This window comes from Haemaphysalis longicornis, unplaced genomic scaffold, assembly GCF_048455015.1.
Source record: "Haemaphysalis longicornis isolate Haplotype H1 unplaced genomic scaffold, Haemaphysalis longicornis Haplotype H1 scaffold_47, whole genome shotgun sequence".
Classification (NCBI taxonomy): Eukaryota; Metazoa; Arthropoda; class Arachnida; order Ixodida; family Ixodidae; genus Haemaphysalis; species Haemaphysalis longicornis.
This window is the reverse complement of record NW_027526379.1, coordinates 1,222,897-1,294,985: the sequence shown is the minus strand read 5'-3', so window position 1 is coordinate 1,294,985 and position 72,089 is coordinate 1,222,897. Positions and strand designations below refer to the sequence as shown.

Genomic DNA, 72,089 nt, shown 5'->3' with positions numbered 1-72,089 from the left:
CCGGGAAGCTGTGAAAGCGAGGAAGTGCAAACAGCAGGGTGAAGGAGTACGAATGACAGTGTATTTTATGCGAAATAATGGCGGAATGTTTTCTTATGATTTATTTCTTTAGACGGTGCCAGTGATGGCACCCAGGCTAAAGGCAAAAATGCCAGAAGGGGCCTCGATGGGTTTGCAATATTCAATACATAGATTGAAAACATAATGATCAGGTCAGTTATGTGGTTGGTTTACATAAAACGGAACATCACATGAATAATACAAAAATAGTCAAATACGGTGCATAGACAGTGTGGATTGTGCATCACTCTAGAAATAAATAAACACAATAATCACATGAAACGTTTTATCGTTTGGAAACATAACGCTCTCACCAAATTGACACATGTAACATAAATATAGACAGTGCCTATATTATAATTATTGTACAGTAGTTATTTGGAGCACGTGTGATAACATTATCCAGGAGAGGCCTGAATGAACGGGAAATGTTCTGGATTCTGTTCTAAAGCAGGGAAAAGAGTGGTCAAAATTTACGTTTATATCCTTGATGATGATAGTTGGGTTTTATTGGCGCAAGGCCGACTATGGGCAAAGAGCGCCAAAGAAGAAGTTACTGAATTGTGATGAGACCGTACATACTAAAACATGTGACTAAAAGTAAAAGTGATGCAAAACAAAAGAAAATGGAGATGGCTGGTGTATAGGGCCAGGATGATTACACGTGATATGACAAGAGCTGCAGAAAGTTCACCTCAGCTAGCGTTTATATCCTTTGAATTTACCAGTTTATCGGTAAGATACCGTATTGTTCGTCGTCTGTAGTTTGTTCCTATTGCTGGCAGCTTTCTGTTTGAAGGACGAGATGTATATGTGGTATTTCGTGACTCCTATTGTTGTGTATCCGCTGCTTGAGTTTCAAAAGATGAAGTCGGTCTGCTTTTATTATAAGATATTTTTTTTAAAAGTAGCCTTGTTTTTGAATTGCGTTGCTCCTCTTCTTCAATCTCAACTATACTCAACATTCTATTTTGCAGCATAAAAAAGCAGGTTATTTCTAAGCCGTAGCAGTGCGCCAAACAAATATTTCATAACTAAATTTGGAATAAAAAAGGGATCGTTCGTTTAAGCCAGCTAGTGCCAGGTTTTGTATTTCCTAAATAAAGAACCTCCTGAACAGAACACAATATGGCGAAACGGAACAGGCGCCTACCTACCTTGAACTAGAAATGGTCCAAAGTTTCTCCGTCCCCGTTTGAAGCCATGAACACAGTTGGATCGACGTGTTGCCGGGTGGTTGACTATGCCCCTAGTCACAAACAAACTTAATGTTTTGTTTACGGAATAGACAAACAACATGGCCGGGAGATGAACGGCATAAGTCGCGAAACTGGCAGCGAAAAGGAGTTAGCCTAGTTGCGCGTTTCCAAAGATGTACAAATTGTCGTATACATGGAACCGAAGTTTGAGCGGCAAGAAGATGATGTACACAATGCAGTGGTTTCCCTATCCAAGATATTTTGTGCGCTAGGTGAATTAATGCGTTTGAATGTGTGGCTCTCGACAATAATGTGGAGCAGGCGGACAATGGGGATGCAGTTCATACTCCATGGTACCATGCTCCATGAGAAATGCTCATTGGATGCTTCATTGGATAATTAGTGTTCAATTTCGCACATAGCGCTCCTAGTAAGGTGACGGAGCGTAGTATTGTACGGCTGGAATAATCAGACGGCACTGCTAGTTCGCCTGCTATAAAAAATATATAAGGCACCGGTAAGAAATATTTTCACCCCGTAGACACACATCTCTTAATTTTTTAGGGCTCAAAAATAAGAATACCGGTTTTCACGACAGTAGTGTTGTGATAAGTCAATCGGTGATGGCAAAATACCAAGGCTAATTAAACACAAACATGTCGGAGCATTAATGAATCACGAGATCTACTAGGTTACGAATCACCACCAACATAAGATGATCCCAAAACAAAACCCCTGAATAACATGTGCAGGAATCTCTTGGTTAAAAAAAGGGAAGAAGCGCAGAAAATTTTGAAAAACGTATTTTTAATGGCTTTCACATACGTGCTTTTACGACTATATTCAACGCCCTGTCAGCAGAGAAGCATACAGAAAAGCAGTGAGCCTCATTTATATGATGCTCGTGGCAAAATAATGAACGGATCAGTACATCGAGACACGGCAGTAGATCGTTTGGCATGAAGCAAGAATAGCAAGGCATATATGAGCAGTGGTTAAAAATCATATATCACCGTAGGCTGTACATAAAGGGTGCAAGTGTTTTAAAATAATGTGCCGAAACACAAAGTAGCTAAAAAAGGTGGCTGGAACTTATGAAGTATCGCAAATGGATTTAAACTGCAAAGCCAGCATAGATGGCCAAGATTGATACAAAACAAAAGAAGGATTCATTAGAGAAAAAATAAAAATGAAAGCACCATAAAAGTGTTTCGTGGAGACGCTGCTTGACATTAAAGAAAAAAAATCTCTCCATACACTGAAAACGTTTTGTTTTAACTTTACAGAAAAAGCCATAATGCATACACCCTATACTGCGCCCTGTGCAATAAAGGCGCGAGCTGATTTCGTTAACAGCATGCCCTTACAAGTTCTTGCTAAACAGTATTCCCTCTTCATGGCCTGCCGGGTGTTCTTATCGCTTCACAAGAATTCTTATGGTGCACATATATATTAGAAAGAGTCCGCAACCAGACGCAAAGGCTTACTCACGTGAGGCGTGAGAAGCACCAGGAAGCAGTGCTCCGCAGGAGAGTAAGGCTTGAAGAGGAGGTGGCGTGGGGAGACACTTGAGGTGTGTTGAAACTAAAAGTTTTAAAACCCATGAAAATGGAAAGAAACCTATTAGGCGCCCTGAAAGGCAGTAGGTGTTACTGGATTTATTCGATGCATGGAGCACTTCAAGATAAAGGATGAATAAGCGATGCACTTTGAGTAGAAACCCTAAATACAGCGCGAATCTTGTAGGAGGTGCTCAGTGCTCCTTCTGCCTAGCTTGAAACAACTACGTTCCCATTGAGTACAATTTACACGCAACTGTTTCTGAAGAGTGCCAATTCGTTTATATTGCAATGGATCTACTTTAATGCCTAGCATTGAAACGGAAACTAACACTGAAGAAGGCGCACTCTACGTAATGTTTGGGCACAAAAAAAGCCGTCTAAACTGATACATGCACACCCAAAACCAGATATCCGCACTCGCAGCAACATCAAATAGGTATCATGCGGACTCGCGGAACAAACGCATTTATAAAATGCATCTCGGCGTTGTACAGCGGTAGTGTCATATTAAACATAAATGATACTTATGAAAATCCCTAAATTAGCGGCACAGATGTAAGCGACGGCCTCAAATATACGCCCAAAATTTTAGCTCTAAGGGCTGTGACTGCGCACTTCCGCCTAAGATAAACGATTAAAAACATTTGCGTGCACCACATGCTACCGTGAGACATGATTTTGTTGGAATTTTATCCCACGGAAGTATATGGAATAAGAAAGAAGTGCGGAAACTTTTAAGGTCGGGGGTTGGTTGTGCTGTATAAATGCGTTAGGTGCGTATTATCCATAAATTGGTTACGTGATTACTGCTAACACTCTTATAGGTTTTGTTTTTCGGTGCGGACGCCGGATGTTAGGCAGAACCTTACAAAACGGATGATTAACAAAACGGTTTCAGGTAATGCCCACAGGTGCCCCCTCTTTTTTGCTGTTAAAGTTGCTCCAATAACCAGTTTTAGACCGTAATCAAAACGCCAAGAAAGATATTCTTTCAATAGAGTGAAGTTTTGATGCAGAGAAAAATAATTTGAGGCATGCAAAATGAACATTTCGGTATCTTTTAAAGTGCTTGTGGTTTATGAAGTCAGCATTAAAGACACAAACCTAACGCGTTTCTCCAAAAACAAAGACCTTGTTCTTCTTTTCTCATTGTTTGTAAAGAGCTCGAAAAACATCGAAGAATATTTTGACGTCTAGTGCGACCTGACGAAATGCGCTGTGGCGGAGCTCGTCCTTTGTAGACGTGATCCAGACGCAAGCAACATGATTGGAAAGAACGTAGAAAATCTACAGCTTGCAGAACACCTGTACGGCTTTCAAATTATTGCATCCATTCGGTATTTTCGCATCCAAAAACGCCGGTTACAGCGACGACATTTTTAAAGTCGTGACTGGCCTGCTTCCATGTCAATGAAACAGCGGGATGTTTTCGAGAATATTTCTTATTCAGTGGGGATAGTTCAAAGAAGGGGGAACCTACATAGTGCAGTCCCATCACGAGCTGAAAGCGACGCTGGTGAAGCGTTCGATTAAGCAGATTACGCGTACGAAGACGCAGGGATGTACACCATTCTCAACACGTAACGTCGAGCTTAATTTATTGCACGCGTGCGTGTGCCATGTCTTTTTGTTGTGTGTTGTGTTTCTGTGATAAAGTTTCATTTTATTTTTATAAAGAAGCGCAAATACAGCTTTCGATGTGCACGGAGCGGTAGTGCTTTAGATGGCAAAAAGAGATAATCCCCGCATAAAAAGCTCCGCGGAGGGCCAAGCAGTTCGTTTAGTTAGAAAATGCGCTTTTCACTCGAGTCCAGTTCCCGTCCGTTGAATTAATGAACACAGCTTCCTTCCAATTCGTGCCATTTGGACCTGGCTTTCAAGGTTTTATATGGCGGGCGAGGAGGAACGTTAAAGACTTTGCAAAAGGATGACTTAGATTTGCGAAGAGAGTGAGGCGTCCCAGTCTTTTACTATAAAACGTGGTGCCCTTTCGTTGTGGACACTCTTCGTTCCCACCATCATCTGTGCACTTGTACCGCTACTACGAAGGTGAGCTACTGAATGCTCCAGAAATGGGGGAGGTCATGAGCTATACTTGCCATTTGTTTTTGGGTGAAATATGAATGTGCCGGGAACTGATAGTCTGATTATTAGAAATAACTTTTACTTCTAATAAACTGGTGTATCTGAAAGCACCGTTGTTTTTTTTTATCTCAGCTTAAGGCGGAGAAATAAAAATAAATGACGCACGCAAAAACATTTTCGCCTGAAGGGATACCTTACAAAACTCCCTGTGGTGGCTTTGAGTGGTGAACGTGTCGCCTATAACTTAGAACTCTGATTGAGTTGCATGAGAAAAGCGGTGTTCTCAATACTTCCTTGACAAAAAAAAAACGAAAGACACTTTCTTAGAAGAAAGACGGTTAAAACGCGAAGCTGCTTTGGCCCTGGTGGAACTGGGCGTTTTTTTTTTCTTGAGGCGATCGGTGTGCCTTCTCTTATCTTCATCACCGTTTTGTGACACCTACTGTGCTATGTTGGCTATCCAGCAGAGCGTTTTGAGGCGACATCGAACGCCCTCAGTGAGGCATATCGAGCTTCGCTTGAAAAAAAATGCTCTCTCCACGTGTTGCACATAAACTAACTCTTAATCGAATGTGTACATTTAAAACTTCAATTTTAAATTTAAAATTTATTTAATGTGTGGGTCTGCAGGCGACCCACAGCTGAAGTATGGACAGCTAAATCAAATGAGCAGAAAAAAACTAGCAAAGCTTGCAGCGCGTTGTTAAAGACAAATTAATGTCAGTGCAATTTTAAACATATATTTTGCAGGAAAAAATGCTTTTCAAGTACGCAACACTGCAAAGAATGCCATAAAATTGGTTGGCCACGCGGTGGTCACAATAGTCTAGGTAATTCTTCGGACGCTAATTTCAAGTATCAGTTTACACGTTATCACTCCCGATTCTAAGCGATCGTTTTTAGCCAAACGTGCACTTCTCACTAAAAGATTATCAGTGGTCGAGCCCTGCACGATGTAGATAGAGGGCTATCTCCGATCGCACTAGCTACCGGAAGCATTAAGGAGCCATCGTAGGACCCGATTTTACCAATGTTTCATTTTTGTAGAGACATATGTGCGATAAAAGTTGTCCAGTGATTGAAAGTCGTTTGGAAAACACAACGTCTTGTGGATTTATCTTATAAAAGCAAAAACCGCAAAGTTGCGAGATGCAGTAGCGTCGGGTACGTGGTTTCACCACAAACCATCAATAACAGAATAAATCACTTTCGTCGTCCACAATGAGTGAAACAGCATAAAGCACGTTTTCAATTGTCTGTTGGCGTTTAAGTAATGGTTCACCTTCTTTACTCAGCTGTCTTATTTACTCGATGTAACGCAAAAACTACCTGCGCCAGTGAACATATCCCACTCGTATTCTACACGAACAACAATTATACAGTTCCAATGCTCCTGGAAGCTATATAAACCAATACTAATATCCTGCTTTAATATCAGCTCTGTATATTCACGTCTCCGCTGGCAACGCAAACCGCTTTCTCTAGAAGCTGCAGAGTAGTTGCCTTTTTTGTCTAGTTTGTTCGTTTTCTGGCGTGCACTTGTTTGCAATGGTTAATTGTCGTAGCACAACCTTCCGCCTCCGCAGCATTAGCGGCTTAGGCGGGCACGGTTTCTCCTACGTGCACTGGACAGGTTGCCCAAGCAAGAAGAGCCTCTCTCTGACAACACAAAATTCCGAGCATACAGTTTTTACTCAGTCATTACGTTACCTTGAACACCCTTTAAAAGTTCTTGTTAGACTATTCCGTTATCTTCCAATTTCAACATCTCCGCGGCTGGAAAAAACAGCATACGTGCTTTTTCAGCTTGCATGTTCCGACTGGGCAATAATTTATTCACATTTTGCTCCCCAGGCTTTTTTTTTATTCAAACATGTTTGTAACACAAAGAGGGTACGTGTGCGAACACGTTTAGTGGCAGTTTATGAGACAAAACCTGATAACACAAAGCATCTACAGGGTGTCCCAGCTATCATGCACCAAGATTTAAAAAAAAGAGAAATTGCGTAACTCGAAGAAAACCTAGTGCATAATGTTTGCAGTACTGTGAAGAAGCGGAGAGTAATTTTTTCGTTAATGAGACTTAATTAATTAATGGTAATTAAATATATAACTCGAGAAATACGGTCCTAATCACTAAATTGTCAATGAGGCACTTGTAGGTAACCACAAGGGGCATCTAACAGCGCTATTTTCAGCGACGAACTAATTGCGTACTCATTTATTCTGACTGATAAAGGAAACCCGCGAAATATGAAAAATACCACGTGACGACGCTTACGCGCGCATTGTAAAGCAGCGTCCCCAAACAAAGCTGATTGAAAGCAACTGCTTGGCGTGTTACCCGCCCGAAGAGACAGCGCATCACCTTGATAATAGCATGCATAGAAGGAGCAGCAGCAGCAAGATTCGCGGGACGCGTGTGCAGATAAGGAACAAACTCGGTCGCGATTTCTTCTTTCTTTCTTTTGTCTATTTCATTCTGGCTAACTAAGAGGCAGCCTGTTTGAGGGCGTTGCTTTACGGTGCGCGCGGAGGCGCCGTCACGTGATATTTTTCATATTTCGCGGGTTTCCTTTATCAGTCAGAATAAATGTGTACGCAATTAGTTCATCGCTGAAAATACCGCAGTTAGATGCCCCTCGTGGTTACCTACAAGTGCCTCATAGACATTTTAGTGATTAGGACAGTATTTCTCGAGTTAGATAATTAATCACAATTAGTTAATTAAATCTCATTAAAGAAAAAAATACTGTCCGCTTCTTCACAGTACTGCAAACATTATGCACCTGGTTTCTTTCGAGTTACGCCTTTACTCTTTTTTTAAATCTTGGTGCATGATAGCTGGGACACCCTGTATAAAAAATAACAAAAGCTGCCTTGGAATTTTAACAACGAGCTTAGGGTTCCCCTAATAAAAATTCTTGTTACGTTGGGGCTACGCCATATTAGTGTCCAGTGCCCCAGAAGTATTGTTTTCCCTAGCCTGGATATATTCACAATTGGCATCGTACCCGCCGCGGTGGCTCAGTGGCTAAGGCGTTGCGCTGCTGAGCACGAGGTCGCGGGTTCGATTCCTGGCCGCGGCGGCCGCTTTTCTGATGGTGACGAAAAGCAAAAACGCCCGTGTGTACGAGATTTCGGCGCACGTTAGAGATCCCCAGGTGGTCAAAATTAATCCGGAGCCCTCCACTACGGCGCGCCTCATCGCCTGCGTTGCGTCGGCGCGTTAAACCCTACGATCAAAAATCATCACAATTGGCATCGTGTTGTTTTCCTTTGCACTATACCATAAATTTATACTTTAATGAAAAAAACTCAATCACTTCAATTCTATGGCAAATTCAATCTCAAACTTTTGTAATGAAGAAAGGCATAATTTTTTTATATTGATTGTAGTTCAGGGGAGTTTTCTGGCACTTCTGTATAACGAAAATAGCGACGAAAATTTAATCCCGTTTGACTAACTCTACAAAAACTATCGAGAACCAGGATGTTGGCAGGGCTCTGGATACGTGCTGGGTACTCGACCCATTATCGAAACAGAAAAAGGGGAAGCAGGGGTAAGCTTTGATGCTTTGATTCCCAAATAAAATTTCTGAACGTGTACGCCGACGGGTAAAACTATTTTTCCTGTTTTTTTTATTTCATATGCAAATCACTGGCATTTCTAATGCATCATGTAATTTCTTGCAGGCTGCATGGAATATATCAATGGTGGTTACGGTTGCAGCCTTTTGGTAGTTGTTATTACTAAGAATGATCTACTCCTATAACCTTTGACTCACCGGCAGTTGTGCATCTTTTCAGGAAAGAAGATGAAAGCTGCTCTACTTCTTCTCGTTACGCTCATGGTGGCCACCATTGGGTAAGAAATTCTCTGAAGATAATTTACATTCTTGCTAGCAAACAATGTTGAATGAATCGAAGACAATCACATTTAACAACCTGCGGTGACAAACAAGCTGTAAAACTAAAGGTGGTTTGGGGACATACGTAAGGTGCATCCAAGGAACCTGATGTTTTTCGGCTGTATTCGGGAAGTTTTGAACACCATTATTGGTAAGAATACCGTGTAATTGATTGAATATACCATTAAATAACAACACTTTACACAGTGTCACAAGAAAATCAAGAGCGCTTGCTCTTGTACATTTGGGAGGTGCATTTATAGGAGGTACATGCTGTCCAGCATTATAAATGCAAGGATAGTTTGGAATCACCCGAAAACGGTTTAAATTCTGTTAGCCGTGCTTGTTATTCTATCTTTCGTTAGAACCTAGCCACTTGACAGCGTAAGGGTTTCTGCTGTCGTTGCCATGCCAGCGCGTGTACCTCCTCTGCCTATCGTCACTCGGTCGACCACACTTCCCACTTCTCAACTCGAGCGTAAAGTGATAGACCTTCAGACATCTAATACATGAGCACTTACACGCATCGTGTACATGTCCACCCATTTGCAAGGCACAGCCAGGCGTAATGTCGCTATCATGACCTACAAACTGGACAATTTATTCTGGGCAGCTCGGTCTGAACGAATTCAAAAAATGAAATACACCTTGCACTTTCGGTTTTTTTCATCGCTTTTCACCACCCGAATTCATAATAATGAAATTTTACAAGCTCGTCCAATTATCCACATTGTTCGATATATCGACACTTGAAATTGACTTGCCAGTGATGCAGGAGCCCCCTTCGATCACCAGTTACCTGCATGGCTTGCGAGACATTTTGTACGCGGACATTCCCTCCAATTTATTTCTTAAAGACACTAGAATGGCAACGTAGCTATCTATCAATCTTTTTCATACGGCCTTCCAACTTGCGTGCTTTTAGCTCCTGACATTTCTGGTAGGGACACACAGAAGTCAGCAAAATGGTGAGTTGTACCAGTTCGATATCGAACATTTCTAACATCCTGCTGCCTATTATGGACGTAACTTTCGAACAGTAATACACGCGCCACTTGTGATGCGCCCTTGCAAGCACAGTGCGCACCAACTGTGCACCAGTGTACACCACAGTGTACACCAACTAGAAGCGCCAACTGCTCCCTCGTTCTCCGCCGCTCTCCTCTTTTCTTTCCCCTCACCCGCGGCACCACCCGCCCTTCAACTCCGAGGCGAGGCGGTGCCACCATTTTTATATTCGCCGCTTCAGAGCAGACGCCCTGGCAACGCTACGGGCTGCTCGCTGCAGTTTTTCTTGCAGCTTTCTCTTCTTTTCGGGCCCCAACCGATGTTTGGTAGCATTAATAGGACTTATAGATCCCCGTTTTACCAAGTGATGCTGTGTTGTTTGATATTTCTTTTGTCTACAAGGGGATATTTGTGCGGGGTGGATGCTGTTGGCGTGTATACGCATAACGTGGTGTTTTTATTTACGAGTGATGCAGGATCGAGCGTGAGCCTTGCAAACTACTTTGTTGCAGTAACTCGATTCTTCCATTCGCGTGATTGAGTTGTAGTCGTGCAAACACTGCACAGAAGGCTTGCAGATGGTTCGAGGCAGTATACAAAACGCGTCGTTGGCAAATGTAGTTCGAGCGCTGCGCTCGCTGTCTTGCGTTGGTTATGAATCCTTAAACGGCGCTCAGTCAGGGCCCGCATTTACTATTCACATATATCCTACCATAATTGTGGACATTTTCGTGTGCCTTGACGTTTTTGTAGCACATGCTTATTTCAGCTTCACGTATGCTGCTGTGAATAGAATAAATACACGGACACCACATTTGTGCGCGTGTGCACGTACAACGAAGTGAAGAATTCCTAACGCCGAATACATATAATCGCATGTGTGGTCGTACGTTCAGCAGTGAACGGGGTTAAAAACGTAAGCCTATAAGTCTGGGGACAGGCACCGGAAAAGACTTCGTTCAATCGATCGGGTAAGCTGTGAAATTAGATTGTGGCCTTAATTCTCATACGTACAGGAGATCCGGTCCCTCCAGAAACTACATATACAAATTGATCATGCAACTAATTACGGTAGTTGATTGCTTTTGCAATACCTTTTTAGCAGACGTGATCGCATACAGCGGTTATTAATGGAGGCAGGGGCACACAATTGTTTTGTACTGGGATATATTCTGGCACATTTGTACATGGCACTCACATAGGAATACACCCGATACAAAGCTAAAAGAGCAACCATATCACAATGATTAGCAAGAGAAAACAACAACGTGTATCACAAGAATAGACTGGCGCCACCAAATAAAAATTTTAGTGGAAAAAAGGTCGGAAATGACGTGATGCAGGTAGCTTGGGCTGCTGAGGTGGTGTTCTGTGAGACAAAGTGCTGGTAGTGGCCTTTGGGCAAAGTTTTTTCACGCGAAGTTTCTCCGATAACCGTTGCTTAAAGTGGTCTTTCATGAAATGATCCTATTGTGAAGAAAAAAAAATGTAACCACAGAGTCTGTGAGGTGCCATAAACACTCCGCAAGTATAACAATAATGTATTTCAGAGGAGAGTTAGCGACCGTTCTACCGCTGCCTGTTCAAATTCGTGTTGCGCATATCTGCTCAGTGTGACATCAACGCTTAACTAACTTACAATAAATGTGTTTAAAAAGCGCTTGGCCGGACGAAAATACTTCTGCTGAAATGGACTCGTCCAGTGTGTTTTGGTTCACGTCGCAATTACCCGATAGGCTACGCCGGTGACAATTAAGCTAAAGTAACCCCGCACACTGCAAATAAAATGCCTCTCGTGTTAAACATATACACGGAAGAACGGGCTTACAGCCGTTGCGGTGCAAATATTCATTTCAAGTGCCCACTCAAACGTGCGCGAGTTTAACATAGCGACTACAGAAACTGCGAATCAAATGTAGGTACATGCGTCAACGGCGCCAAAACTAAATTAGCTCGCCGTCAATTTTTTACCTAGCGCCAAATTTTGTGTCTCTCTGTAGCCGTAATGTGCGCCGCACCGACCGAGCTCATATTACGCAGAAAAGTCTCTAATGACATAACAACGGGCGTATAATACTACCCGGCTACGCGCAAAACGAGACTTCTACACAACAAAGAGCTTACGCGCACTCGACCCGCTACACGGTCATACGCAAGCTGCCGTCGACCAAAACAAGCGCGAATTCAGGCACTTGAGGCACGGCAAGCTTACAACCGACTGGACATGCGGCTCCGCTGACAATTATGCTGGGAAATAAGCGCGCACACAACAAATTTTACACCGGCTCCGGTCCAAAGCAAAGCTTACGACGTAACGAACTCTCCGCTGCGCGTAATGGCTACTCAGAACAAACGGTTGACGACCATTGCGGAGCGAATACGCATTTCTTCGTAAGCGACCGCAAATAGGCGTGCAGAATTTAACAAAGCGTGAACAGAAATTCCAGAAGTTACCTCGAAAATGCGTGATATCAGCGTCGGGTTGAAGTCACCCGTACAAATCTACGGAGCCAAACTTCTCTCCTTTCCTTTTCGCGTTTCGTGGGCGCAATTACGAGTGAAGTCTAATTCGAAGCAGTGGCCGTATTCGGGCAGTCGAAGGCACGACACATCGGCATCGCGAAGCTCCATAAAGTGACACAACGCGACACTTGTTCGGAACGAGCAGTTAACTTTTCCGTTTTTATCGGTTGTTATACTCTTGCAACGCCCATAAGGCCTGCTCCGAGGCAGCCTCAGCAGCCCGGTCAAAAATGGCGACATTAAAGGGGTTCCGGTCGGGAAGGGGCGAAAAGAAAAAAAAAAAAAAAAAAACGCCGGAGCACGTGGCGAAGGCGGGGGCGAGTTGGCCGCTGGCAAATGGTGCTGGTCTTTCCCGGCGAAAAAGGAAATGACAAAAAACGAAGAAGGGAAGGGGCGCGGGTGAGGGCGAAAGGCGGCGAGATCCTAAGATGGTGCTACCTCAGCTATTGTAGCTGCCTGTATTGTAGCTATTGCAGCTATAGAGGTAGCTACCTCAGCTACCTCAGCATTGGGCCGAATTGCAACGCAGCGCCACCTAGAAACGCCGACGGGAAGCAACGAGCGGCGTTTTGGGGAGGCGTGCACATTGTTCTCGCCACCCTATCTGAAAATGCTTAATCCATAGAGTTTCTTAGTAGGTCTACTGGAGAGGAAACTGCACCTGGCAATCCATGTCGTCGTGGGGGTTTATGAATCCATGTAGTCCAAAGTTCAAAGAATCCAAAAAGATTGTTTGGACTACAATTGGATTCTTAAGCGGTTTCTGGGATTTGCGGTCTTCACTATGCATTGGCACGTCTACGAGCTACGAGGAAGCCGAAAGTGTTGCTGTTCTGTGGTAGCCTTGTTCGTTGAAAGAGCAGGCAGTGCATGATTGTACCTGACGTTGATGATGCGGCAGTGGAAGGACGCATGACTGAGCGGGTATTATGCCGCTGCGAAATTTGTAGCTGACCAAAAAACAAAAAAAACAAAACGTACTTCGGCGAAGAAAAGATACGACAGATACGGGCGCCTGTATACGTTCTATCGTGTCATCGTCTACGACTGGTTAAGGCCACGTTTTCTTTTTTCTTGTAAAACTGTATCTGACGGTCGGTGCACCGATTCATCACGAAGGCGACGTTTTGATAGGCACGCTCAAGAAACTTTCCAAACTCTTCAAGCAGCTTAATGTTTGAAATTATAGTGAAATAATAAAATAAGAGTCTCTAATATCGAGATTGTTCGTAACTACCACCCTGGCCTGCAGAATAGCAGGCACAACCGTTACGGCAAAAATACGCTTTCCTGTTTCCAGAGTTTTAAACAGCCTGTTTTATTTTCCACCCACATAATTCCACACTGTTCTTCGCGTTTTTGTGGCGCTTTGTTTAAATTTGCGGTCACTAAAACGCTTCAATCTAAGCCAATGATGAAACTAAGGCAAGCACATGATGTAATGGCGGCCCATGACAACAAAGCCGGCCTTGATGTGAGCCGCATAGACGCAAGCGCCAGATTCCTCTCTAGTGTATATTCTAAGAAACTCTATGGCTTAATCGTCGCTTTGCTGGCGTGGATGACTGCGCGTGCAAGTTTTCAAGGGTAAGCGCTTGGCTCTAGAATGGCGTTGCCTACATTGTCACTCTCTGAAAATCAGCCGCAAAGAAATGAGCAGCGCTTTGGAGTTGGAAGAAGCTACGCGCTTGAAAATATTCCTTGTTACGTGCAATACAGCGCAGCAATGGGTGTCGTTCTCACTGGCGACATTGTATTATCTAGTAATTAGCATACCCAGGGCCTGCCTTTGCATGCAGTACAAATAAACGGACAACAAAATGTAGCTTCGCAATAAATCTAGCAAAAATTAGGGATAACTCTGAAGGATTCCCCCTTTGTTTTAGTAAAGCATGCTAGCTGCGTCAGAGATCTTTCGTTTATTTGTGGTTGTCTCGTTTAGTTAAACCTGGAGATAAAGAAGTTGACAAAAATTGGAAATTTTTCTTTACATACAGGTTTTGGGTTAAGGTTCGCGTGAATGAAGCAGAAACGAAACTAAAATGCTCGGCATCAGTGAGGGTGAACTCAGCCTTCAAACAATTTTTTTTTCACAGGGAAAAACTGCGTGATTCGCGCCTGCTGTTTTCCCACGAACTTAGTCGCTACTCGGCCCTCTAAAGGAGCCAGGTCACTTACCGCTGTATTCATAAACGTAACGTCAGTGTCTCTTTTGCCTTCTGACACTTTTCGGCGCCTTAACCCCTTTCCAGAAACAAGCTTATGCTCAAAGGGCGCCTTTTCGTGAACTTGATGCTTTTTTCTGCACTCGAAATTGCTGAGTGGGTGCTAGCTGAGACACTGCAACGGGTCGCAACGTTCTGTTTTCTCGCCGGCGGAGACGCGTGATTTAAAAGTGTAGACTTGTCTTAAAAAGACTACACTTCTCGTTTTCTGGCACCAGAACGCATCACCGACGAACCGACACCACATATGACACTGGAGACGCGCGACTGCACGCCGACAAACAGGCCTAGTAGCTAACCGACACCGCACCCTCACAGGAAACGGTCAGTAGTTTGCGGTGCGGCCACAGTTCGCTAAATTAGTGCATTTCTCCAGCCCATTTTTCAGAACTGCAGAAGCCAATGGCTCTTGAGCGTAGCGAATTCGTTATATCAAGGTTAACCGTCGCAAACGCCTTCGTTACATAGAGGTCTTAAACACATGGGCTTCTATGGGGGTGGCAACGGGGAATTGAAATACTTCGTGAAATCCAGGAATTCGTTGCATAGAGGTTCGTTACATCCATATTTACTGTAATGACTTTAAGAAATTAACTCAGGAGTGTTACGACGAAAGGTCAATAAAAACCACGTGCGCCCACTAAAACTTTGCTTGATGGGTGAGCGATACTATGCTGCCGCCGACGAGGACATCGATGGCAGTTGCGCTCAATATCGCGCTACAATGCACTCTTTAAACGACATAGCTACTTGGAACTGAAAAGCACCGGATTTGGTCGCAGCGGCGGCGGAAATATAACCAGAGCCGTTCTACAGACAAACGCAGCCGCTTGAAAACTGGAGGCGCACTCAGACACACAAGCAGGGCAACGATTAAGCATTATCAGATATGGCTGCGGGGGCAGTGGGCGCGCATACCCAGAACGCTACTCGTTGCTTCTCGTCAGCGTTTCTAGGCGGCACGGGGATGCAATTCGGCCACCTCTCCCGTGCTCTGTTTACTTCTGCGAGGGTTTGTACTTCGCTGCATCGCAAACAAGGAGGGCTGTTACTCATTAAACTTACTTGGTTACCTAAACTGACGTCGCCTACTGCCGTCGTTAAATAATTGACCCGACTGCATTTTACCACAGCTCGAAGGTGACCCTGCCGTAGATGTCTTTTTGTCATGTCTTTGGTAGTTAAGCAACCGACACTATGCTCTGGTGCTACTGTTGCTGCTTTCTAAACTGATGGTTGGTTTTGTGTTTTCACATGCCTGAACAGGCATTTCCTCCTGTTTATCAGTCTTTTTTAGCCATGTTGTTGAACCACGGGGCGGATACTTTGCTTTTAAATTTTATGCTTGGTATTTTTGCATAGGTTCGTAAAGTTTGTCGACGAGCAGTTTTTAATTGTTTTCCGAAGAGCGGTTGCTGAATATCTGTTCCCAGAGCAGATGTAAATTTGTTTGAGCTCGGTGTTTATTATTTCATAATTGCCACTGTCGTAAATTTTTGTCTACTTTTATGAGGGCTTATCTTCCGGAAAGACACAACTCAACGAGGGAATGACAATTCCGTGACCACTTATTTTTCGAGATAATGAAGGAAATGTAGGATACCTGGACCCCACATTAGAATAAGGCCTAATATATTATAGCTATGTGATGTTTCTCTCATGGCATGAGTAATTACTTGGTTTAGCCGGTAGTTTTATGAACAGGCTAGGAATTCGCCGCATTCACCGGATCTAACAGAAACTTCGCTTGGACACTTTATAGACGGATAATTGAAGTTCCTGCAAATTACGAACTTTGCACGGGGAACCATTTTTTGTTGATTGTATAGGGTGTCTTTCAAATTAACGCTGGATAAATTCTGATGACAAACCGGAAGCACTTTCTGGCTGAGGAAGTACCTGCAGTTTGTTGAAACTACAGCTGATTGACGCGTTTGCACTTTACGGGAGATGGTATGTGGCGGGGGAGTTCAACAGAGTGGAAAGGTTTTGACACTGTGTGTCACCTTCACTGTCAGTTCTAATAATTGTTTGCTCTTAAAATACTAGCCAAGAAAGTTGGTGCAGCTTGCACTTGTCGTGCAAAGCTAGAGAAACAGCCCATTGACTGATTGATTATGATGTTTAACGCGCCGACGCTACACAGGCGATGAGGGGCGCCGTAGTGGAGGGCTATGGAATAACTTTTACCGCATAGGGATCTTACCCGTGGGCCGAAATATGAAACACGTGGAAATAATAATGATACAAATCGTATTGCAAACTTCAAAGAAATATTCGAGATATTAAAAAAATATATATATGGTGCAGTGGCGATGCCACAACTATTTCCAGCGGTGTCTCTAAGGCTTCAGAGAAATTTGTTCGTGCGACTGCCTGCCACTGACATAACCCACCACCTAGACAAATAACTTGGAGGCTGTAGTAGTGCCGGCAGTCCGATTTGAGCGTGACATTAGGATGGTAACTAGCGGGTAACATACTAATCACTGTGTTTTTATGTCAGCCTATATGACCTGACACCTACAGATACTACGTGACTGCCGCGTGAAATTTTGAAGTTTTTCAATAATTAGATCGCTTCTTCTGCTAAAATTCGTTTTTTGTAGTGAGATAGTCCCCGAGTGAGTACAAAAGGCAAGTTCTTTCAATTTGAAGAAAGTTGCATTTTGACTTCATGGCGCCTTTAAGCTTGCATGCTCGACAGTCATATATAGTTGGCAAAATGATTAGTCTCTACACACCGGTTTCAACACGCACACGTAACAAGAGCCAGCGCAGTCCAACGAACTTGGTGCCCACGTGGCTCCTATTCACCTGCTCGAAGCCAAGATAAAGCAGAAGGTAAAAAAGCACTGCACTCGTGCATGCATTTGCATGACAGCTCCTATTACACGCGGAAAAGTCGGCAGATGGAGCGGGTCCCCTGGCACGTGGTAACAAAGGGTCCGCTGATTCTGCCTACCAGACAAGGACCTAAATGGGGCCTATTTCACAAGTTAAACTTGAGCTGCACCACGTTTTATAATCTGAAAACATATTTGTGTTCTTTTTTACTCACAGGAAACTAAAATCGGGCTGTGTAGCACCGTCTAGAACGAGAAAAAGGGCACGGGAAAACGGACATAGAGGCCGAGAAGGGCCATCGTTTCAAAAAAAAAAATATTCTTAGGTGCTCGTTGTTAGGTTCTCTGTACACATAAATTCGGTGCATTTTCGTTCCGATTGTATACCTTACTTTCTATCGTAATAAAATTGCGCACACAATCTGCGACAAAACTTTAGGCATTCCAAAGCACAACCGGGAATAGTTTTGGTTAATGTTTTGGAATAAATGCAAACCATTACTGCTTTACAGGACATTTGAGTCGGCACCGACGTCTTCTAAAAGTAGTTACAAATAAATTGGTTTTATAGTTAGAATTGCCAGCAAGCGCATTCATCTGAACTGTCGTGTTGAGGCAGCTTGTCACGTCAATTTAAGACCGTAATTAAGGAATTTATTGTACTCGCGAACATTAACACAGCGACAAAACTAAAGAGGGGACGAAACACACGCTAGAACTTCAACTCAGTTTATGCTGCAAAAACACAAAAAACGCCTATATGCAGACGTCTGGCTGATCATTACTGCAGGTGCTTGGGTTGCACTCCAGATTTCTCGCCGAGGCATGTATTTTACAGGTTTTCTTCGCAAACAGACCGAGAAGTTCTTGAGGCCTTTATGGTAGGCAGAGAAGGGGAAAGATGCGTCAGTACAGCGTCGTGGGCGCGGACTGAAAGGGAAATGGTTTTTTGGAGTGGGGGAGTAGGATGTCACGGGTGAGGGGTGATTGACGTATACAGGCGTAGGTTTAATTTACGCCGCATATATGGGCGGCACTGTGGTGCGAGTTGGTGATATGAGCAAGTGTGACGCGTGCTATACTGTTTTTTCTTTTGTTTTTTGCTGTATTTTATATTCACCCTTGCCGCATTTCATTTAAATACAGACGTTTTTCGCGTTTCTGGGGCATAAACTGAGTTGTAATTTTAGAGTGTATTTCGTTTGATCTTGAGATTTGTTGGTGTGATAATGTTCGATGTGATAATGTTCGTTAGTACGATCAGTTCCTTAGTAACCAACTCGCCGAAATTAGCGCATGAGAGCGTATTGATTTAGTGTGCATTAAGTTTGTAGAACTTAAAGCATAGCGAAGGTTCATTGTTTCGGATCCCTGTAAGTCTTGCTTTGTGTAAATAGAAAATCGTTAACTAGAGTTTCGTATAAGAGCAATAAAAAATTTGCGAACAAAAATAATCTAACACCCATCAACTGAATTTTTTCATAATTGGAGTCACGGAGAAGTGTCTACCCTGAAAAGAATTCAGTACGCCACAACAGCCGTTACTTCTGTCATTAGGCTCAGTTTCTAGCAATAGAAAACTCTTAGCGCCACTAGAACTAGGAGGGTACAGGATACGGCATGCTGTTGCATGTATTTAGATCATGCTGAGCTTGGATTTCTAGGGCGCTGGACAAAAACCTGAGACAGCAGGGCAGCTTCTGGCTAAACATACCTAAACGGGGTTCATTTGCAAAACCCATCCAAATGGGGTTCAATAGTTGCGTAGCAACGTCGCTCGGGCTTTCCTTTCCGCAAGAATTTATGTCAAGACCACTTGAATTCGTTCCTTTGATCGCCCATATATTGTGTTGACGGCATGCATGCTGAGACGTCCATGCCTCCTGTCCAATATAACTCATTCATACGCAACCCAGCGCAAGTCAAATTTGGGTTCTAGATTATGAAGCTACACTCTAGCTTTGGCAAGGGTCGTAGGTAAGGGTTTCGATTAACTTTGGCGCTCCTGCGGTCATTTAGCGTGCGGCCTCATTCAAAACGTCGAACTTGAGTATACCTATCAATTCTGTTTTTTTTTAATTAGGGCAGAAAGGTGGAGACTCCCATGAAGCTGATGAAAAACCCCACGGAGCTAATGCCTCCAAGCAATATTTGTAAGAAGCAAGTAGGATACTTGAACATTCGTGTGAGCTACGTGGAGTGCCACAGAAAGCGCAAGACTGTTATAAACACATTCGCTTGCTGTGCTCACACAGTTCCGGTCTGTTCCGTATTCTGCGAGATTCGGAGCTTAAGATTTCTGTAGGAGTGATCGCAAGATTCGTCGAGACACGCTGCCCCACACGTCTCCTGTGTCAGATAGTTTGAGTCGCGCTACTCTATTAATGGAAGTGTGCTAATACCTGCATGTAGCGAAGACCCGTCAAGAGAAACCTCTACGACCTGGTTTTTAATTCCGCTTGAGCAGAATAGCTGGCAAGATTCCAGTCTTGGAGGGCTCGTCACAGCAATCTGTGCCAGCCTTACCAAGGCCTTATCTAAAAAGTACAATTAGGAAGAAGCTTGGCTCAATGATATTACACCCCTGCAATGAAGGCTGGGCGAGGGGTATAGCAAAGCAGAAGCTTACGCTGTGAGTATAGCCAAAATAAAGAAAAATATTAATTGTTTGATGATATTCAATCAAAGGATTTACACGTGCGTTTTAAGTGCGAATGCACTTCTTAAGCGAGCCTGAATCGTCCGCCGCCGTCGTCCGCATAGCAACAGCTGCGGGTGCGCGCGCTCCTCGTCTTCCTCCTCGTCTTCCCTAGCAACGGGGGGAGATGGGCGCGCGCTACTCTCCTCCTCCTCTCTCCGCTCAGTGACTGCGGGTGTTGGGCGCCTCCTTTCCACTTCGGGCGGGAGAGCTCTCGCTCGCGTAGCGGGCGCTCTGCATTCCGACGCGTGAGGGCGCTCGTGTAGCCCTCGCCGTAACGGCGGGCGCTACTCTCCTCCTCCTCCTCTCTCCACTCAGTGACTGCGGGTGTTGGGCGCCTCCTCTCCACTCCGAGATCACGATATCCACCGTAATCGCGCAATCAACAACCGTGCATTCGCACTTACACACTCTCCTCCTCGGGGAAGTGCGAGGGAATTTTGTCTTTATAAATTCTGCTTACGGCTGAGAGAGGGACAAAAAATCGCGAAGCCCTTTGCAGAGGAATGCAATCAAAGTGTGGAGACATTAGACAAACTGGGGCGTCTTTGGGGTCCTAAACCACATCGCCTGCTTGGATGCAATACGTTTTGGAGGCCCCGTTTGCCGCTGAACGTTGCATTCCTTGTCACTCACAAGGATTTGTCTTTTGATGCTGGTGCTCTCAGAGTAGTGCTTCTAGGCTTGGCAGTAACAATGAAACGACAGAACCTGGAAGAAAATATAGTTTATTTATTTATTTATTTATTTCTTATTTATTTATGTCAAGTACCCTCAACTGCACAAGCATTGAAGAGGGGAGTGGGTTTTGGGAACAAAATGCAAGCAACAAGTAACAAAGCGGCAAGAATGTAACATAGACTACATATGCTGGTAGTACAAACAACAAAAGTACATAAAAATATGCTAGGGGTTCTCCTGCACAGATTTGTAGAAATATTCGCGTTGTACACAACAAGCGGAAAACATTTGGAAGCTACAAAGCAAACTACACAAAGTTTACACAGTGCTACTCATGAATTGTGCAAAAACATACGTTCAACAACCGTTATTCAAGAAAAAATGAAAATGAGCAACGAACAATAACAACAAGACGAACAGAAATAAATTCATGTGGAATCAGTACATCCGAAAAAGGCGAACAACGATCGGCGAAAAAATTGATGCTATCTCACCGGTAAGGTGGTTCCAGTCGGTCGAGGTTTGCGGCAAGAATGAATAAAATAATGATTTTGCGTAGCAAAAAATGTTCACGACTTTGTAAGCGTGGGCAACACGCGAAGAGCGATAACATGGCGTTGCAATCAGTTCACTGGCTAAACGCTGGCGGTGGTAAATTTTATTGTGTGTTTATAACGATGGAGCCACACGTGGGCTGCGAGGCGCGCCGTAGTGGAGGGCTCAGGATTAATTTTGACCCCCTAGGGATCTTTTAAGCACCACGAAATTTTGAGACACGGCCATTTTCGCTTTTCGCCTGAAACAGAAAGGAGCCACCGCACCCGGGACTGAATACGCCTCCTTAGCCCCTGAGCCACAACTTCCGGCTGTACTTATTTGCTCATGTGGTAGAAGGTACACGTATATTGATTTCAAGGTGTTCTGAATATATTTACGTGTGTTTGCTATTCTGACAGTCACGTGGCCGCATAGAACCTCACAGACAAGATGAGGTGATATGCAGAGCAATATATTAGTTGTAGACAGGGGTACATCAAATCCTATTGGTAAGCGCTGAGTAGCGCTCTGTTTCCTGAGCTTGTCAGTTGAACCACGCTGGCTGGTTTTTTATCCGCCAGCTTAGGCTGCATCAGTTTCAATCGAATGGGTTTTGCATTCTTTCAGGCATGCACTACAAATTAGAGTATTCCACCTTAATAACCACTGATGTTTAGGTAAAGTTACACGCACTCCTGTTCGTTTCTTGGATCTGCAGAGCCTTGGCTACATCTCCCCTGAAGTGCGACATCGCCACATGCGACCAGAGCAAGTGTCCAAGTACGGCGAACTGCAAGTGCGGTACATACAAGGACGGCTGCGACTGTTGCACCGTATGCTACAAGGTAGGCGGGTACTGTTAACGTGACAAAAATTTCAGGCCTCAGTTGGGAAGGGTAATTAGGGAAGCATTTAACGGTAACAAAAACTGTGACTTGTGGGTAAGTGGTTCGGCCATCGCTTACAACCAGAACGAGATAGCTCTTCTTATTTCTGATGTTTAGAGTAAGCGTACCTCATGTGGCGCTGGCGCTGAATCATAACAGATGCCATTTTTATACTTTTCTTTATTTTGCGGCAGGACGCCTTCATTGCGCTTATGGGCGAAATATTTATCTTTAATGAAATTCACTTCTTCCCTCAGTGAAAACTAGTTGCTAGTCTTCGCCGTAGGTCTGGTACTATAGACCTTTTCCTTAATCTTCGTTGTTTCGCGTAGTGGAAAGTTAAACAGCACCAACTCGCACAGTTCACAATGCGGAGTACTGATTAAGAGCATGTTTTCCCCTTCCTTTGCGCTTCGTTGTCGCAGTGCCCAGGCGAGGCCTGTGTGCCTCTCTTCCAAGACAAGTGCGCAGGCAAGACCACCTGCCAGCTGGAACCCGGAGCAGCAATCCTCACAGGAGCAACTGGCGTCTGCTCTGAGAAGGGCTACGTTTTTAACAGCGAGAAGCAGCACCACGGCTAAGAGACTTTTACCTGCACGCATGCCTAAGCATGTAACATCAGCAACTGTATGCGGCACTCTGAGCTGTGATACATAGTTTTTCCCTTCGTTTCACCTTTTCAAAGAACCTCAGAACGTGCTAATTGTTTTCTGTACAGTAAATAGTTTGTACAAGACCATTGGTTATTGTAATTTATAATAAAACAATCTATACGAGTGAGCGTATGCATTGACTTATGGTGAACTGATAGCATTGTTATGCCTGTGACCATGTGCCCTGGGGAGGGAAGGGGGAGTCCTGTACGCCGGTATAGAAACAGCCTAGTACAAACAAGCCCCGAGTAAAAGAAATGGCTGAAGTTTTTAAAGGATTGGTGGATGTGCTCTTGACATTTCCGCTTCATTACCCTGAATACCTCCCAGGCAGTGGCCGGTTTTCTTTTGTTCCCGTGACAATAGTATTCAGCGTTCGATCTGGGTAGGTTCTTTAGGCGCTGTCTCAGAGGTTACCCACGGTGTACTATTTTGTCTAGAATGAGCGGTAAGCATCGCTGCAGAAAGGTCCTGTTGTACTAGGGCATGCGGGACAATAACTGCGAGAGTGTTTGGAATGGCAGGTGCTGCACTTGCTGCATTAGAAGTTTCTTTTTAGTTCTAAAATGTTAAAACAACGGTTTACGCATCAACGTTGCACGTAACTTTTAAGGCGTTCTGTGCGGGATTGCCCCGAACTATTCAAGTACATTTAAGAATGTTTCCCGCGCGCAGACATGACGGCAGACAAGTGTTCTGTTTACTTCAGCCGTTTCAGAATGGAATGCAAGGATACGAAAACAGCCTTTATGCGTTACTGAATACCAAACTTTGATTGACCAATCACCGAACGTGTCTTCTCGCTATTATCATTACTACTGTTACCTTGTTTTCTTCCCTCGGTTTCAATTATCACCACATACTTGCGTACATATCGCCCGGGAAGGAGGAGATTTAGTGTCGATGTGCAATTTTACTGCCCTAGTTGCTAGTTGTGTGTTTACCCTGCACAACAGAGTCATGTACGCCTTATTACATGACTCTAACACACAATTCCAAGAAAAAGGCCTCAGCGCATCAGCCATGTCCCCCTTGATCAGTTTCCGTTAGCTTTTTTGCATACATAAAGTTCAGAGCACCCCACCGTTGGCATTGCCAAGACATATACATTTAACCTGAACGTGCTTTAGTGCTCATCTATTTTTTACTTCGGTAAGTATCAGGCTGAAATTTACTGTGTACACCTCAATAATTGTCTCTATATGTCGACGGCTGCAATTCCTTCACTAAGTTCACCTTCAGACAGCCGGAATCAGCGAGCTGTGGTGGTCTGGGGGATGCGCACAGTCTCGCAATGCGTAGGCGGATGGATTGGGTAGCGCTCATAACCAAATTTACCCAATTTTTTTCATCTCCGTTACACACAATACCTTGTTCTTTAAGCAGTAAGCCGTTTTGTGTTGTACTTCTGTGACAGCACATACTTCGGAGCAGCACCTAATTCGAAGAATTAAGTGCTGCTTTCGCAATAGAACGGTCACATAGCAATCTAGATCAACACCATATCCTCCTGCCCTGTATAGCTTGCCTTCGAAAAGAAGCGCACGCCTAACCTGTTGTGTTTTTAGCCTCCGTTGAATAGGCGCACAACATATTTGATGGCTACTCTTATAACTACTCTGAAATTACTCGTTACGTACTCTTGGCTAATCTTAAAAACGTTTTTGTCAGGACTTAACGCTGAAATGAACGCGAGAAATCGATTCCTCACGAACGTTCGTGCCTAAAATAAACTTAAGTCTAGATAGGCATTTGTCCGCTATTGATAGATTGCATGGCGGAGAGCACAAATATATTGTTGAGTGTAAGCGAAGGTTGTTCAACAACGAATGTAATGTTAAAACAATAAAAACGACCGCCGACAGCCGATGTATTTTCAGCACTAGCATCCTGATTCAACATATGAAATCTGAAAATGTCTTTTCGGGGCCACTTAGCCTTACTTCTGGGATAAACTGCAAGAAAGGATATTTAAGAACAAAATAAATCTATACGGAGAATTTTGGTAGTTATCTTCGTGGTGTTCTTTTCCCCGGGGCTTCTCCTCCAAGCCGCAGTAGCGCTGAAGATGTGACCCCGGGAATCCTCAACCGACAAACTCAGCCTCCCATACAAAACTGTACATTTATTTACAGCCCAGCGGGTGGCTACGACACAATGCTCGGGCGGAGCCCGAAGACAACGGGCCGAGCTCTCCTGCGCCCTGACCGCGTCTTTCTGTCTTCATTTTCCATTCCTCTTGCCGCTGAGGGCCGAGGAACAAGGAAAAGACAGTCCTCTTCGTTCATGTGGTGGCGGTTAAGACATCCGGTGCGAACAGGCGCGCCCTTCCTCGGAATGCACGGCGTTTCAAGGCGCCGCGCGACACGTGCGTTTCATTTCTGCGCTGCTCGTCCCAGGGCCCGCGCCAGATGGTGCGTCGAAGCGCCCGACACCTCCACCGCCACTGTGAAACATAACTTCAGGAATGTTTTACACGCGAAACACACACACCACACACACTTTTTGCGCGTGCTCCATCGTTCCTTCAATTGGTGACACAACAATCAGCATGGCCAGTGCCTCATGACCCTGGCTGCAGGTCACCATGATAAAATAGGCACAATCCTCATCTAGCTCATTCAGAGCGAGCGGTCTCTATAAGGCGGTACGCACCGGCCGTCATCGTCGGAAAACGCCCTCGCCATTCGGCGCACCTCGTCGCACAACAGTATTAGGGGCCCCTTCCTTCCTCGCTTCCTCGCTTGGGAAGGGACCACTGCTGGCTCGTCAAAATGCGTTGCAGCCACGCTGCACTGAGAAGAAGCTGACTGACGCTTTCGCCTCTTTCTAGGCGAACCCTCGGGTTCGGCCACTTCTGCGCTCAGAACGCCGGGCTGCACTACGCACTGTTGGTCAGCGTGAGCAGGAGAGGGCTGTCTAGCGGCCACATCAACGCTCACATTGGATGTCCATTCAGCTAGACCTGCAGTCCTACCTGCAACTGCCTGGTGCTGCATTACATAAGGGGCCGTACCCTGATTTACACTTTCCTCTCTCAATTCGCTGGAGCTCCCCATGGCGATCACATTTTCGCGACTCGATATTTGGGGATCTCCAGAAACACAAGATGCAGTGTGCGCGGCACCAACCGCATGCGATTCCTCGCGTGATTCCCATCTTGCTGCATCATGCAAAGCAACTGGCCGCTCGCCCACGCTCACGGAATGTTCTGCGTCTCCGCACGCTGTTACGACGGGCTCACACTCACCTGAAGCCAGCCCCAGCCCCTTCGGAACGGGTGATGCGAGAACTGCATAGTTCTTCCGCTCCTTTCTGTGCGAACCCTCGCGTTCGGCAACTACTGAATCACCGCGTGCGCGCGAAGCGCCGTTCTCCACCACATGCCGTTGTGTGGCGCAATGATTAGAGAGGGACTCATCGGTCACACGAATGCGAACATGCGACGAAGCTGAGGCTGTTTCTTTTGCTATCAGTTTTTTCACGGGCATGCGCACACTCTCATTCACCCTTGACTGCCTGTAATTTCCCAATGGAGCCTCGCCCGTCACAGCCTCCTTCACCTCCATCTTCATTTCGGTGAAGTTTTCTACACGGGATGCTTCACCATCCTGCTGCCCAGTTGCAGGAAATCTGAACGCCCACGAAGGAACGTGCGCCACTATCCTGTCTTCGCCTCTCCCGCGTGACTCTGATCGTGCCAAATACCGCGAAACAGGAGGCTTACGCACGCCCAGTGAATGGGTTCCACCCAGCACATCTTTCGGAGTACTGGCGCACCCTAGTCCACTCTCTACCTCAGTGCCGAACATTACTCATTGAGCAATCGGCGAGGCAGAAACATAGCTGTCTTAAAGCTTTTACTATTGGAACGTTCCGCCGCTAACTCTGCCTCAGCGATTCTCAATTTCGCCTGCAATAGCGCCTTCGGCTCAGTGAACGACATGGCTGACCTAATCCTGACCCTTGCTGCGTCGTCAGCCCTCGAACCCAGCTCCATCTCACCAGGCCTAGCTAACCGGCCCCCATTATCTCAGGGCTGCTCATGAAGCACCCCCTATATGTCATGGTGAGCCATACACCCAGGATCAAGAGAGGCACTGACCTGCATAGCTCGGTGCCTGTAGAGATGCCGCACCGGTGCACAGATGGGGTATCCATTTAGGCACGGTTCCTTCAGCCGATGTGCCCGCCAAACAATGGCCAGTTTATTTCCTCGCCTGCCAACAGCTCGCTGCTCCTGCCGCTCCACGCTCAATGGGCTGCTGATGCCTCCACTGACCGCTGGTCAAGCTGCTTCTCCGCCACTCAGCATGCCGCAGAGAATCCCTCGGTCGCCGTTGAGAAGTCCGTTGAGGGCCGATCAAGCCGCTTCTCCGCCAGGCTTGCGAGCTTGGTGCTCCCGCCGATCTCCTTCCGCAGACCGCGATTTCTCCGCCTGCTCCGACCGTCGAGGGCCCGTTTCTCCCGCCGGCTGGCTGAGTAGTCGCTGTTGAAGATTCTGTCGACTGCGCCAGTTATCTTCGTGGTGTTCTTTTCCCCGGGGCTTCTCCTCCAAGCCACAGTAGCGCTGAAGATCTCACCCCGGGTTATCCTCAACCGACAAACTCAGCCTCCCATACACAACTATACATTTATTTACAGCCAAGAGGGCGGCTCAGACACAATGCTCGGGCGGAGCCCGAAGACAACGGGCCGAGCTCTCCTGCGCCCGGACCGCGTCTCACTGCCTTCATTTTCCATTCCTCTTGCCGCTGAGGCCGAGGAAGAAGGAAAAGCCAGTCCTCTTCGTCCATGTGGTGGTGGTTAAGACATCCGGTGTGAGCAGGCGCGGCCTTCCTCGGAATGCGCGGCGTTTCAAGGCGCCTCGCGACACGTGCGTTTCGTTTCTGCGCTGCTCGTTCCAGGGCCCGCGCCAGTTGGTGCGTCGAAGCGCCCGACATCGGTGATAATGTATTTTTAGGAAATAACAGACGTCAGTTATTCTTAAATACAAAACCGGGTCCCTCAACCCGAAAGGTATGGGAGCTATCGGCCGATTTTCATCTCTGCGAGATGTTGTTACCCTGCCTGTAAGTCCAGCTACTCACCTACGGGGCAGAAATTTAGAGGCTCAATACAAGTGTTCAACTTAAATTAAAAACTACTCAGCAGGAAATGGGGCGGACGATGATAGGTGTAGCATTAAGGGACAAGAAGAGAGCGGAGTGGGTCAGGGAACACACGCGTGTTAAGGAAATATTAGTAGAAATTAAGAAGACGAAATGGAAGTGGGCCGGGCATATAATGCTAAGGCGAGATAACCGTTGGTCATTAAGGGTAACAGAGTGGATCCCTAGAGAAGGCAAGCGTAGGAGGGGGTGGCAGAAAGTTAGATGGGCAGATGAGATCAAGAAGTTTGCTGGGATAAATTCGTCATAGTTAGCACAGGACCGCGGTAATTGGAGATTAATGAGAGAGGCCTTTGCCCTGCAGTGGGTGTAGATAGGCTGCTGCTGCTGCTAATGATGATGATGATGAAGTCCAGCCGTGCGCTTGGGAGGGTAAATTGAAAGCTGCCGTTTCTCTATTTTCCAGTATATATATATATATATATATATATATATATATATATATATATATATATATATATATATATATATATATATATATAAATGACATCCAGCCGCCAAAGAAGTCAGGTTGTAGCAGCAACTGGCTACGTGTCGAAGCCGGTTGCAGTACTTTCTGACTGGCGCTCCAAGAGCTCCATACCTTCCCCAGGCTGGCAGCAGCTGATAGGATTTCTGTGGTCGCTCGTTCGGCGCTCGTCCTTTGGGGCGGGCAAACATTTGTTCCTTCTTTTCTTGCACCAGGAAATATCGGGAGATGGGAGAGGGAATACCGAACAATAGTTTTCTATTTACAAATGAAGGAAGCATATTTTTTATGGATTCAGGTATATTGGCTGTTTCAATACATGGCTGACGATAAAAGCTGCATGAAGGAAGCTTCACAAGCCCGTCGCTCCAATTCTGGCACTATGCACCAGACCACATGATGGACAGTTTGTACAGCAGTCAACATATTAAAACACAGAAGGCAGCTGTCGCAATACTGCAGTAACAAAAACATGTGGCAGAAAAAATGAAAACCACACACTGCAACACTCAGGAAAGAAGCGAACGAAGCATTATAAAAACACGCAGAGCAACATGAAGAACTTTACTTAGTGCTTGGCTGAAAAAAGACAACAAAACAGAGAAACAAATTATGCAAACCCACTTTTCAATATAAAACTACTAAATAAAACACAAAAGTTTTTTGTAACATAATTACAACGACTTATGAAGGTTTTGAACTTTCATTTAAGGGCAAATACGTGATTTCATTGCACGACACATAAGGCACATGCAGCAAACACTGCTACAAACGAGAAGTGCTCTGCATGTCCAGCAAGTAACAACATTAGGCTTTTCACTCACAACAGCGTCTCAAATGCGTGGGCCTAAACCGCGTGGTCAGCGTCCACCAAGGATGGCGACTACTGCTCGCTGCCCGGCGTCGTGGTCGCGGCTCGCCACCACTCGGCGCTCCCATTATGGTCGCTGGCTTCTGCAGCTGCTCTCGAGTGTCCCAGCTCGCGCACTCGTTCCCGGCCGTTCGGAGAAGAGCTGCATTTATGCGCCACCGGGTCCATTTTGGCATGTGCTGGGCTTGCTGTCTCGACGCGCAATTCGTGCTCAACCCACCCTCCTCCGCTGTGCTCACTGCGTGCTTACTATGGGCAGTCAGCAGCCAGCATGGGGCACAGGAAACACAGGGGCTCCGGTGCCGTACTTCAACGTGCTTATTATGAAATTCAGAGTACGATAGTTTTTTTTGTTGTTTGTTAATTGGTTTTAGTTTCTACCCAAATTCCAACCCTCAGTGTTCATGAACAAGCGAACAGTGCAAGCTTTAAAAAATACTGATTGAAGGCTTAACTTCCAAAGGTCAAATCAGCATTTCTAGGCAATCTTACGATTTTTCGGGCTAAATTTTCTAACGGGGTGAGTGGGCTTTCTCAGTTTCACGTGTGTAGACAAAGCACAGAAAAAACTTTGAGCTACTCTTCTTAAGATACTGTTAAGAAATTAAAGTGTCAATTCCGATAAGGGAATTTGTTGACATACTGAGTGCTTTCTCGTTCCTTCTTTTGGTGCATACATATTTTTCGTTTAGCTCGCTGTTGAAAACATACTTGTTCTAGGTGAATGTATGTCATTTCAAAACATACTGTAAATGACCATTTATGGTTAATTTTTATTATTCCAAAGGATCATCAAAAGCGTTTTTTAATTGTTTGGAATGCAATCTGAACGTAGCGCATATCGCAAATAAACGCAGCTACTCGAAGGCCTTAAACAAAGTGCACCTGAATACGGAAAATTTTTCTGCACCACCAAAATAAATCTTTTCTGTTTTGTTTCTGCTCCGCAGTCTTGGTGCTTCACGTGCCGTTCAGTCGAGCTGTGGCATCAAGCGACACATATATTCACTGCCCATGAACATTAAAATTGTAGCCTAACGAGACATTGGTGAAATGTGCCGCACGCCCACTGTACGTATCTGAATATCTGTAGAGATATGCAGTAGTGGCTCTTTATACTTTGACTATATCGAATAAGCCAACGACGTTTTCCTCTGTAGATAATGATACCGTTTTGTTTTTTGCTATACAGCATCTTTGTATCCCTGCCGTGAGCGAGGTTTTGTTTTAAGGAGTAATCACAATTATTCATAAAATTTTCCATCAAAAGGTACGCTCTATTGCTCATTGGTGCTGACGTGGTCTTCCTGCTATATTACAGCGAAGCCGTTCTTGTTCAAGGTTTACGAGCGTGGCAATGCGGGCGCAACGACGTGCAGAAGGCGCTGCCTAACGAGACGCAGAGCAAGCGCCAAGCACCGCAACGTAGTGGACGCTACACAAGGAGTCCACTGCAAAAAAATAACAAATGGTATCCATAAACCCCACGCCGTGGCTCAAATGAACGCGCCGGCGAATAGCGTGTACGTGGCTGATATTAAAGGCAGGAGTTGTGACACCGTTCACGTCCTCTGCGCAAAGTTCAGATACGCTCGTCTCTCAGCATTCTTCTTGGACACAAGCCGTCATCTCCGAGTTTCTCTTGTTGCAAGCGCTGATAGCAGCAGTCGACGTAGGTAAATTTTGTCTGCCCTGATAACAGCAGCAAAATACTAATTCATATATTTGAGCTCACAGTAATTGGAAATTTGTTGCTTTGAGCAACCTTGCGCCCTACTTTCCTCGTCTCAGGAAGCGCTCAATCACGCTCTCTAGCATTGGCAGCGTTGCGCGCTGTGCATGACCCGGAGTATAGACGTCTGGTGAAGTGTAAAAGAGTTGTGGGACGGAACGGGCAACCAGGAATGCAGTCATCTCGTGGGACCAATGCAGGGCGAAGATATTTGGCATGAACAACAACAGGGAAGTGTGTATGAAATGGTAAGCGGGTGTACTGATGAAGATCACGTACGAGCCGGGTACAACGAGGATCAGGAAGTGTTGCGCTTTGATGAAGAAGAAAACAAAGTCATTGAAGAATTTGAAGAAGTGTTAGAATAAGATGATTTGCGTGTGAGAAATAAAGAGAGAAAGAGATAGACTAGCGTATATGCTTTGGACTATCGGTATGAGAAAGTATGCTTTCAGTAAATGGAGAGAGCGTGGCATGTATCGGTAACGCTCAGGCACTCTTAGTCTGTGCAATGAACAAGTTCGATTTGAAAGGTTCTATGAAGCTTAGGGAATTCCACGCAGCTTCGCTCTACACATCATCGTTCGCGACTTTTAGTCATTGAAGCTTGGCTAATTTTGTCGTTTTTTTTTTCAACTAACATGTACAAACGGGACTAACTGAGTAAAGGTTGGTTTCACACCGCATGCGGTTTCACCTCAGCAGACGAGAATGACATCCCTGAAGGTAACGGCATGGGATGTAACCACTGTTTATCCACCCAATTCTGACTTCAGTGAAGTTATCGCTTCGAATATGAGTTTGCTTTCTATGGGACGTGAAGTCCTGCTGTTACCTTGAATGTTTAAGGTAAAGTTGCATCACCTATTACGTGTCGGTAATCCCAAAATAGAGTTCAGAGCCTTGGATGCGCTTTAGTGGGACCGTGCGCAAACTTTACATGCCATTCGATATATTGGCTTCAGCCACCTTCGTTGTTTAACCAGGTACACATTATTGTGTTGAGGATGTCAATCATAATTTACGGCCTTCAAACTGATGCAATCATACCTTTAAGAGGTATGCCATATTTTTATTCGAAGCGTCAACCACCCCGTTAAAAAGTATGCAGGCTTTGTGTTTTCAAATTGATCGGATTACACGGGAAGGATGTGGTCCCGAAAATTGGTTTCAACCCTTCCCTAATAAAAGTAACTGAAACCAGTTTGTGTTTCTTAGGTAGCAACAAATACGACAGAACCGTGTCCTGCACCGTGCTTCAGCTGTGGTCTGATATCTTGTCTGATATCTACTTTCGACATGTAAGACAGTGTCTTGCCGTTCTTCTCCCCATCTCCTCGTCGTGGTGCAGGATCCACATCAGTACGCCTTTTTATAGGTAGTGCGATGCATTTGCGATAAGTGTGTGTGTTTATTCTAGTTTCCGGCGTCTCTATCTGCAGCACCCGACGCAACGGCAGCGTGCATCCCTTTCGTACACTACCCATCGAAGGATACGAAATGAGGCTTTACGGCGGCCCAGCGACATTTCTTCTCATACTGCCTTTTTGTTAAGAGTATTCACTGACGAGGTTCCGATTTCTCATTGTAAGCATATCTAGCAAAAGCAGTTGCACGCAGAAGGAAGTGGTAGGCGTGCTGGCACGTTTTAACAACAAAAAAACGGCCGAGGAGCAGGATGAGAAACGCTACAGAGTAAAAAGAATGTTGTGCGCCCAGAATATCAACGGCAAGAGCAACGTCGCCATTGGCGCCAGTATAATACTACTAGAGTAGGAATGTAACCCCGTTTAAAAGAATGTAGACAGACAGAAATAAACAACGCATCTTTGACATATTTGAGGTGAATGCCTGTTTCTTATTTACTCTTTATTTTAATAACTGACCACAATGGGAAACAGTTGATAACAAAAACAAATTGATCGTGTGCCACGCTGTGTAGTCATTTAAGATCCTGGAATAAAGACAGAATTATTAAGCAAATGAGAAAAGGGAAACCGGAACGATGGAGACACAATCAGACTTTGGCTTCCATAAGCGGTTGCGTACAAGAACTTTTTCTGAAAAGCCTGAGTTCTTTGAACACATTCTTGACTGTCTGGCCTGCACTTGCCCAGAGATTAAATACACCTTTCCATAATGTCTAGTCGCATTGATGATTTCATTTACCTCATGAATGTAAACTTGAACGTGGCCTGTATTTTTGATTATGGGCTCTCGTTTAAAGAATCAGAGCAGGACAACAAGATAAAAATTTTAGTCTTTTATGGGGCCATTTTCACAGCCTTCAGTGCCCAATCAAATTAACTTTAAAGTGTTCTCAGAAACCCACAGTTTCAAGTTAGAAGCGCGGGGTCAGCATTACACAAATGTAACAAATAAAACAATTGTGAAGTATAAAGTTTCCTCGATAACAAATAAATGCAAGGAACATGTACCAGATATTGAGAGGAACACCAGGTTGTTTAAACGGTTCGCGCGTACTTGAACAGCAATTATTATTACAATTTTGAAAACTAATCTCTGCGGCTTTGCAGAAAAGTGGATATCGAGGGAGCGCTAAAGGACGGGTAGAGAGTAACCCTGATAGCCTCTTCGTGGAAGAGCTTATGAGCAGCACCCTAAAAACAGGAAATACAGTAACCAAAATTAGAGAAAATCACAACCTTCACCAGCAGTCACCAGTCCGTCTTAAAAAATTGCTGGTTCCAAATATAAAACTTAAGGCATCAGAAGCCTTACGAACAGCCGCCAGTGCCTACAAAAAAAATCTGAAGATGTTAAGCAGAAAAACCGAAATGTTCAGTGTAGTCAGAAATGAAGCTGTTCTACAATTCTAAAATTTCTCCAGCGAGAACTCCCCCTCCAGCGACATCAGAGACCGCAGGTATTTCCACTGTCTGGTAGGCTTGGTAGACACTTGGTAGACTGGCATCTTCAATTCTCGAGCAATCTATAGCACACCACCACTCACTGAGGTAAAATGCGGTTTTGTTTATTGCCCTTTTTAATGTCTTTTAACATCCCATTTGGATACCGAAACAGTTTTTGTTTTATGTGTACTTTCTGCTGTATAACCAAGGCTCTCCATACATACACGCCCGCTCAAGGCGCTGTATTTTGAAGCCTTTATGCCGGTGTTTCTGCTGGGGTGACTTCTTTAGCATCGAAGAAAGATGCGAGATTTTGCAGCACAATAGCGTTTAGCGTCATCGGCCTCGAAAATGGTACAATACGCTGGATATCTGTGTTCGCAAATACTCTTTTCCACGGTAAATACTGTGCAAAAAAGAGCAAAATACTACAGTTTGGTGCTGCTGTGCTCTGTTCGTGCTGTGAGATATACGTAATTGTCGTGTTTTTATATACTCATTTACTCAATGTTTTTTTCTTGAATTTATTTCTTGGCGCTTGCCCTTGTTCATTTATGTTTAATTGGCTGTAAAACTGCCATAGTTTTGCTGATGCTGGTTATCTATTTCAAATTTTTGTGGTTTCGTTTTGTGAGGGGGAACACAGAAAGGAATTATAATTTATAATCATACACGCTACACCTGGATGATTATGTTTAGGCGTACAACTATGATTACAGAGCACGCGCATAATTACAAAAATCAGGTCAGGTGTCAGGCTGAAGGGTCAACTACGATTACATATACAAAAAAAATACCATCAGTGGCTAAAACGGCCATGAAAGCAAATTCAAGTTTGGTTCATTGATAGACTCCTTTTTCCCGATAGCAATGATACCAATTTTATAACATACTTCAGTCAAATGAGAGACATAACAGAGAAAACATGAAGCAGTGGCGACTCGCTAGGCGCCTTCTGGTGATTTCTCTATGATGTCACAGAATCTTGTTTGTGGGATTCGGGGATGACGACACATGCCACCGCCCAGAAACATGACCTAGCGATTGTAGTTTGGCCTCTAGTTTTGTTTTATGGTAACACTTGATAGTTAACCTGCGGTTAAAGCACTTATGATTACGTGTAAACTACGTGCCCATAATACGGCATTCGTGACCACATTACGTGACTGCCACCGGAATTTTAAAAGATTTTCATGATTTTGGCTTGCTTTTTAGCATAACGAAGGGGTTTGTGACCAAATGGAGTTGAATGAGCTACCAGAAGCGAGACCTTTCAAATTGTACCAGCGTGTTTGGTCTTCATGGCTCTTTTAAGGTATTTCACCAACTCTACTGAAGGGGGCTATTCATGGTATATATATTGGTGGTGAGTTCAACCGTGACAGCTTTCTTGCGTTGCAGAAGAACAGACATTGTAACTGACCATCCGAGCGCAGTCACCGGTGTAGCGTTGCCATGTTCTGTCCGCTATCGAAGCGGTGCATAGCAGAGCGATGAAGTTCCGAAGCCGGCGAAAAGGTGAAGCAACATTGATATACAGTATGTACAAGGGTAACAGTGTTACATGGCTCGCACAAAGGCGACAGCACGTCTGACCTCGGTGCTCCCGAAAAGTGCCGCGCTCGCTGTGCTTCCAGGCGGGTTTTATACTCCCGGGAATTTGTTGCGGCAGCGAGAAGTATGAATCTCTCCAATCAGGACTCTCCCGGCCCTAAGTTTGAATCCCACGAATGGAGGCGAAACATTTGCGTCAGCTGAGCCGCCATGACGGGGAAAGGGAAGGCGACGTCGTCACCGTCTCAGCGGCGTCGTCTGCAGGCGTGTTACTGCCTGTCTGACGCGGGCCGCTCGTACGAGGCACGATTCGGCCCAGCCGTTGAGAAGGGCAAAAGAGAGGCGACACTGCGGCGCATTCAAGTTTTGGGCATGTCTGACGCGGGCGGTTTGGTCGAGGCGCGAATCAGACCCGCTGTCGGCGCGTAGCCCCGTGATGCGAATTTGGGCTCAGCGCTCTAGCACAACACCAACAAGCCCTAGTGGCGTCACTTTGAATTTTCACTCAATCCATTACTCACCCCGACTATCTCATAACTATAACCAGGAAGCATTCTTATATTTGTCCCACGTGATTCTCCTCAACGAGACCTTTAATTTGATGCCCCTCACACCCTAGCAGGATCATTCGGAATTTTATTCAGATCTGACTAACCATTACTTTCATGACTGTAACCAGGACGCATTATTTATATGCCCCATGTGATTCCCCTAATTGAAACCTTCCATTTGATACTCAACATGCTTTAGCACCCTCACTTTGAATTTTAACCCAATGTATGACTTACCATGACTATGTTATGATTAGAACCACGAAGCATTTTTTATTTGTCCCATGTGATTCCCCTCATCAAAATCGTAAATTTGATACCTTACACGCCCTGGCGGTTTCACTTCGAATTTTAACACAATATAAGATTCGCCATGACTACCTTATGACTATAACCAGGAAGCATTTTTGTATTTGTCCCACGTGGTTCCCCTCATCGAGACCGTTAATTTGATACGCCACAGGCTGTTGCGGTATGAGTTTGACTTTCAACTCAACCTGTGACTAACCATGATTAGGATAACGCATTTTTTTCGACGTGATTTGCCTCATCGCAACCTTCAATTTGATGCCCCGCACACCCAAGTGGCGTCATTTTTAATTTTAACCCAATTTATGACCCAACTTGACTATTTCATGATAATAATCAGGAAGCATTTTTGCATTTGTCCCACAAGGTTGCCCTAATCGAGACCTTAAATTTAATTTGCCACACGCCCTAGCGCTGTCAATTTCAATTTTAACCCAATCTATGACTAAACATGACTAGTTCATGGTATAACCAAACGCATTTTTGTCCCACGTGATCCCCCTCATTTAGACCGTGAATATGATTCCACACACGCCCTCACGGCATCATCTTGGATTTTAACCCAAGCTATGACTTATTAAGGCTGCCTGATGATTATACACACGAAGCAGTTTTTTAATTTACCACGCGTGTTTCCGTTAATCAGGACCTTTAATTTGATACCTTACACGCCTTAGCGACATCAGTTTGAATATTCACCCAATCAATCTCATAATGCCGTCATTATTCTATCTAAACGGGCGTAACCCAGTCAATTCAGTTGACAACTCATTTGAAAGAGCGGAGGGGACCGCCGCCGCCCCCTTCTCCACCGACGCTCACCTCTTCCTGGTTGGCTCCTACCATATCAAACCGTGAGCAGAAGCAGGCGAATAACCAGAAAGCAAGCGCTGCCGTTTGCTTTCCCACCACACTCTTCCACCTTCTTAGAGGACCCATCATGAGGAAAAGGTGAGATAACCCATTTTTAGACCTCACCAATCGATTATCAGCCACACGCCCAGCCGCTATATGAGACATCTCAATCAGACATTTGTTAGGGATTGAGTTCGGGGGCATCATATCGAAGCGACATTTCCAAGTTTACTGCGAATCAACGCCTTATACAGAATAATTTTAACAGAAGGCGACTTCATATAACAATTGCCTTTAATATATTCCAGCGTGCGGTTAGCGTTGGCGATTACGCGGCTAACAAGTACTTCAAAGTTTTTTTTAATCTGATTATTGCCTAGATTTGTTCGGTGAGTCAGGAATACTAAAAAACACAAGGTTTTCTCTACGGGACCTGTCTTCAAGTTCATGCAACCAGTTTTTTTAACATTTCATTTTCTTCTGTCAGCTTCTGAGTAGCTAGAGTAACTGCGGACAATTCTGAGCGGCGAGAATCTAGCATTGTCAGCGTGCTTTTAACCGCTTCAAGCCTCGTGGAAATAGTAGTCACGGCAGCTTTTACTCTTCCTGGTTTGATGTAATGCTTTTAACAGCATTTACCCGACGCTGACACATCATTTGTAACTACATGGCTGGTAATTATACCCAATAAAGTTTCACATCGCAATCTTGTGTTCAATCAGAAATCTATAACTTTATTGCAACTTTTGTCAAAACCAACGATTGAAAGAGCGATCGTTCTCGCTCGCAATGATAACAAGTTAGCAAGGAATATTTCACGCACTCGCGCACCGAGTACACGGTCAATTACCAGAGCTTCGCCAGTGTCACGGTTGTTGTAGGAGAGTGTATCCGGCTCTGGGGGATTTCACTCTGGGGGATTTCACTCCGGCTCTGGGGGATTTCACTCACTGCGCATGACTTAGCTGGCCTCTAGATCACCCTGTTTAATACGGGTGGGCAGATACATCCCCGCAACGCGAAATACACGCTGAAATCCTGTGATTATTAACGAGGGCTTGGAGTTCCACTGCATCATTAGAACAGCATGGCCGCGTAACCTTTGGCTTGCGGCGTGTTGGAGCAGCGAGACGGGAATGGGGTTCTACAGCCTAGAGGTAGTATGCGGGTGCAAGATATCTTAGTAGAGACTATGATCTTCTTAATCTTTCAATATAAAATAACGGCAAGCATGGTGCACATAATGAGCCTACCTCTAATTATTTCCAAAAAGAATGGACGGCCAGTGTGGTAGCGTTACGAAAGCCAGAGTGGCGACGGCCTTAAGGCTCCGCAGCGGCGGCCTAGAATAAAATTTGCGTATTTCTTGTCAAGTGCGTCAGTGTACAAAAAAGGCGCCTGTTATTCACATTTTCAAAATTTTAATTCTCTCTAGAGACGTGATGCAGCCCCCTAATATATGCACGAGATTCACCACGTTCGATGGCGGCGGGGAAAGACTAGATATAACGATGGACACAAAAATGACCCCAAGCAACTCTATATTGGTATTTGAAAATGCGCGAAGCAGAATTATTTATTATTTTCTCTTCCGACAATGAACGTTTCATGTTGCCTTGTAAGGTCTCTCCCTGTGGATAAAGTGGATTTAAAAATTAAGCTTAATATATTAGAAAATTGTAGTGGAACGAACGATCCACGACTTAACCTTATATTTCTCGGTAGGCGAGAATTGTGCCCACGCCAATACGTCCGTCGCACTACGGTGAGTACATAGCGAGAATAGTAGGTTCCTGTACATATGAAGTTCACGGGGACCGCCAGAAACTTCCAGTTAAACGAATTTCGAATTAACCGTAAAAAAACAAAATGGACTTTTTTTTAGTTTGGAAGCTCCCGGGTCATTAAAATAAGGACGGGAATTGCCGCGTGCTACAGCTTGCAGGAACGGGTTGCTGAAAATACATTGTGCGCACTGTGGGTCTGTCCGAGTGCTTCTTGTGCGCTGTCGTCTGCAACAAACAACCGCTACCGCACCTACATCAGCTGTGCGCATTTGTAGCCAAGTTTCAACGTTGTGTGAGATGTTACTTTCATTAATATCCTCGTGTGGTCCAACAATCTCAATGATTTCAATATCTGTTAGCATATCATGCACAAAACTGGTTTTACATCTTTAGTAAAGTCAAATCCGATTATAATGAACCCGGATAGAGTGAATTATGCTATATATCGAGCAAAAAAAAAGATCACTTACAGAAATACACGCGAAACAGATTCTTATAACGAAGTTCACATGAGATATATCGAACTCGGCGCGCCTAGAATTGTCGCCGAAATACATGGTCTTAGAGTGGTGATTGAAATGTTGATTGGCTGCGATGGAGATGTTAAGCCCCCCATGGAGCGACGTGACTCCCGGCCCTTTCTGTAACTGGTTCTGACGCGCCTGACTCACGATTAAACCCTCCGATTCAGCGAGTCCGGACCAAGATGGAAGCATCGATGAACTGTGAGGAGAACTCGCCAACGTTCCAGATGTGCTGAAAGGAGTGCCTTTCGGGAACTGCCCGAGTGTCAACGATGACGTTGCCTTAATTGTGAGCCCTTCGGACGCCGACACCGCCACCGACGTCATGGCTGTTGGCGCTGCTGGAGGCACCGCAGAGGCGGAGGATGTGGCGAGTGAAAGCCGTCCGATGCTTAATGAGGCGCTTTCGGCAGTCAATGTGCTCCGCCAATATTGCTTCTATATTGAAGGACACGGACTGCAACTGATGCAAATGATGTCTCATGTAGAGAATGCTGTGCTAGTTGACGCCGCCAGAATGAAAATGAAGACAAGACTCACCGCTTTTAGGGAAACTAGATAATTACAGCGGGGAAAGTAGCTTTATTGCTTGCAATAGATAGATAGTTTTGTGTATGATAATGGCGTACTTTATTGTTTTCGTTTCTGCATGCGGGGATGGTAGGAGGGGGGGGGGGGGTAGGTGGTTAGGGGGTCCCGCGTATTGCGAATTCGTAACAAAAAACTCATTATAGGTGGGTTAGGTCATTTCGAACTATTGGATATATCGAACTAATTGTGGCGCATATTGCAGTTCGCAATAACCGGGTTTGACTGTATAGGGCAATTTATGAAACGTCACGATCCCCTCGACATGTTCTGGTTTAGAATAACTTGTAATTAACCGGTAATTAGGACTTCTAACTTCCAATAACCAAGCGTTTTTTAGATGCGACTGCATCTCATTCACTCGCCTTGTCCCTCCATACGGCGTTGTTGTTGTCCGTCCACACCCCTCCCCCATTCTCCTCGCCGCGCGAGCTGCGCTCTCCGCCGCTCACCCCCTCTCCTCTCCGACAGCGAACACTCTCTCGCGAGGGGCATTGGATTGGATTCGATTGGATTGGCTTGGCTTGGCTTGGCTTGGCTTCGCTTGGCTTGGATTGGATTGGATTGGATAAAAGTGGATTGTGTTAGATTGTGTTGCGTCATAGCCGCGCCACGTTGCGTCATAGCCGCGGCAGGGTGTTCACGGCACGTTTCACGCGATGGGAGAATCAACCTAACGGAAACAACAACGGAACCCCCTATGCGTCGCATCTACACAGGGGTTTCCGCGAGGGGAGGTGGGAGTAATTTTTTTCCCATAGCATTGCATGCACAGCTAGCGGGACCCTCATTCATTTATAACGTACGGCCAAGTCGAATGACGCGACTTCGAATTATCGGGGGTATACTATAGGTTTATAAAAGCTCTTTCAATTCTCAGTTCAAAATGTTCAGATTGAAACCGAAGTTACTAACTTTTTACTGGATACTACTTTTCTACGATTGCAGTCCAAGTTAGCAATAAATATTTTTTGCGCTTCAGCCTTGTACAAGCATAGAAAAATCGTAGTTCCTTTCATCTACTGATTCATTTTATTGCAGTCAGTATTGCGTTAACGGCGGCAGTGCAGGGGGTTTTCTCTCTTCAGCTGTATCAAAGGTGTCCGCACGCTTTTGCGTATCCTTCCATTGTTTCTTCATAACAAGCTCAATCATTCAACTGTTCCCCACGCAGCAGGCTGCGCAGGAGGCAACTGTTTCACCCGTGTGCTATTTTCCTTGGGAATCCGTGCCAGAAGAGCTGTTTCCATCACTGAGCTGCTTTTCACGCGCCAGGCTTCATAGTACACGCAAGTTTCACGCCTACACATTCAGTTCGGCGAATATGTACCAAAAGATTTGCTTCAAATCAATCACTCGCTTCCCATGCAGGAGCTGCAGAGAATGCGAAAGTTGTATGCCCGCCCTCTCTTTTCTCTGAATGCGAGCAACATGGGTTGCTTCGGGAATTGCATGCCCTTCTTTTTCTTTCTCGGGAGTACTGATCACGGTTTTTTCAATGAGCCTAAAGTAGGTGGACGTGCGGAACATTCTTCGTAGCCGCCGCCGTCAACTTCATCATCGTCATCATCATCATAGTCATCGTCATGATATTATGCAGCAACGCTACCGCCATCAGCATCAGCCTGTGTAATTTGAAGCGCGAATGCATATGCCATTGATCTGCAACCACTCCAGCTCTGAATTGCCCAAGCGCATTTTTCTACGCAAAATACTATTACTTCCTTTCATTTCATAGCCAATGTGAACTTGCCCCCTCGCCGTCGCAACTTTACATTGGTGTGCCACCGGTCGCCCTTACGTCTAAGTATGTGCCGAGCCCAAATCGTTTACTGTTCAATATTTTAAACGATGTTTTTTTTTTCAACCACCATTAGTTCGCGCTGCTACGACGCTCGCTGTGACGCGAGAGCGTTCATAAGCTCATTGATCGATTTTACGTGGGCTCTAGTGGTATGGAGCAACAGTGGTTATCAGCCATACTCAGAAGGCGTTGGCCAAAAGGGGTGAGCACCCCCAACCGGAACCGATGACGCAGGCGCCAGAAGCGAGCGCCTGCCTGAAGCCAGCATCAGGTGCAGTGAGCACGGGAGTATGGCACGCCGCTAGGATCCCCGACAAGGACACTGCAGCAAAGGAAAAGTAATCTGCTTCAGCGCAGTGAAAGTCTTTGTCCCTCCCTGGACCGGATGCACGAATCAGAAATTGTTTTCAGTCGCCGCTGTTGACGGCTGTGGTGGGAGCTCTAGGCTGAAATTTAAACTGGCTGGAACTCGGTGACAGCTAGCGAAGCACTGAGTCACCAGACGGCCAATAACCTCTGGTACTCGGTAACGTAAGGAAAGAAAGTAGTCTGCGTATGAATGCAATAACGTGAAGTGCCACACAAATACAAAGCAAACGGTGCGTCACCGGACGCTGGGGTCGAAAGATACAACAATTGTTAACCGTGCGGCAGGTGTGTGGTTCTGTCGTAGCCATGACAGCCATGAAACGTCATCCGACCTTCAATGCTTGAAGAGTTTTGATGGTAAATGCACCACCCCAATTACTAAACGTTCCATAGACGACGAAGTAACACTATTGCGTCTCATATCTTAAGAAATAAACGTTGATTTCACTCAAAGTTTCAGTCCCCCGCCACCACGTTTAACAAGACAGCGATAAGTGCGCCACTGTGCGAAAAGTCGCCGCTGCTGTTGTTGTTGCCCGGTCAAGAAAACGGCTGCCACCGTAAAGTTCAAAGAAAAATGTACACGAATAATTCGATGGCATTTCAACCAAGCCAAGTGCTCTACCGACTGTGCTGTTTCAGCCTGTTGCCAGCGTAGAACAACAGTTGTTGTTCCTATCTTGCTGGCACATGCACACTTTGGGGGATTGGCAAGGAATATGGAGCTTTGAGGGGCGATGCACCTGCTTCACAAAACTCACAAAGCCATGAATTGAAAACGTAAAAGTTGTGGAACAGTGCACGGCGTGTCACACCTAAACGTGATGGCACGCGAGTAGAACACGTGCACACCAGCCGCGCTAACGCTTTCTTCTAAGGAAGGTGTAGCGTGTGCCAGCGTGGTTTCTGTGGTAATTGTCGACGTCGGATGAAGAAACAAAATTGAAGATAGAGACGCGAATGCGGTTTACTAGAAACGAAGCCGGTCGAAGTTAATCGCGCCAAAACACATAGAAACAAAACCGAAAAAGTAGATGCAGACAAGATGTGGCAGTAGAAAGGTCGTTCTTACGTATCGCCAGGCTCCCGACTTTAGGTACACTAGCATAATTGCGTGCCCCAAGAAATCCTACCATATCATTAAGAACGAAAGAGGTGTCTCCTTGAGGTGATTTAAGTTTTTTTTTCAACTGGTAAGTAATACGCCCCCCTTCTGCCTCCTATGTTATCACCTAAAATGCGTTACGCACGGTAGATACAGTTTTGTTCAATATAGATGTGGCCTGGTATCGTATATTTCAGAGTGTTTACCGGGGCACACCTGAGCCCGTACGTTAAGGCCCACTCGTCAATCTTATCCACTTATTTTTTAAGTTCTACAAGGCCAGTAATCGAAGTTGCGGCAACAGAAATGTGTAGTAATATAGAGCCAGTAACGTATACGAAAATAATTTTGCATCATTGTTTTCGAATGTAGGAATTTCAAGTTGTCTTCAAATTTTTGTGACTTCGAATGGCCCACCAAATGACACAGTAATTAAGGACGCATTAACACAATGTTATAAACATGACGTATTTTTTTGGTGGCATAGTGTGGTTGAGAAAATAGTCTGCCTGCTTGGAAAGAGTTCACAACCAAACACCTGACGCGCTAATCCAGGGACAAGGTTTCCCTGGGGGAGTTCTCAATATCACTTTGACAAAACAAAGGACCATTCTTTCAAGACAAGGTATATTCCAGATGTTTTCTTTCGGTCTTCGAATGCATGGTTGCACGGTGCGCGGTTGAGCGTTGCAGCAATGAATGCCGTGTTCCTTATATTACAGGTGGTTGGCGTTGTAAGAGGAGCTGCCGGCATGGGTGAGGTATTATTTCAGTTAGCGTGCGAGACGCTTTAGGTACGCTAAATGCTGAGCTGGCGTCTAAAAAACTGTGTACACTTTTTGATAATTATAAAAATTATATTTAAAATTTGGTATTTATAAAAAAAAAGTTCGTTAGAAAACTGCATTACACAGGCTTCAAGTGGATGTTGGTAAAAAGCGGGTGCTGATAAAAACCCTCCTGCACAAAAGTTATATTAAAAGGTGTCTAACGAACCTAAACCTATTAGCACACCAAGTGAAAGCACTAGCTTTTTAGCAGAATGGCAGAGTAGAACAGTTTTATGTTATGCGGTCGATAATTATTTTCCAGTAATGGTAAATGTATAGCTAGCTTTGGTGTGCTTTACATTGATTTGTACGCCACCAGGTCAAACGTCTTGAAAAATGAACCATGTTATGGGCACCATGCTTCATTACACTACCGCAAAGGCACACCCGTCACTAGAATAACACCAACGGAAACGATTAATCGTGTCGTTTACATACTTAATAACAGCAGTGCAGGAAATCACTTGAAAAGTTCACGTGAGCTTTCACCTTGAAATGTACATAGTTTTATTCGCCACATGTAAGGCACATGTCGAGGTGTTTCGGGTGATCAAGTGCACGAGTTTTGGCATGTGCGGTGGTCGACTGAATACTTTTATGGACACTCCGCGATATCATTGTGGACTTCAAGGAAAGCCCCGACCTACCACCCCTTCCAATTGGCCTTTCCTCTGAGCGTTGGGAGATGCTGTTGAGTAACAGTTGCCTGTTTGACCAAGCAGTCTTTGTAACCCGGACCAAGACGGCGCGGTCAGCACATGTCTTCCCGAACTAAGGATGCATTCCTAACTTTACAGATCAATAAACGTGTAATCGCTTTCTCTCTCTCAACTACAGCGAAACAGGAAGTCCAACTTCTACTCGAATGTTTGCCTAAATTCGATGTCCGAACTCTTTTGGCGGTTCAGTTTTCTCAGGCCACTTTTGTTAAGAGCACTCAGGCTGCCATATAGGACACCTGGTTTTCATGAGAGCAGATAATGATGCCGCAGTTGGTTGGTCATGATCCAGGCGGACAAGTCACTATGGATGAAAGCAAAACACTACGAAAGATAAGTGGATACAAAAGACACGAACGATGGCTACACGGGGCAAAAGACGATAAAAAACTTAAGACGTTAGCCGTCCAAAGGATGGTGATTATGTTGGTAAATTCTAGCAGCATTGTACTCATGATACAATTGTAATAAGTAAAGCTATGTACATCTCACCACGTTAGTAGCCACACTGCACCTCGAGCGATCCGTCATAGGACCGGGTGCTTCAAAGTTTCATTCAAATAATTGCTAGGAAGTATGCTCGCTCGCAAATTGCTGACAAACGTGTTTTGTTGCCTGCAGTCAGTGGAGTGTGCCAAGTTTCGCAGCTCATCCGTCATCACAGAGTGGAAGGGCACTAACTTTTGTTGCCTTTTCCTACTACAAGGAAAAAGAAAGTCGAAGTGTTACTCTATTTTTTTGCCTAAGTGCTAGTACGTCCGGACGTAGCCCATGGTGGCAGTTCGAAGCACGGTGATATCAGGGTAGTCAACCTGATTAACGCGGCGAAGTGTGGCCGGCCAGTGCAACTCCGGGTGTCTTATAAATGGCAGGTAGTCCGGCCTGCCAGGGGGGTGGAGGCAACAGACCCGCAAAAACACATTACGGCACATAGCGGTGAATCAGAAGACAGGCTTTATTTAACTGCAGTGAAAAAACTTCAAGCGGGGAACTAGAACGAAAACAAGAGACAGAGGCTCACGAGCGGCAATCAGTCATCTCACGCCACGGTGGGACGAACGGTTTTGTTACTTGCTGTCGTGATCCCTCGATACTAGTGGCTGCTTGGCCTTCGACATCGTAAAAAGTGCGACAAGACGGAAACGGGGATGTCGAAGTCATATCACCAACTCTCCCAAATCTTTTTGTTGAATAGGCAGGGCCTTGCTGGGTGGCTGACTACTTCCCGGGCTGGCGACTGCCCCAACAGGTCTCACCGCTGCTCTTGTGTAGCGCGCATCTTAAACATCACGCTGGTGGGGAGCGCTGGTAATGAATGCTTATAAGGAGCAACAGGAGAGTTCACAAGAGAAAATACCTCCAAGATTTATGCGGATAATTTGGTGATACGCCACCCACCCTCTCAATTTCTTCTTCCCGCTCTTTCCACCTTTGCACGCCAGGCAGCGTACTCGCCACTGTGTCCTCCCTTTCGACCCTCCGTCTTGACTCCTCAGCTCCAAAATGGCATGCCTTTGCTACTGCCCCTCGAGAATGAAGGGTCTAAAGGTCTGGATACCGTCCGGCTCGCGAGACAGTAGTGTCTAGGTAACTATGCCATTTGCAAGTAGCGCTTGTAATTCTTGTTAAAGCCTGTCCGCCTCCCGGTGCACGTAGCTAAATTTGGTAGGGCTTCTGTATGTAACACGTAAAACGTACACTCTTTTTCAACAAGCATGAGGGAAATACATTTTCTCCAAATAGTAAATAGCTAGGCGCTGAAGTTTAGAGGGACGCCGGCGTACGACACAACTGACTGGTGAACGTCTCCCAGAAGTCTAACCGCTGCAAAAATAATTATATGTTCATTACATCGAGACTGATGCATGGATTTCAATACCAAGGCTGACCCGGAAACATGCACATGGCCATGCACTCATGTTAACTTACATAGGAAAGACCATGTCCTCTCCCTATGTTTTACGTCGAAGCAAGCTTCTGGATTGTGTGCACATCTATTCTGTTATTTTATGGTGGCGTTTCATGAATATGACTCAGACCAGTGCCGGGCGGAGAAGTAGAAAGTTACAAACCACAACCGATTTTGCTATAACCTCTGCGGCGTAAAGTGTGGTTTTTGGTCAGGCTCGTAATATAACTATATTGGCTCGTAATGTAATTTTATAGTAAGGGAATTATAAAGTCGGCGGCAAGCGCATTTTCTTGTGGCTGGTATACCATTTTTTGTGGCTGCTTTTACTACCCGGCGTCTTCTTATGCGGTAAAGCTTGTTGTTGGGCTTGTTGGTATCCACAAATATTTAAAAGTAGAGCACTTAAGTGCACAGGACAAACAGACTTAAGGGGGAAACGTAGCGCTTTATGCGTGGACTAGAAACTGACATTTCTCTTAAAATAATAAGCGCATATATACACACGGCACCTCGGAGCGCATGCCTGTAAATATGCGACTCTGGTCAAATATTTTCTCTCAGAAAATTAATTTCACTTGCCAGCAGCGAAACGGATGGTGTGCTGACGTATTCGCGTATGCTGACCCTTCACGTATTCGCTCAAACGTTCGCACATGAAGCATTATTTTTGTTCCTTGATTTTTTTTGTCTTCTAGACATCGGAGCTCTACATGTTATTAATTCTAATGCGGCGCATGAAGCCTTTACCGTATTACTTTAGCCGTATCACTTTAAGTATCAAAGCGACCGTCACGCTACTTGGTCATCTGACATGATCGGATAAAATGCGCCCAGCAAGGACGGGACGAACCGACAGAAAGTGGAAGGAAAAATAAAGTGGGTTTTACAGCTCTTATCCCTGCACCTAATGTCCATTTATGTGTTTTTTAACGAGAGTAACGGCGCATGCATCGGCTCTTGCATAGCGCCTCTATTAAGGAATTTGCACCTTGCGCACCTGCACAGACAAATTGACAATTGCCTGGACAAACCGATGGTGATAAAGTTCTCCCTTACGTCGAGGAGTATCAGGTAGTATACATAGGTCCAACACACTATTTTTTAAGCCCCGATGAGCGAGCCATTGCGGTTTTAACGAGCACCGTCAGCCCTTAGCCATTAATAGCGAGTGCTACCATGAGGGCAACATTTTATTTCAAGACCTACATCTCCATTTTGCCTGGAATCATGTTTTCTGTCTTTACGCTCATAGAGACAACCAAGCGCTCCTTCTGTTTGGGTCTGCTCATCCCAAGCTGGCCAAGAGAGCCATTGCTTCCCTGCACCTTATGAATGCTTTTTCAAACCATGCCGGCACATGACAACGGCAAGCTTCTCTGAGCAGGCTGAGCGTCTACTAAAGGCTGTATTGCATAAAAGGTGTTCAAAGAGCTGACCGCAGGAGCCACGGCTGGCTCAGAAGTTGCGGTGAATCCAACTCGCAAACAAAAAGTTGATGTGATTTCGTACATTGACCAGCTCAGCCACAACTTGAAACGCATCGCCAAGCCAGCAGGATCCAGTGTTGCATTTTCTGCACCGGTCAAATTGTCCCAGCTTTGTCGTAACTTGAACGTCGCACAAAATGAGGACAGTCGGCGTCGCTTGAAGCATCTCCTCTTAATTTAAAAAGTATAAAATCTATCAGTTCGCTAAAGTATAAACCATAGGATTCGGGGAATAGGGATTACGTCAGAACCTCTAGTGATGGGCATCTTTGTATACATTGCCATGATTGGAAATGTTTTCCCATTTTCAAGAAACTCGAGGAGACCGCCAGGAGCCGTCACCTGTCCAATCGGGGGTCAATAAGCCCGGGAAATTTTGAGAGCGTATGATGAGGTCATAATCGCTACTTAGTTCTTTTTATATCCTAAATCGCATTTCCTGGTGAGAACTAACCAGTCAGTAGCCGCTTTCGTGTTATAGCGATAGTGTCGTTTTTTTATCTTTTTTCTCCAGTTTGTTACCACGTGCCGATGGGATGTAGTATACATGCACGAAAAAAAATTCAGAATGGTAGTTAGCGGTGTGGGATGTCGTGCTCCTGTTCATCCCGTCCTTGTTTCACGCGTTTTATATTATCATGTAGTAAGACACAATAAAGTAACTAAAGGCGTTAGCAGTCAGGGAGCGTTACAAAGTATTTTTTTAACTAATATGATGCTAGCCTACTAGAAGGAAAAACTGCATACCTACTTCACCCTCCGCAGTGGCTCAGTGGCTAAGGCGGTGCGCTGCTTAGCACGAGGTTGCGGGTTCGATTCCCGGCCGCGACGGCGGCTTTTCTGCTGGAGGCGAAAAGCAAAAGAGCCCGTGTGTACGAGATTTTGGCGGACATTAAAGATCCCCAGGTGGTCAAAATTAATCCGGAGCCCTCCACTACGGCACGCCTGATCGCCTGTGTTGCGTCAGCGCGTTAAAACGCTACTATAATAATAAAATGCATTCCTACTTTGATGCAAGGTCTGTTCACATCCCCTTGATTCGCTCGGTGTGCCGTTCCTACTCGCCTAGCGACTACATACCAGAACTGAGCACACTGACAAATACTTGTGTTGGTGGAAAAGATGCATTTGAATTTGGTCTCTGCCACTAGCATACACATCTTTTAAGAGGAAGCTTTTTATCCGAGCCATTGTATTTTGTATTTTGAAAAATTACTTCCGAAGATGAATTCCCCTAGAATGTCTTTTTTTTGTTGTTTGCAGGTCTCCCGGGCTCCGGTGTATACCTTACGATATCTTCATTCAATACTCCTTGGACAAACGGATATTTTGAGATCAACTGGTTCCGCATTCAGTACGAAAATGAAGACACCATTTTAGCTGCGCTGTCAAAGAAAGAGCAGCCGACATCCCCGTCTGACCTTCTCTTTGTGTGTTATGTGAACCAGACCAGCGGAGCATGTTCGACATCCATTGAGGCACCTGAGTTCGAGTCGAACACATTGATGAAAGGGGAATGTCTTGGGTATTGGGCTCTTATACTTCGAGAAACGGAGAACGGTCGCGAAAATGTCTTGCATTCATCTTGTTTTACCCCGAAGCCTCGCTGGATGCGGAATCACTGTTGCGAGTTGTCGATGTTAAGCCTAAAAGATCTCCTTATCCCTGGAACGCATAATTCTGGCATGTACCATTCCGGGTACACCTTGCCCCATGAGAGGTTAGTTTATAACCAGGACAGGAGCATTGCCGAACAGCTGGCGTACGGTATACGGAGTTTGGACTTGAGAGTACAGTACTGCCGGCGAGATTTTTACATTACTCACCACAGAACCCGCGGACCGCTTACCGTAAAAGAAGTGCTTAGAACAGTTCGTGACTTCGTGCTAGCGACTGGGGAACTCGTGCTCTTGGATTTTCACAGGTTCACAAAAGGATTTCATCCAAAGGCGCGAAAAACTAAATCCAGGCATGAAAAGTTAGTCAAAATGATTGTCGACGAGCTGCGTGGTGTTATTCTGCCAGGAAATGTCTGGCAAAGAGAGATGGGAGACATTTTTGGCGGTTGTACGCAAAACAAAACCAAAAGTGGTCACGTTTTAGTATTCTATAACGCAAACTTCACGGCACACGGTGCCACGTATTTGGTACCTGGAATAAAACAAAAATGGCCTAATGCCCGCAGTCCAGACGGACTGTTCAAGTATCTAGAGACGGAGGCTTGTATGCCTGAAGAAGGCCGAATGACTTCAATCATGGCCGAATTGACGCCATCATTTCCGGAATTTCTCGTCGACATTCGTCGCGCGGCCCAGTGGGTCAACCATATGGTGACGGAGTTTGTCAGAGAAAGATCCTTGGATTGCAGCGGAATTGTTGCCACTGATTATTTTCTCGGCAACGGGGTAATCGATGTTGTCATCGTAGCGAACATTATGCGTGGCCGTCAGAAAAATTTCAGGCATCTAAGATACTGTGTTACACATACCGTCAACAACTCTACATGGGAGTAGGCACCACTCCCCACCCTGCTTCTGGTAGAAATGTGCGATGTTATTGAAGAGAAAATAAAGTTGGACAGGTCATGTATTCAGTTATAGAGGTACGCCCTCGTGCCCTCTGGCTTGTAGCAGGATTCCGGTGTTTTTAGGACAAAATACATTTACACACAAAAATGTTTCTTTGAAGCAAATGCATCAACGGACGTAAAAAATCCCTTTTTTATATTTTAGGTTGAAGAACCCGAATATATTGTATTGTGCCTTCAGCGTTAAAAGGGGCCATGCCGATAAAACACGTGTTGTTAATATTCCAAAGATTTCGGGTTTTATAGTGCCCCCAGTATTTGTCCGGCAGCAAGGTATGCCGTATTCACTGAGAAATTAGTCAATTTAGGTTGAAATTTTGATTCTCCCAAAAAATGCTGTTTCCAAGACGTCTGCTATGACGTCACAATGGCGGGTATTCATACGAACTCCTAGTGCGTCATTAGGCTCTCCAGACTGGATTTCCGTCAGTCTCCTAAAGTGGCCATACCACACGCAGCCGGGAACCGCTGTCCGCCGTTGCTTTGTTTTTGACCGTACTTGCACCTGGCTTGTTTTTGTTCCGGTAGAAAGTAATCATTTCGTCAAACATGGGGTATGCTCGACAAACAGGGTCACGTAAAAAATCGTCGCTTACGCCAATAGACCAGTCAAAACTGCAAAGCGGCGGACTGCGGTGCAGAAAACCCAAGCATAGTGCACCCAGTACCAACAGCCATGCGCATCTGTATTTCGGTATACCCAACACCACAGAGAAGAGGACACAAGGACAGGCAAATATCTTCGGTTCTTTAGTGTTAATCAGGAATCACGCAAGTGAGCGTCTTTCCCTCCAGTGCTCGGCGTGGGCTTGCAAGCCTCTTCTGCTGCCACTAAGGATATTGTGTCTATGCTGCGACAAAGGAGCGAGACATATGCGGGAGGCTTACCACATACAAAAAGAACAAAGAAGAACGATGATTGTGTTAGCGGCACGTCGAATGATCTGCATAGGAGTGAAATGAAGTTTTTGAAGAGCGTCTCTAGGACGTGGGCTTTGATGAAAATATATTTTAATATTGTATTTTATCTGGCGTATGCGGTGGTGTTCGTCGTTATGTACTTGTCGGTGTTTTCAAGACGAATGAACATTTCTCGGAGAACTTCAATCTGCTAGCGTGTTTTCAAGGTGAAAGCCTGGCGTATTTTTGCAACGGCGACCTTCATCCGCGACATGGCAACACGGCTGCCATGTGAAAAGAAAATTCGCACATCAATAACGACGAGGAAAGGAAAAAGTGTGGCAACTGTGTGTTACAGAATTGAAAACAAATCACGACATGAAACACAGCATCTATGAACGTAATACTCAATACAATGTTGTAAACACATCTAACCACTGTGTATTATTACCTTTTCGAGCCAGAAAGACATCATCATGATATGCGCAAGTGTCAGCGGCGACCGACTGCCTACAAAATGTAACTCCCATTATAAACAGCAAGAACACCAAACACAAATAAAAAATTGTGGCTGATTCCTCTTTCATAGGAATCGGCCTTCGCAGGAGCAGTTGAATGTTAAAGGAATCCCCTTTCTGCACGAAGGGTTCGCGCGCCTGACCCAGTCAGACGAAGTCACGTCGACACGCACGAAAAAAAAAAAATAACAGGTTTCCCTGTCCGAAATCCCGCCACGCCGGGCATAGCGGAAGCTGCTGCCGGTCAAAATAGTGGATTATTGTAGTGGAGACCCCGCCATGCCAAATGGCGGGAACTATCGGGCACGCCACTGGTGGGCATTGGCGGGCACTATCGGGCACTATTGGGGGGCATGGTGGTACAGATGGTGGCATACCCGTCTAGCGGGCTTAGGCGTCACTTGGGGGGCATGGTGGTACAGATGGCGGCATACCCTTCTAGCGGGCATAGGCGTCACAGGGAGAATAGTGGGTCGTGAATTTTTCTGGAATGGCAGCTGTCTTGACAGAATATGCATAGAATGCGTGGCTGCCGGGACACTTGCTGCTTAATGTGGAAAAAGTAATGCGAAACCGTGCGCTCACACCACAGCTTCATTTTATTGTGCACAGACCCTCTTTTCACGGCGGCTCGCCCCTGTAAATAACCTCCACAGGTACTTGAGGGCATAGTTGACACACATTTCACCAGGGGATTCTGAAAGTAGAAGGCAGGCCACATATCTGGTCAAGGAAACTCACACAGACCTTCCATTTTTTGTTTGTTCGCAATAAAACATCCTCTTTCCTTCTTATTAACATTTTAAGTCGCCTTCTTATTCTGATATATGAACTCAGCCTGGTTTAAGGATGAACGAGTGAAAACCATTGACAAAAAAAAAAAAACTACGGGAAATATAGTTCTCACCAAAAATATTTTCTGCCTTTCATTAATATACTTAAACCACAGGGCGTGGAAAGGAATAGTATAACAATAAGAGGCCTAACACAAGCGTTGACCCGCAACCTGTATTAGCAAAATGGAAAAACACATGCAGGTGCGCGCATGCGCAGAGGGAGAAGAAAATATTGATGCACCTTTGCAAACAATATTGCACTGAAAAAACAAGAAAACACAGGATAAAGCGTGTGTAGAGGGGGTTGAGAAATCACTTGAGCATATGGCCGACAATCTTGGCTTCTTTTTTGAGGAGCGTAATCAAGGTGTGGCTTACGCAGTCAGCTTTTTAAATGTTCACGTAAAAGGCTTCTAGTATCTCCCTAACCATTCCATTTCTAAGCTCGAAGTGCCCCTTGCTATCATCGAAACAGGGTTTGCACCCACACTTATTGCAAGTTGCAGGTGAAATTGCGTACGTGCGATCTTTTATCGTCCCCGAGTGCGCTTCTAGTCTTACATTTACGAAGAGCTCCACCTGCCCCATGTACTCTCCTTCACAAGACAGCGGTATTGGGTAAACGGCACACATTTTACAAGGCAACAAGCACACGTGTGTTTACACCATGTGAACGTTTTTTTGTTGTTCACCAATGAAAAAAATAAAGCCGGCCTATTTTGTTCTTAGCTGAGTAAAAGGGTTGCATACTATATAGGGACCCCACATTTTTTGCCTGCGTGCCGTTTTGTGCATGTACGGCAAGACAACTCAGCAAAGGAACTCGTGAAACGTGCGGTCATGCCCTACATGCACAAGATGGCACATGGGCTGAAAAATGTGGGGTCTCGATATGGCGTGCAAATCCTTTTCTCAGCTAAGAACAAAATAGGCAGGCTTTGTTCGTTGGTGAACAAAAAGCGTCCACATAACGCCAGTTTTACAACTTCCAAAGTCAAGCACACGCGTGCTTTTGTGCCTTGTAAAATGCGTGTCGTTTACCAGATACTGCTCTATAACAGTGTCAGCCCCTCTCCACACCCCTTTTCTTCCAACTTCATGTCTTTTTAGCGCATTATCCTATGCAAAGCTGCATCCGTCTTTTCTTCTCCCTCTGTGCAGGTGCGTAGTTGCATGTATATGCGCATTCTTTCTGTTGCCTAATAAACACTAGTTCGAGTCAGGACTAGTGTTCTTCCCCTTTTTGTTGTCCTGTTCTTTTCCAGCGTGTTGTTTCCCACAATCATAAATGTCTGAAGTCCCCTCCCATTTTTTAACTAGAAACTACCCCTCAGCCTGAACTCAAGTTGAAGAGCTGGGAACAGGTTTTTTTTCTGTAATTAATACCTATTCCCCAGTAAAAATACCAACTCAAAACTGGCGTGTCAGCCAGTTGGAAACATCTTATATGCTCTAAATATTACATGAATTGACAATATAATCTTTACCTATTTTTTTAAAAAGCGCACGATAATATAGATGTTCACATACTTTTTCAAGTTCCACATTGATGAAAGATGCTGTCTTCTCTATCGCCCATGCCATGCTGTAGAAGGTCTGCCCTGTCCATCCTGTACCGCCGCTTCTGTAGGGTTGCCAGATCGCGGCAGAAGTCTCCATAGGATGTGTTCCGCATCAGCCACGTCCATTTTTCGTCAGGCCCATCCACATTTGGACCAATCTGCACTTGCAATTAAAAAACAAAGCAATTAATTTTAAAATCCCAACTGATCAACTTGCGCTCTTTGAATCAGGTATAAAGTACTATATCCTGTGTTGAGGTTGTACCTTACTTTATTAGAAAGCTAAATAATGTAGCCAAACTTTACTGGTCACATAAATCCAAAGATTTGATCAAATAAATGTTGTCGTGCTCTGCAACATGCTATACGACTGATTCTCAAATGGGGGTCCGCAGACCCCACGGGGGTCCGCGAGAGCACTTCAGGGGTCCGCGAAGCCTATTTCAAAACTTTTCCCCTGCCACTGTTTCAACTGTTCAAAGACTTGTACATACAAGTACAAATTGTTTGACATAATGACACCGATCAACATATGCTCAATCGTGGGGTCCCCACTGTTTCGCAAGCCAAGAAGGGGTCACTGGGGCAGTCATGGCTGCGAACCACTGCGCTGCTATACTATTGAAGTTTTGGTAGGCCAAAAGATAACACACACCCGCCGAGTGGCTCAGTGGCTAAGGCGTTGCGCTGCCGAGCACAAGGGCATGGGTTGGATTCCCGGCCAATTTTACCCTAGTGGCGCGTAGATGGGCAAAGAGCAAAGCCGGCCGCCCCACCTAGCTTATTTTTGGTTCAACTAAGATTATGCCTGGTTATGCTTGGAAACTCGGCCAAGTATTATGTGTAGTTGTTTTGAAATGCGGACAAGTTTTAAAGAAAGCTTTCTGTCTCTACCAGCCAACGGTTTCTTCGTGGAGTGCGCAACAACAAACTCCCAACGTGGCTGAGGAGGAGGAGGAGGGCCCTTTTCACTCATGGAGCACTATGTAGATGGAGCGGTGAAGGGCGCTATTACCCAGCGTTCCCCGAACGCCGGAGTTGCTTTCGGAGCTGTGCACCCCGGCGGGCACGTTGGCTAAACCATTCCGTTGGCTTTGTCATCTGCTTTAGCGACGGTTGTTTGGGCCTGTTCTTGTGCAGCTTCGCGTACATTGCACGCTTCCTTCACACGACTTTTCTAACTTGCTCTACAGCACCTCCTGGGTAACCCAGATACAACAGAATTAAGTGGCCATACACCAAAGATACGTTTAGGATTGGTTTGGAGTGCAGGAAAACAAAATGTACAGATCCCTTTACAGACATCTGGTCACTAGAGAAACGTTACCTTTTGCGCAGTGCTTGCCACAAATGGGACTCTGTTTTCTAAATTACTGAATACAAATTTGGTTATGTTTTAACAAGCATTACAGAAGGCAAAAGAATCAACAGGATCTGATAAATAGCGATTATAAAAGTTCCCTCAGCTTTCTCGCAATTCTCAACCTTACTAAGCTAACTAGTTATCGGTATAAATGGGAATCGCTAAGCTCACATGCCGAATTGCTTCGGTGTGTGCGCTTGTGTCGTGCAGTGGTGTAGCCCCTAGCTAGCTCATCAGAATGACGAGGTTCCGCTGTCTCACCCTTAGAAAGACGCTCGTCACCGTTTTCTTTTTGCTGACGCACGGCCGGGATACAGCGGCGGCGTCCGGCGCTCTAGCCCGGCCGTGGCCAACGCTGCTGCAATCGGGACGCCGCCCCCGTGAATTCCAGATAACGGCTGGCAGAATATGTGGTTTCACTCTTTGCACTGCCACGTTTGTGAATTCAAGTGACGGCATGGGCAATCGTTGTGGGTGTCGTTTACAGCTTTGCTTTCCAACCACCTTTAAAGCGTGGATTGGAAGCAATTTTTTTTTGGCTTGGTGTCATCGTTAGACCCCAAAAGAGGAATGACCACTCAGTGATGAATGTACAACGTATGCGTGCCAACCAACTTTGCAATGAAGCCCAATGTGTGCGGTGGCCACTTTTTTAATTGGAGGTGAAAAGCATAAGTGCGTGCATGTTCCAAGATTTTGGCACACATTAAAGATCCCCAGGTAGTCAAAATTAATCTTGAGCCCTCCACTACAGTGTGCCTCATCGCCTTTGTAGCGTCGGCGAATACACCATACAATCAATTAATGCAGCTCGACGGGTAATGGAGAGCACAGAGGGACAATCGTTTGCTAAAGAACTTTTTGAACTCCTTTGCTCTCAACCATTTGGCTGTGTGGTCTGGTGTCTGGGATGCTAATTAAGTTGATTAATGTTAATGTTTCACCGACATTTGGCTTCTTTCACTGCACTAAGTCATGCAAGGATTGAGCCATACTGAAGCTGCAGGATTTCTTTCTACGCGAACGCTGCAGAACCCAGCAGCACACGTTTGTACAAGTTTGAAATTGTCTGTTTACATGTTCCGTCGATGCTTTGCACTGTGGTAGTAGTAGTCATCATATGCAAAAATATCGTCGTGGTCCTTTTGACGAGCACTGCATGCGCCACTTGACAACAGCTGGGGCGCAGTGGTGCGCTTACATGCACGACGCATGCGCTGCTTTCCTCGATTTGCGTCGAGGTTTCATGGAGCAGGTGTTTAGCAACTGTGGCGTTGCTGGTCGCTAGGCAACCCGAGGCACTCCTCCAACATTTTACTTCTTTTTTTTTTGCTAAAGGCACTCTGCATGCAGGGGTCAGTTGGCGGTTACTCGAGGCACACGCTCACGAGCACTCGGCATTTTTTGGGTATTTTAAATGCATTAGCGCCACGCATTACAGCCAGCTACAATAGTTGCACTGTTCAAACAGCGCGCATGGGAGAAAAATGCTGCATGAAAGCCAGTCCGTAGTCCAGCATTCCAGTGTCTATGAGTATATACTGGCAGATTGACCATAACGTGCTTTCATTTCTATTTATCACACTGCGCACCAGGGGGGAAGTCTTGTACCAGCACCATCATCATCATCAGTGCCATCATCACCACGAGTATGAAATGGCTGATCAAACACGACTGCCCACCTGGGCGGCTGGTCTTCAGCGCTCCCAGTTCTGGCCGGGCCTACGCGTACACAATAATGTAGCAAGCAGCATCCGCAACCAAATCTGCTTCTTAAAATAAATTCTAAACTACCCAAAATTTTTGTTTAATGCTTTTGAAGTAAGCCATAACCAAGCACATGCAACTGAGAAAACAGTGTTAATAAAATAGCTTATTGCAGGACAGCTATTGAAATGTGCGACGGTAAAACTCTGGAGTGCTGTATCACTGCTTCTTGCAGATTATTTTTATGCGTACACGATTGAAACCAGGTCATTCATCTCTTACAAATAGCTGCTGCAATCAGGCCACTATTCGTAAACTCGAAGCGCCAAGGCTAGTACACAGGCCACATTGTCTACTGCGACTTGTGTGTTAGGAACACGTTACACTTCTTACTGTACACGTTTTTCACTGCTTTTTCACTGGACATAATTAGCCACGACAAAGTATTGTTCTTCCATAGAAAGAAAAGTGTGAAACAAGCCACTTCCGGCACGTATCTGCAGGCTGTCGGGAGCGGCTGCCGTTCTCAGTATCGGTTACCAAAACCCCAATTTATTGGACCGTCTGTGCTGTGTGCAATCAGGTTTTAAACCAGTTGCTGACGCTACCGTTCTTTTCATGTCGACTATTAGACAGCATTCTTGCATGGCCGTCGACTTGACAGCATTCAAGTGCAGTTGTACTTTAAGAACCAATATTTTCTATGAAATAACTGTTCATAGAACTTTGCTCTTGAGTGCTGTGCATGCATCCAGCTGAAGTTGTAAGTTAAAAGAAAAGTGCTGCCGAGATTTAAATTGCAGGCTAAATTCTGTTTTTTTGGCTCCTTATGATTCATTAGTGTACAGCAACGACAAGGGAAAAAATTCTGCTTACCTGTCCATCTACAGCTGCAAACATTCTCAAAACTGGCCCAAGGAGGAAGGGAAGAGGAGACACCACAGCTTCAGCAACACCTTTCCTCCAGCAAGCGAACCTGGTGGTGGTCGCACCGGCACTGCAACTGCTAAAAGCAGATACAAATGAGGATCAGGCTCAATATACTGAAACAGTTCAAATGCAAACATAAAGGCCCAATGCAATGCATTGAAAGTCCCCGTATGTTCCTAAGAAAAATGGTTAGCCGTGTGGTCAGCTGGCTGCTCCAAGCAATGCTATTATAGGCAATAATTGTTGCATTGTGCACCAGAAGGCACTAATTATCAGGACAGAAGTGCAGTGGATCTTAGTAGCATATTCTATTGTCACCGCAAATCTGCCACCAATTTGTTTTACGAGAAAGCCCTGTGTTGGAACTTCTTCCTCTTCTGCGCCATTACAGACGACGCTGATCATCATCATCTTCACCAGCACGAACCGAGCGGTGGCACGCGCTCCACGCGGAGCAGTTCCATTAAAGCCCTCATTATCATCTGACGTGCGCTCTCCGCTCTCTCTCGACGGCTTGGCAGCCGGAGGACCTCGAGGTCCATTACATGGTGCCGAAACCCGGGATCTCAAGACAAGGCCAACCTCATCGACGCACGGAGCCGCGCAAGCCAGTGAACCAACGCGACACCTGCGACCTTGGCCCCAGAATCCCCGGCCGCCAGCTGACCGCTATGGAACGGCTACTCCGACGTCGCCAGAGCCTCCGCTCACAACTGGACGGCATAATAACCGAAGCGGAAGAGGCACTGCGAGGGCAACCTGGAATTTCGGCGTCCGAGGTGAGCGTTCTGCTTGAACGAATCGAAGCGCTCCATCAGCAGATAAAGAAACAGGACGACCTCATATTTGACGAGACACCAGACAGCCTACTCGAAAGCGAGACGTCGGACGCGGGCAAATATGGTGACAAGGTCGTGAACACGTCAGCGGCCCTGCGCTTCACGTTGCAAGATGCGCTGGCATCCAGACCTACGCGACCGCCGAATTACCAGACACCGATCCCCAGCAAGGTTAGGTTGCCTCAGCTTGACCTCATAAAGTTTGACGGAAACAGAAAAAACTGGCAGCGCTTTTGGACGCAGTTCACGTCGGCTGTGCACAACAACGACGACCTGAGCACAGCAGATAAGTTTAACTATCTGAACACGCTCCTGACCGGAGCTCCCGCATCGGCCATCTCTGGACTCCAGGCCAGGGAGGAGTGTTACAAAGACGCCATCGACATCCTAAAGAAGCGCTTCGGTGACGAAAGGCTCATCGTTCAAGATCACCTCAGAAGCCTTCTGGACTTGCGACCAGTTTCGTCGTCATCGAACGTACATCAACTTCGCCGTCTTTACGACGAGGTCCAAGTACACGTGAGAAGTTTGAAGGCACTTGGCACTAGTCCCGCCAAATACTGCCTAATGCTACGGGAGATCCTTTTCAGAGTATTGCCATGCGACTTGGTTCTAAAGTTTTATGAACACTTCAGCCCACCGACGCCTTCAACGACATTCACCTCAACTCAAGCTGTAGGCGATCCACAGCACCAAAGGGCACAACCCGAACAAGAGTTTCAGCAGCTTCTCGACTTTATCGACCGACAAGTTCAGTGTCGAGAAGCCTTGGAGCAATATACAGGAGCAAGACCTGCGGTCGTCGGTGATGCACAAGAAAAGCCACCTAGACAACAGCGACCTCGGAATGCACACACCGTATCATCTCTGCAGACCTCAGTGAACAGCCCTCAACGGTGCTTGTTCTGCCAGACGACGAAGCATCGTTCAGAGGTCTGCAACTTCGATCAATGGAACCTCACGCGAAAAAAACAGCTGCTCACAAAGGAAGGTCGATGCTTCCGATGCCTGAAAAAAGGCCACTTGTCCAAGGACTGCCGAGGTCGACTACGGTGCGGCAAGTGTGCTCGAAAGCATGCAACCACCATGTGCACTGCAGACGCCCAGAGCAGCCGCAACGTTGCCTTTACACCGGTCAGCCTGGTTTCTCGGCAAACGGGCCCCACGGTCCTCCTCCAAACTTTAACAGCAACAGCCGCGGGCTCCGCATCCTCGGGACGCCACCGAATTCTTTTCGATGGCGGAAGCCAACGCAGTTTCATCACTACAGAAGCGTCCAAGAAACTAGGGTGCGAGTTTGTAGAAGAGGAGACCTTGACTGTTGGCCTCTTTGGAGGTAAAAATGAGACGAGAACCCTGCGAAAAGTACGTGTGTTCATCGCTCCCGAAAAGACAGAGAGGACGGTACAGATTGACGCGCTCGAAATTGACGCACTAGGCAACGAGCATATTCCCATACCGGACGACCAAGTCATCACGAAGATGAGAGAAATGAGCTTGGACACAAGGGGACTCAGAGCACAGCGATTCGGTGAAATCAAAATATCGATCCTGATTGGTGCGGACCACTACTGGGAGCTAGTAACCGGCAATGTAAAGCCACTGACCACGAAGCTCAAAGCCGTGGAAACGTTGCTGGGCTGGACTGTACAGGGCCCACTGGCAGTAGGAGCAAATTTCACGCACTGTGCCAACGTTATCGTGCACCGTGCTTGCGTGGGAGCCAACGAGGTGTCGAAGGTTCTGAACCGTTCGACGCAATTTGGAGGCATATGCGCCAAATGGAAGATCAAACAAAGCTGGGGCACCACCAAGCTGGCTATGACACGAGTAAAAAAGGCCGTCGAAGCGACGAATGAGCTACAAGAGGTTTCCCCGTGGAAACCAAGCTTCGACCTAGGAAATAGCCTTGCTATTGCGACGATGCGGATCCCCAGCTCAACGGAAAAGCTAGAAAACAGTGTCAAGCTTGTGCGAAGGCATGAAACAACGACTCGAGATCACCTGAAAAAAGGAACCAAGAAAGAACCGAACATCTCTCGTGATCCAGCACGCCCACGCACAGGTCCTCCATGGGGAAGTACGAGACATTCTGACCAAAGTGCGCAAGAGGTTCTGGGTACCAGTCACCGACTAAAAAAGAGACGACATTGGCGATGCTTCGTCGGCCGAAGTTTTCAGCTAAGCCATATTCGCTCAAGCAAGAATTACACCCACTCTGCGAAGACCATTCAAATGTAGCGCACCTGCGTCATCTGTCGGCGGGGGAGAGTGTTGGAACTTCTTCCTCTTCTGCGCCATTACAGACGACGCTGATCATCATCATCTTCACCAGCACGAACCGAGCGGTGGCACGCGCTCCACGCGGAGCAGTTCCATTAAAGCCCTCATTATCATCTGACGTGCGCTCTCCGCTCTCTCTCGACGGCTTGGCAGCCGGAGGACCTCGAGGTCCATTACACCCTGGAAGCAGGTGCACATTCTCGAGACTAGCCTGCAGCCGGCAAAGGTTATTTTCCTCTACTCCCTCATTGGTAAACATTTGCTTGCAGCGTGGTCAGCATCAAATATGTTTGTCCGATTCTTCGCAAGCTTTTTTTTTACTAATTAACTGGAACTGCCAAACAAGTGGGGATGAAAAAGTGCAGAGCTGGAAAGCAGCAAAAGCTTTCTAAGCACTGAGATGAGAATAAGCATGTTTGTTTAGATGCCCACGTCACCCTGACATAATGAACCAGCAGAGCATACGTGGAGATCATTAATGAAGAGAGGCCCGGTAGAAAAAAGAAAATATGGTGGGCCATCTGATGGTTTTTTTTTCCTTTTTTACTGTTCATCACCATCACCATGCTTCACCGCACTTCCAGATGTGATGTCTGCTGCTAGACTAACCATTGAATGAGAGGGGGCACACATCCACATTAGTAATTTAAGTTGCCATGGGTGATTATGAAGCCCAAAGAAGCCTTGCTTTGAAAAAATAAGAAAACGTGCCATGGCCAAGAGCCCCTCAGTTCCCATCAGCTAAAATGTGAAACCTGAAACCTGCAACACTTAATCCTGAATAACCCACTGGCAACTTGTTCTCTATAGTTCAAAGGCTTGCGGTCACTCACATGAAGATTAACGATAACTTCGTTTAGCCATCATTAAGTGCATGCCATCCTAGTCATGCATAAAACTAATTTGCAGTTATAGCTCCATATTAATTACAAGCTAGTTAGGTACGTCAACACCTCTTAGCCTCCCAATTCGGGCTGTGGTATCGTGACGGCTCTCCTCCTCGTTTTTTTGGACAAAGCCAACTATTACAAGACTACCTCCATCTTTTTTTACTTGACACTTGTAACATCTTATATTTCTGCTTCAAAATGCGGTTAAATTATGTGCATGTTCATGGTGGAACAAAACTGTTCACAGGGTAAGAAAACTAACAATAAATTGAGCACATCAAGCTCACTATTTTGCTCAACCAGTGTTGCAGGCTTAAAAAGCTGTAAGATATGCCAAAACATAAGAACAAACACCGAAGTAAATAAGCAGACACCATCACGCTAGCCAAAAGCCAACTCCAAGCCTCGTTACGTTTAATTACAAACTGAAACAGTTCTAGGCAGCAATATGATGAAAGCAGTGATAACTTATCTAGATGCGTGCAAAGTTGGTGCAAGTTTGGAAATTAGACTTCGTTATGTTACCTAGCCATCTGATCGGTCAACCTTATCTGTGTCAAAACATTATAAGCAAAGTAGTAACACTGCTAGGGCTCAAATGCTTTTTAAAACAATCCTTAAACTCAAATAGGCTAATTCAGCTTACTGAAATTGAAGAAGGCACATAATGCAAGACAATTCAGAACTGCAGAAAAGCAATGTGGTCACCATTTTTTTACTAAGCCCGAACACACTCGACGTCCCACGAGAAGTCTCGTCCATTGACTGGGAGTACGTCGTGCCCGTTCTTTATCTTCAGAGCAACTTCTCTGCCTGCAAGCGGCCAATGGCCTGCAAAATGCAGATTATTATCAACCAACATGCCAGACGCAGTCATTTTTCCTCGAACCTGGTGCACCCAAAATGCAGAATCGCAGAGATCACCAGGCTGCCTTGCCCACTGTAGGGTAGATTATAAAAATCACTCCTATACAACATTAGGCTGAGCGTAAACATGCTGTAACTGACAAAAACCACGGGGCATGAATATCAGCAATCAATATTTCAAATGATCCTAATTTTTCTCCAAGAATTATTGGTAAGAACAGTAACATTTACCGCAATGATAGCACAAAAAATAAAATGATAAGGCAAACATTTATTTTGAAATATACACGCTCTGCGCATTCAGAAGCTACGCCAGTCGAAAGATGTGTAGAGGCATGCGGGAATGTGGTCTGTTCACACAAGTGTTGTAAACAGGGGTGCAAAACTTGGGCTTTACATATCAGCGAAGTTTGTCTGAAGGTAAAACGTTCCCAGATGGAATGCACAAGACATTTAGCAGCTGCTCATTCATTTCCATGAAAAAGAACTGAGAACCCCTTTTTTAGTTTGGGGGCTCCACGCACTGAATCCGCACCTAGACTACGGGATGCGCGAATTTGAGGGATCCTCCCAATTTAAACCACCCTGGTTTCGTAAAATTCACGGAAATATCGACACTACTGTTTTTCTTTTTTGTATCTATCAGAAGAACTGCAATTGCCGCGGATCACTACCGAAAAAGCCAGCGCACATAAAACAGGCATGCTCTTTTGAAGCACTTGCGCTTCTGCAAAGTAACTTTTCACAATTAGGGATAAAATGAAAGGAGTGGCTCGCGGGGAATATGATACTTTGGATGGGCATGGGAGAACCAGAACGCCAACCCCTTTCGACATGGAGAGTCTAAACGCACATTTTATTGCCACTTACAGAAAGTTTCGACCTTTACAGCACGCGCAAGGCAGCGGCCACCTCGTTACAACAACGCTGTTTATCCGTCCGTATCACGCCAACGTCTAGACGAGGCACGATACGCGCAATGTTTCAACGTGGTCGCATAAAAATTCGTATAAATGCATATTCCCGAGGGGGCTGACGGACGCACAACACTATTCACGCTCATAATTGAACACATTAATACTGAAACATTCATAGTGCGGAGCGTGCTAGGGGGCCTCTAGACTGAATTCAAGGCACACCCCGCGTTTTACCTTTTTTTTTGTTAGTTAGTGTTCAATTCCCCGAAAGAGCCGATTACACAGCTACGCATTATTTTTATAACCTGGAGGCTTGAGGGGAGTGGTATTTTTTGGGTGGCTCATAGCGAAGAACAAGGCGGTAGCGTTTTCGGTGCGGTCAGTTTGACTAATGACACATGATTCTACTTCGCACAACCCAAGGCGCAAACTTTGGAGCAAGTGCTGCTAACATACGTGACAAGACGGAAAAGGTCGCTTGTCAAATGCCAAATCTGCGTAACGCCGATATGATAGATATCGCACACCAACGTGAGCGATACGTTGCACACACAGAACGTCAGTCCTAAGGGCCGGCACCGGCTCGACAACAGTGCTCCGTTAAATACACAGGACTAGTAAACGACGGTTCACTTACCTTAACTGACCAGCCGTACTTGTTCGTCCGGTAGATAAATCCATAGTCATCACGTAACCAGAAATTTCACGCCGCTGAGCATTTACCGAATCACCGAATCGTAGAACCACTGCACGCAGCCATGACGGTGGGAGCTGAGCGAGCCGCCGAAACGTCGCCGCCGTCGTCTTGTGTCGCGCTGCCCCCCTGCCGGCGGCCAACTGAGTCGAGTGACGCGCGCCGTTCAAAACGCGTCAAAAATAAATAAAACTCTAGCATTGTCATGGACGCCTAAGCTGTCGGTGAACGGTAAGGTCAGGTGCCACTTACATCCAGCAGGAGTTGAGAGCCTGTTCTGTAAGCAAACAGTACGTGTTCCATGAGCTATTTCATGGCGTGACGGGGGCTGCAGGCGACAACGGCTAGGAACGACGGTGGCGGTTCTCTCGCTGGCTTCGTAGTGTTGCATCTTTTCATATACATGCAGAGCCCGGCATATCATCTTGTAGTTCATATATTAGATAAGTTCGCGTTATGCACGCCTGTGCGCACGCAGTCGGCTTACTCAAGTGAAGCTTCGTTTCTAGGCCTGGAGGTATATGATCACTGGCTAAGCTTCCAAATACTTTACGTGCGAATATAAACATGCTCCGCTCACAACAAATTGCATGGGCGCTGTCGATGTCTATACCGCTTTTTTCGAACGCTCATGGCGCTATTCACTGTTAGCGCATTTTAACGGCGAACGACGGTGGGCATTGCCAAGGAGAAAAAAGGGCGTCCCCATCGCAGCCGATCAGTCAACACTATTAACGCCAGCATGGTTGTAGTGGGTCACGTTTACCAGTAAGGCCACCAGTATTGCCCAGGATAGCCGAGGTGCCCACCTAACCTACCGCCATAATTCCCACCTACTCCCAGCTTTAAAAACGTTGCCCAGGTAAGTTTCCAGTATTGATCACCATGCCCACCTGATTTCCCAGGATGCCCACCTGATTTCCCAGCAGAATGTATGGTGGGATTTGCGATCGGGTTATTCCGGGACAACAAAACCAAAAAAGAGAGTTATAGCAGATCGGAAAAACGGTTCCATTACGGTAAAGTCTAACGTTTGGACACCACCGCGCATGCGCAGAACCCTACGTCTAGGTGAACGTATTGTAAATATGACATCTTTTAAGAAAAATGAGGTTGCAACACTTGGAATCCGCTCGATTCTGACAGCTTAAGCAGCAAGCGAAACACGGTCCCGACCTAACTTCCGTGGCTTGTGTCGTCGTGCGACGCATCTACGATAGCATCTTTTAGGTTAAATAAACGCGATCCGGCTACGGGCCCGTCTACAAATTGGCGAGAGAGGAACAGGTGGTATCAGTGCGAGGGACTCTCATATACAACGAAAAACTAGAAGCAGCCAGCCGTATGTACTGAGAGCCAAGCTTGACCTGCTGGTGCACTCTGATGCGATAGAGTAGAGGTAAACTGCCTGCTTCATTTTCATGCAGTCGCTAGTTCGAATGTCCGTAAGGGCGTTGGTTATATATATTTTAATATTGCCTTTAGCGCTTTTGAGATCTGAAAACTAATATTTCAGCACAGGAAATGCAACAGAATCCCAAATAATTGCCAAACGACGTACAGCCCAAGTCGCTCCCTGTCACGGTAGCATGTCAGGTAGTTGCGGTCTGCTAAAACTCTTAAAAACAGCCGTCCCGGTACGGTCCGGTAACAAGTACCGCGTACCGTACAGGAACCGTTTTTCCCATCTGCTATAACTCTCTAATGACATGCACAGTAGCAGGAGCGTGAAACACATAACGGTCATGGCAGCAACGCGACCGTGGAAAGTGTCTCAATTCACCCGCGTTCCCCGTACACAAATACCCTGTCATGGAGGCACCAACTCTCGGCGCTCATTAGCATCATACGTCGCTTAGCCTCTCCTAGACGGCAGCAACATCTGAATGAGTCATAGGGAAAGACATAAGGCACGTTCGTAGAGCTGCTCACGTCTCTGTTGAAAACGCATTGGGCAGAGCGCCAAATACCTCCCGTTGTGGCGAAACGCGAGAGAGTTCGTGGGCTCGAATCCGGCGCCACCGTTTCAATGGCACCTTTTCTGGAGACGTCGCTTCGGTGACTGACATGACGTCACTGAGATCTTGGTGTATTCGGGCATAGGACACTTTAGTGTTAACAAAGGGCGGAAAATATAACACCCCAAAAATTTCAAAGAGGCCATCTACGTTTGTGTGTGTGAAAGGCGGTCGTCGCGTTACTTCTTCAACAAGGAAGGGATTGGAGCGGAGCTTGTGTGTTCACCAATCATGCTGGGCACTGAGTGTAAGAGGGACATTCCAACGCGGGTTGTTACATTAATGTGCAAAGGGAATTCTCTTAATACGTTTCGCAACGGGAGAGATTGGGCGTCCAATGTCTTGACACTATTCTTAGCCCCACCGAATGCCAGCAAGAGTGAACTTGGATCCAACGTGCTAACCTCATCCGTAATCACCACAGGTTGTAAACAATAAAGAGTTGTAGCTGACCGTTTTTGAAGGTCCCTTCCGCCACCATAGCCAGCGGTGGTGGCAATGCGCATGTGTGACGTACTTGACCGCCAGCGGCATTACGGCGCTCTGAGTCCCTAGCGAGGCGACCGCCACTGCGAAGTTCGTTTCATCAGTTGAAACATCAAGGAAGGCCCTGTGAAAGCGTTTACAATAAGCCACGATGTTACACACTTCAACGAGGTTTAGAACTCCCGCCTCTCTCTCCTACCCCAGGCTCCACCTCAAAGCCTGCCTTCTCTTGGCGATTAGAATGTTGAATAGCTTGTCCTAAATTATTTTCTACCATAATACAAGTGTTGCGAATAAATTATAAATGTAGCAATGTGTTGCTAGTAAAGAAATAAATTTAGCAATTAACTCGGTATTTCGAAATAATTTCAATGACTAAAAGTAAATTCTTATAATTTATTTTGGATAAAATTCCAGTTTACACACCCACAGCGCACGACCAGCAGCGCGAATGATTCTCCCTCGAGGGAGACACAGTTATTGGTTAGCTAAAAGACTTCCCGCGGCTGACGCTCCGGTCGGGCTGAGCGGGCTACCGGAGCTGATCGGAGGGTCTAAAACGGTGAACTGAGACTGTCTATTGACTTATCCGTGGGCCCACTGACGGCGAGAAAAAGAACTTTGCAGTGCAGGATATGTGTTTGCTCAAATCACGTATTTCTCTTCTTTCCGCGGGAGGATCGTTGTCGGCGAGCCTACCAGCACTACTCCTCGTTTCCCCATTATCTTTGTTGTTGAGGTCGCTTCTGGGTGCTGTGCGTTATTTCCGGAGGGCGGTGGTGACATCCTTCCGCCAACACTCGATGAGCACGGCTGATAACAACGACTACTACGGATGGAGAGGGAATGGATGAATGAATGAATGAATGAATGAGTTCACTTCTCTTAAAGTTTAGAAAAACAGTATGAAGGACGATAACAAAGGGCATAAGTGCGAACGGAAAATCGCCCAGTGAGCTTAAAAACGCTCTCGCGCTACAACAACCTATTATAGCCACCGTACAAACCTAGAGTATTATTTCACGGCCGCTCTCGTAAATATGTGTTTAGCGAGTAGAGAATCTTTATCAGGTTCAAGGCAACGTTTTATATGTGTAATGCTTATGTTCAGACTACCCAAGTAACAGCCATATCGTGAACTATGAACGTTAAAAAAAACGCCGTGTCACGCAGTTCGGTTGGCTGAGACGTGAAATGACGTCATTGTTTAAAGTTATTACAAAAGTTGCGGCAACAGTCTGAACCCGGCCTAAGTTTCCTTGTACGCAGCTCACGAAACTCTACCTCGTCGCCACATACCTGACTTAACTCAATGAAATAAAAATAACGCACAAAACATTTTATTTAATTCCAAAGCGACACGAATATGCTCCAACCACTCAGGAGATGTTTTTGGTATGAAATATTAACCACTCCCCTCAGGAGGTGTTTTTGGTATGAATACATTTGATACATTGAGATGAGGAGTGCATTGTACGCAATATGTGAAAGTTGACAACATGGAGCGACCAGTCGTTCTAGCAGAGGGGCTTTGTGGTCCGCCAAAAAATAGGGCTGAGTCAGGGGAAAACACTTACACACAGACAAAAGGGAGGGAGGAGAATTGAGTCAGTGTTGAGTGAGTTCTGCGGTCACGCTTCTTTTTCTACGTAGTCCACGCGGCACGGTAGCCTAATAAAAGTACGCAATTGTGCGCGCATGACCCTGAATGTTGGGCTTTATAGGTTCTATAAGGCAGGGCGGTTATCGGTCGACGATTCCCTCGCGAAGAGGACATGCCACCCGCGGGTACCTGACGCTGTATACTAGCTCTGACTAGCTTTCTTCTATGCACAAGTTAGGCGCAGATGTACAAAAACTAGCTTAAATCGCTGCGCAGAAAAAAACAAAAACAGCATCAGCCCCGATTTTTTTTAAATATAAAAATTGCAGGAAAGAAACGAAGAAATATCGAGCATCTTTTCTAGCCGTATATTTTCAATGCAACTGAGGTCGGGGGTTACGTTTCGAATTTCTTTGAGGGCATCGCACACGGTTAATTGAGTTGGAGCCTGAAAAGTGGCTGTCCGTATCCATTTTATAGGTGAAAGCCTCTTTAGCACGCGAAACGCCACCTAAATCTGCGACATAAAAGCTAACGTACAAGAAAATAAATAAGCAGTCGAGAATTTATTTAAACTGCCATACAGCTGAAGCTTTCCAAGCATGTCAACTTCCTTCGAAGCAGGTTTCCGGGCGAAAATCCCAGCTTTTTACAATTTTGGAGGAGCCGCTTCTGAAAGTCCCGAGGCGACGCGTCTTCCCGAGGGACCAAAAGGATAGAAACCAAAAGGCAAACACCTAAAGCAGCAGAGTTCCGCGCATTTCTCCAGTATTTCTTTCAGCAGTAGATGAAAACAAAGCAAGGAAAGTGGTCCTAGTGCGTTACGGAGTCAGCGAATCTAGCATGATTGTTTAGATTTTTCTTTGTTCTTGAGAGCAACTACAATGCGGCCTCGAATCGTGGTAGAGGCAACATAGACAAACGTAATGTGCATTCGTCGTTCCGGAGAGGCGAACAATAGAGAGTTTCTAAGCACGGGCTAGAAGCCAGAGTGGTGCCTCTTCCTGTTTGGATACCCGCAAGCGACAGAGATTTTGTCGCAGAAGCGCTTCCTGGGCCATTAAGTAAACACAAAGCCAGGATGCCGTCTCAACCAGGGACAGAAACTCTGGAAACGTTCACTCAGCAAGACAGCGGTAGGATGCCGCTGCAGCAGTGAACAGCCAGCCAACCGCACTGCCGGGTTCCCGGCTGCCCAGAGCCAAACTCGCTTTTCAACGCCGCCGTCGGAGTTACTGGCGACATCTACAAACAACCGCCGGCTTCTCCGGATTTCATCGCGGTGGGTGCCCTGTGAGCTCACGGGAAAGGCTCTGTTCAGCCACATGGGGTTATTCTCAGCTTTGCGGAATATGCCGTGAATTCGATATCTTGACACGAATTCGTTTTCAGAGCGACGTCATTAGAAGGTTGGACAATGCGGTATCTGTGCGCGCACTGTGAAGCCAAAAATATTGTGCGCGTACTCTGAAGCCCCCGCAAGGGGAATGAGCGCGGGAAAACGAGCGACGGTGCTGCGCGGGCCCCAACCACGGCGGAGAAATTCAGAGGGTCTCTTGGTGTATCGCTAAGAAGCAAATAGGCGGAAAGAAAGCCTGCGGGGCGATGCTTCATTGGCAGACATAATATTCAGTTTGATTCCTGTTCTCTTTGTTTTACGTCCTGCGATATCGGATGCCCCACAAGGCCCGCGCCCATTTTGTACAAGGTGGCGGGACACATTCGCGCATTAAACACACTTGGCCCACCTAGCGGCGCTGTTTTTGCGTCAAAGGTGTATATTTGTTTATCTTCTGGCCGGACTATTTTACGGACAGTTCTTATATTGACATCCATGAAACTAGGTTTTGCCATCCACTTTATTTCATTTTATTTATACAGCCTTTTATCTTATCTATTAATTTATGGCATGCCGCAGGCCCCACAAGGGGCCGAAGCAGGTGGTGCTAATCAGTCAAGTATAAACCATCCGACAATGCAGGGTAAAACATATTAACGTGTAAAGACATATTGTCTGCATTTTCTGTATGCTCAAACCCACCAATACTGCATACAAAAGATATGGCAAGATCATTCCAGTCGGACAGGATGCGTGGGAAGACGGAAAGTTTGAAGACGCTGGTTCTGGCGCTGTAACGGATGGACTGTGTCGAGGTCGTGTACTCCTAGAAGTCAATGGCTGAATATACTGGTCAGGAATAATGACAAGTTTGTTGCTTCTAAGCTGCGAAATAAATTTAATCCTTTCTATTTTATGCGGTGCCTGAAATGTTTGGAACCCATGCACTCTCAGTATATTAATGGGCAAGTCTGGCATGCGACATTGTGAGTAGATAAAGCGAACAGCCTCGCGCTGTATCATTTCAAGAGGCTGGATATATTTTGGGTGTGCGGGTCCCGAACCAAGCAGGCGTACTCGAGTTTCGGGCTTTATAACCGATGTGTATGCGAAAAGTTTAACACTTGGAGGAGCTAATTTAAATTTCAGTCTGAGACGGCATACCTTGCAAAAAAAGAGGCACAAATAATGGAGATATGCTATAATTCCAACTTAATTTGTTTGTAAAGGTGACACTAAGGTACTTGTAAAAACTGGCTTCCCAGAGGGGCCGTGTAGGGAGTTCATAGGACAACGACAAGCTGTTTTTCTTCTTAGAAATTTTTATGAAGACAGATTTCCGGCGTTAAGCTTCATCTTCCACTT

General features: G+C 45.7%; 2 protein-coding genes and 1 long non-coding RNA gene across 3 annotated transcripts; 2 read left to right on the top strand and 1 right to left on the bottom strand.

Moving 5' to 3' along the window:
* Positions 1-4,733: 4,733 nt before the first annotated feature.
* On the top strand, positions 4,734-23,007 carry LOC144137693 (8.6 kDa transglutaminase substrate-like). Its single transcript, XM_077669635.1, has 4 exons — positions 4,734-4,870; positions 8,717-8,774; positions 22,054-22,180; positions 22,648-23,007. The coding sequence occupies exons 2-4, from the start codon at positions 8,725-8,727 to the stop codon at positions 22,801-22,803; spliced, it is 333 nt and encodes a 110-aa protein (XP_077525761.1). The 5' UTR covers positions 4,734-4,870; positions 8,717-8,724; the 3' UTR covers positions 22,804-23,007.
* A 21,088-nt stretch (positions 23,008-44,095) lies between these two features.
* Positions 44,096-52,336, top strand: LOC144137706 (uncharacterized). Its single transcript, XM_077669645.1, has 2 exons — positions 44,096-44,193; positions 49,649-52,336. Exons 1-2 carry the CDS (start codon positions 44,133-44,135, stop codon positions 50,896-50,898), a joined length of 1,311 nt encoding a protein of 436 aa, XP_077525771.1. The 5' UTR covers positions 44,096-44,132; the 3' UTR covers positions 50,899-52,336.
* Positions 52,337-54,824: 2,488 nt separating this feature from the next.
* On the bottom strand, positions 54,825-65,352 carry LOC144137705 (uncharacterized). Its single transcript, XR_013315713.1, has 4 exons — positions 65,222-65,352; positions 63,509-63,631; positions 58,735-58,864; positions 54,825-54,946 (listed from the first exon to the last, which is right to left on the bottom strand). It is a non-coding gene; the product is annotated as an uncharacterized LOC144137705 (long non-coding RNA).
* Positions 65,353-72,089: the final 6,737 nt, after the last annotated feature.

Excerpts from the sequence above, each read along its gene's own strand:
- LOC144137693 (XM_077669635.1), top strand. The coding sequence starts at position 8,725 with ATGAAAGCTGCTCTACTTCTTCTCGTTACGCTCATGGTGGCCACCATT. Across the intron at positions 8,775-22,053 it reads CTCATGGTGGCCACCATTGG|AGCCTTGGCTACATCTCCCC; the intron begins GTAAGAAATTCT and ends TTGGATCTGCAG. Across the intron at positions 22,181-22,647 it reads GTTGCACCGTATGCTACAAG|TGCCCAGGCGAGGCCTGTGT; the intron begins GTAGGCGGGTAC and ends TCGTTGTCGCAG.
- LOC144137706 (XM_077669645.1), top strand. The coding sequence starts at position 44,133 with ATGAATGCCGTGTTCCTTATATTACAGGTGGTTGGCGTTGTAAGAGGA. Across the intron at positions 44,194-49,648 it reads AAGAGGAGCTGCCGGCATGG|GTCTCCCGGGCTCCGGTGTA; the intron begins GTGAGGTATTAT and ends TGTTGTTTGCAG.